Source organism: Equus asinus, chromosome 26, assembly GCF_041296235.1.
Source record: "Equus asinus isolate D_3611 breed Donkey chromosome 26, EquAss-T2T_v2, whole genome shotgun sequence".
In the NCBI taxonomy this organism is placed as follows: domain Eukaryota; kingdom Metazoa; phylum Chordata; class Mammalia; order Perissodactyla; family Equidae; genus Equus; species Equus asinus.
In genome coordinates this window covers 40,341,376-40,413,251 of record NC_091815.1, presented here as the reverse complement: position 1 = coordinate 40,413,251, position 71,876 = coordinate 40,341,376, and the positions used below count along the sequence as shown (strand labels likewise).

General features: G+C 43.2%; 1 protein-coding gene across 19 annotated transcripts; it reads left to right on the top strand.

The window, feature by feature from the left end:
• The first annotated feature begins 24,817 nt into the window (after positions 1-24,817).
• On the top strand, positions 24,818-57,432 carry PEG3 (paternally expressed 3). 19 transcript variants are annotated; one of them, XM_070499074.1, is made up of 11 exons: positions 24,852-25,026; positions 30,098-30,184; positions 32,858-32,988; positions 40,251-40,327; positions 42,356-42,836; positions 43,448-43,537; positions 44,329-44,535; positions 44,622-44,731; positions 48,840-48,942; positions 49,754-49,846; positions 50,022-57,432. In XM_070499074.1, the coding sequence occupies exons 5-11, from the start codon at positions 42,443-42,445 to the stop codon at positions 53,900-53,902; spliced, it is 4,878 nt and encodes a 1,625-aa protein (XP_070355175.1). In that variant the 5' UTR covers positions 24,852-25,026; positions 30,098-30,184; positions 32,858-32,988; positions 40,251-40,327; positions 42,356-42,442; the 3' UTR covers positions 53,903-57,432. The 19 variants fall into 19 exon arrangements, with proteins under 19 accessions (XP_070355186.1, XP_070355181.1, XP_070355175.1 ...); XM_070499081.1 differs by having other exon boundaries at positions 24,853-25,026; positions 42,671-42,836; XM_070499086.1 differs by lacking the exon at positions 24,852-25,026 and adding an exon at positions 27,780-27,797 and having other exon boundaries at positions 42,671-42,836.
• The last annotated feature ends 14,444 nt before the right edge of the window (positions 57,433-71,876 follow it).

Sequence of the window (71,876 nt, the reverse complement as noted above, 5' to 3'; positions counted from 1 at the left end):
GATGGGCATAGAGTAGCCACTCAATAAATGTTGGAAATAATTGTTACTCCTTGCTCAGTGTGCATTCCTGGGAGTAGTCATCTAGGCTCCTTGAATGAGAATGGCCAGTCAAAGGATGTGCACATCTTCAGCTTTGATACCTAAAAGCAGAAGAGGAGGAGTAGGAATGAGAATGTGGAGTCAGGAAACCAGGAGAATGGAGGATCAAAGGAGGCACTAGAAGAAAAGGTTTTAAGAACGAGGAAGAGGCCAACTGTGGTGATTGCCATGGTGAAGCCATGTAACCTGAGGACAGGGAAGTGACCATTGGAGCTGACAACATGGTGGATTTTGAGCACAGCAGTTTCAGGGGTATGGGTATTACAAGGAACTGGTGAGAGAATGTCTTCTAAAATATAGTATACGAATAGAAAACCTGAGGTATAGCAAGGCTGACAGATCAGAAGATGACCGTCATTAAAAAGATAGTTGGTTACTCACAATTCCCAAGATGAGGGAGGACACCAGGCCATGCAGGGCTACATGGGAAAGCACCAGGGTTGGTCAGGGGGCAGAGGGAGCCAGGGGAAATGTGGGCAAGGTCCTTGATTGTGGTTTCTGCAAGAAGGAATAGGAAGGCAGAGTAAGCAGGATTGGGATTTTCTAGTCTGAATAATTTCATGGCCTCTGGAGTAGAGGGGCTGTCTCTGGTCATCTGGTACCTGGCTTTGGGGGCTAAGCGCAGAGGAATGGTGGCCCAGAGCATGAAAGGCTGATAAAGGAGTAGTTAGGGATGTGTAAATTCTGGATGGATTGGTTTGTATTTGACGAGCATGCCCTGAGGAAGAGGATTCCTCCCAAGCAGGCGGGAGGCTGCAATCAGGGAGGCAGGAGGCCAAGGCAAGGTGAGGCAAGCATGTTATGGGGTTGTCCCAAAAAGGTGTGTCCAGCGTATACACACAGGGCAGAGTTAAAGCATCAGGTTTACAGAAGCTAGAAATGCAGTTAATACAAAACAGAAGATGAAGAACAAGGCATGGGAGCAACAAGTACACACAGATCTTTAGAGAGAATGTGGGCTCCACAAAGAACAGAAAGAAAAGTCATTATGACTCAAGTGTGGAGAGCTGGGAGGTGAGTATGACGATGAAGTGGAAGTCCAGGACCAAGAGTCAGGTCATAAACATTCATGTGGTCCAGGTTAGAGACTTGGAATTTGTTGTAAGGGCAAGGGGAAGTCACTCTGGTTGCTGTGTGGAATGGGCGGAAGGTGACTGGATCGAGGAGGGAGAACATTTAGAAGATGGTGGCAGTTGCTCAGAGAGACATGGTGGCAACACAGACATGGTCATGGGACACATACAAACAGACCCAGTCGAGAGGTTTTAAGATGATGAGAGAGGATCAGTCTTTGAATAGGTAAAGAAATTTGGAGATAGGTGGGAGGGAACTTTCTGGTTGAAGCTTGTGCTCCCTGAAAAAAGGGAGTTTCAGAGTTCACACAGGCTGAGCGTCCACAGGGTCCTAGCCAACGTCCCACCTCAGAATGTTCCTTTGATTCCTGAGCCAAATGCGAGGTGGGGGCAAAGCAATGGATGCACTGCAGTCTATGGGGTGTGTGGGTATGGAGGGGAGGGAACAAAAGCTTTGCTTAGAAGAGGCACACCACATCCATTTTCTGTCCACATTTCCAAACCAGAAAAAGATGTTGCTGGTAATAGTCTGTTTCACCGATTATCTTACTTTTCACCAGTTTTATTCCCATTTTGGGGGGCTGATAATCTTCTCCTCTCATGTTCTGATAAAGCAGTTCAGTGTCCTGAATTCCTTTCACAGTGACTGGCACAGAGAAAGGGCCTTATTATTGTCCATTGAACTAAATTCTAAAACATGTCCTGAATGTAATCATAAGATAATGGGAATATTTTCACTGTTACTATCTGTCACCTCAATGTGTTTCTATCACGGTATACATGTACTCACACATACTCACACACACACCAAAACATAAGTACATACTCATGAACATTACCTGTTTTTTGGAATCGTAGTATGACGGAATCATTCACAAGGTGCTGCAAATGTAGCTTCCAGACACATTCAGGCATGCCCCATGATCACCCACTTTTTTAAGCCAACTGCTACTCCATGGACCTTCCAAACAGAACTTGGAGTCTCCGCTCCATGCAAGCCTTGGTAAGGAGTTGGGTCTTCTGCTAAAGAACCGCAGGAATCTTATGGAGGATTTTACATAGAGGAATGGCATGGTCAAATTTTCATCTTAAAAAGATGGAGAGTGGATTCGAGGGGACAAAAATGCAAGGGAGGTAGGATGTGATTGCAGGGATCCAAGCTGAGGGAGTGGTGGCCTTCACCATCCTGGAAACAATGAGATCAGGTCTGAAGAAACAGCTATTTCAGGAGGCAGAATCAGCAGGGCTGACGACCGATGGGATATGTCAGGTGTAGAGAGAAGACTGACAAGGACAACACCCAGGTTTCTGCCCTGGCCCGAGAGGAACTGCAGTTCAGTACGTGTGGATGGCGAGTTGTCTGCAAGACCAGGATCATGTTTAAATGTACATTTCTGGGCAGAGGAGTTCTAGAAGGAGGTAGAGCCGAGTGTGTCTACCCTCTGGGGGGAAAGAGGTCAATTCCTGAAAGCAGGGCTGGCTACATAGTTTGTGGGACCTAGTGCAAAATGAAAATTGTTCAAAAAACAGCAAAAAATGTGCACTGAAGTTACTAAAATATAGTGTTTCTTCCTTCTGTGGTCTCTCTCATGACCTCTCCTGGTATTTTTCCTTTGTCATGAATGCCATGTTCCCTTCAGCAGAGGGATAGTTGAGGGGTGAGAGCAAACCCTCCCGGGCAGTTGGGAGCCCTCACCATGATTCAGACATGTGTAGAGCCCACTGGCTGCTAGGCTCCTCCTCCCATCTGAGCCAAAGTGAAGCATCGTGCCCCGGCCAGCGCAGGAAAGTGACTCAGGTGTTTCCTCTTCCCATCCCAACACCTGGTGGATAAGAGATTTCCAAAGGTCTGAATCAGGGGTGGGTTGAGAGTCCCACCCTGGTCAAATTGCCCAGTGAATGCACCCTGCCTCCACTTCCACATCACCTCCTCTTCTGTCTATTTAATCTCTCTCTGCCTCACTCTTATAAAGACGCTTGTCATTGGATGTAGGGTCCACTCAGGTGATCCAGGATGACCTCATGCCAAGATCCTTAACAATCACATCAGCAAAGACTTTTTGCCCAAATGAGGTCACATTCACAGGTTCTATGGATTTGGAAGAGGGTGTATCTTTTGGGGGCCACCACTGGACTCATCACAGTGGCCCTGGGTTGGCCTGAAAGAGAAAAAGACCAATCCAGTCCAATAGTGTTGGGAGTACATGGGGGCCATCTCCTCCCCTCTTCCTCTCTGCTCCCCTCTGAAGGGAGAACTGGTCCTTGAGACAGAAAGAGCTGGGAGAGGAGAAAGGAGACATGTGAGAACAGATATTGACCCCAGCCGCAAGGCTCACCTATCCGGCTCCATCCTTCTCAAGGCCTCCATCTTCACCACCAGAAGGAGGGCAGAAGAGGTCTGAGGTGGCTCTGCCTTTTTTCTGGAATACAGAAAAAATGGGCTCAGATGAGCCCTCAAACTCACAGCAGGCTCTTGGTGCTGTCTGCATTTCAGAAAGTTCACCCTTGCCCAGGTTGGGGAAGGAAAAGTGAATGCAGGGAGACCAGCAAAGAGGCTGGCACCCTTGCTGCTGTTCTGGGGTGAATTGTACTCCTGCCCAGATTCATACATGGATCGGCACCTCAGAACGTGGTCTTATTTGAAAACAGGGTCATTGCATATGCAATTAGTTAAGATGAGTCACACTGCAGATGGGTGGGCCTCTAATCCAATATGACTGGTGACCTCATGAAAAGGAGAAATCTGGACACAGACACATGCACACAGCAAGAGATCAGGGCGATACATCTACAAGCCTGCGTTGACTGGCGTTCTACAAGGCACGCCAAAGATTGCCAGCAAACAACCAGAAGTTAGGAGAGAGGCGTGAAATAGATTCTCCTTCACAGCCTTCAGAAAAAAATCAATTTTGCCAACACCTTTGTCTCAGACATCTGGCCTCCAGAACTGTGAGAGAATAAATTTTTGTTGTTTAAGTCACTCAGTTTGTGATACTTCATTATGGCAGCCCTAGGAAACTAATATCCTTACCTACACAAAAGAAATAAGGCATTGCCCAGGGAGGTTGGACTGTGTCAAAGAGAAGTAGCAAGAATCAAGAGGGACTTAGGAGCGGGGAGGGTAAGCTAAAGATATATTTTGGAGAGAGGACTGATGGATTTGATGCTGGAGTTGAGGAAGAGAGAAGAGTCAAGGACATCATCCAGAGTCCTGGTCTACACAGTTGGTGGCACCATTTTGTGAGTTTGAGAAAAGTAGAAAAAGTGGATTTGGGGGGTAGAGGTGGAGGATGGGCTCAATGAGATCAGTTTTGAATTTTCTTGAATTTGAGATGTCAGATCCAGCTGGGTGGAATGTCCAGGTCATAAGTGGATATACAGTTTAGGAGCCCAGACGAGAGTTTGTGGTTAAGAATAGAGACGAGAAAGGCAACCTGAAGCCATGTGGGTAGGTAAGATTTCCCAGGGACCTAGTGTAGATGGAGAAGAACCAGTCTAGGACAGAGCCCTGATGGACCCAACATTAAGGTTTTTACCATCTATTTCAAAGGATGAATCTCAATGCACAACACATTATAAAACCAACAGAGGTTATCTAACATTCTGAGACAGAGTTCAGCCTTGAATCATTCACTCGTTCATTATTTTCTCCTCTTTTCTTGCCCAGTAATAGTAGGTTCTCAAGGACATCAACTTCCCAGGCTGGTACATAGACGTCCAGTGAGAGGGTGCATCGGGAAGGCAGAAATTAGGCCAGCAAGATATGAGATGGTGTGTGCTCAAACCAGAGTGTTTATAACATTGTAACCACAATATCTGTCCATTGTCCATTCCTCTCTCCATCCAGGAAAGACTAGACACTTTATGAAAGGAGTGGTAAACCCAGTAAGCCAGGAACAATTTGCAACAATGCAATCAATTGATTATTTATTTGTCTGTTTCCCATGAGTCCAGAGTTGGCAAACTATGGCCCATGGGTCAAATCCGGCCTACTGCCTGTTTTTGTATGGCCCATGAGCTAAGAATGGTTTTAATATTTATAAATGATTGAAAACAAATCAAAATAAGAAGAATATTTTGTGACATGGGAAAATCACATGAATTTCAAATTTCAGTATCCCTAACAAAATGGAACACAGCCATGTTCATTCATGTGAAATCCATGTTCATTCATGTGAAAATGGCAGATTGCACAGTTACAACAGAGATTGTATGGTCCACAAAGCCTAAAACATTTATTATCTTGTTTTTTACTAAAAATTTGCTGATCACTCCAGTAGATTATAAGTTCCAATAAAAAAAGGCATCAAGTTAGTTCAATACAATATCTCTAGCACCTAGCGCCACGCTTGGTATATATGATACATGGTCAAAAATATTTCTTACGTAAACAATTGTGCAGATAAGGCTCGCCTCATTTTCCTCCAGCCTTATAAATGGAGAATGTCATAGAAGTTCAGAGGACCTGAACTGTCACTGGTTCTTGCCTTCTCTGCTACCCTGGTTGAATGTGAAGTCCTTAATGGCTGGGATCATATCTTACGTATCTTCTCTTCTGTAGACTCTTACCCAGGGAAGGCGTCTGCTATAGACTGAATATTTGTGTCCCCCCAAAATTCATATGTTGAAATCCTAACCCCCAAGGTGATGGTATTAGGAGAAGGGGCCTTTTGGAGGTAATTAGGTCATGAGGGTTGGAATCCTCAAGAATGATTAGTGCCCTTATAAAAGAGACCCCAGAGAGATCCCTTGCCCCTTCAGCCATGTGAGGAAACAGCTAAAAGGTGGCTGTCTATGAACCAGGAAGTGGGCCCTCACCAAACACCATATCTACCAGCATCACGATCGTGAACTTTCCAGCCTCCAGATTTGAAAACTAAATGTTTGTTGTTTGTAAGCCATCCAGTTTATTGTAATTTTGTTATAGCAGCCCAAACAGACTAAGTAGTATCAATCAACGTTTGAATAGGTTGGTTCAAGAATTCTAAATCCAGAGAATTGTATTCTGCAGTGAATACTGGATAGCTCATAAAACTTCGTTGCGGCCTGGAGGAAATATTCCTCTGCATTGTGTATCTCCATTTGTTTTCATTCCAAGCTCTTGAAGAGACCTCCTGCTTTACCTTTATTCTGAAGTGGTCAACAAAACCACAGTCTTCCAGTCCATACAAAGAATTTTTTCTCACTACTCCCTTTGTAAATCACTAACAACACTGGCCAAGTTTCGTTGAGAGCTTACTTTGTGCTAAGCACATTACACACATTATCTAATATAAGTACCAGAAGAGACAGTGGGGAGCTCTAACTCTCTTGCTTTACTCCCTGATAGGCAGACAACATGGTCCTAGGCCCTGCACACTTCTGACCAGTTTAGCATCTCAGTAAAAAAGAGAATATCATTCCTGATAGCTCCCAGGGGAAAGTCCCAGGTAAGTCTCTGAACAGCCCATGGGAGTCCATGGGCTCATCCCTGAACCAATCACCATGGGCACAGCAATGGAATAGAGTAATTTATCAGGCCTGGGTCAGATGCTAACCAGTTCCCCATTGAAAAGAGTGCTTCTGTGGCAAGAAGCAGGGAGAAGGCGTACTCGTCAAAAACCTACAGAGGTCTGCAATAACGTATACTGTGTTTATAAATATTGATGAGACCAACTCTACCTCTGGCATTTTCAATTACTTAGGCCAATAAATTCTTATTTCAATAATTTTTATTCACGTCAATTTGTGTTGAATACCCTATTTGTTATAAATGAAAGGATACTAATGGATTCATTTACATATTTTTCCCCTCTTTCCACCAGAATGTAAGCTCCATGAGAACAGATACCAAATCTGTTTTGTTCACTGCTATAGCCCCTTTGCCTAAAAGAGTGCCTGGCACCATAGAAGCTACTCAGTAAATATCTGCTGTGTTTGTGATTATCTGATTAATATCTGACCTCGAGCCCACCAGGGTCATTTCCACACAGCACACGTTTTTTTTTCTTTTTAACTCACCTCTATATCCCCCAGACTCTAATATATGCCTCACACATAATGAGTTCTCAAAATTTACTGAAGAATAAACAAATAAATAAATGTCTCTCCCACTGGACTCTAAGGAACAGAAGGTAGAGGCCATGAATGTTTGACAGCAATTATCTTCAGAATATAGCACCATCTGATACATAGAAAGCCACCTCCTTCCAATCATTATTGGTTGAATGATAGACTAAATGAAATCATAAATGGTAAGGATGCATAGTATTAATGTCCCTGGTACTTGCAGCAGCTTCTGAACTGAAAACCTATGACTTCGCAGAGTCTGCAGAGGTTCACATAGCCAATTGTCTGCTCTTCTGCAGAGACCACATCCAAGGACAGATTTGAACACATAAAAAAGTCTTGTATAACCCACTGATGGAGGAGGCTTTAAGGCTTCAGGCAGTCCTCCCCATCCCCCAGCCAGGCTAGGTTGACGTCAATGGTTCTGGTCTGTTCCCCTTCAAGAGCTCTTAGCTTCTGTTAGTTAGAGAGGCAGGTTCAGTCTGTTACCATGGAAACTGCAGCTGGAGTGGGGAAGGGGAGGGAGGCTGAGGAACAATGGGAAGAGACCGGAATTTTCCAGCTCGGGAGGCAGACTGTGTGGAATCAAAAGAGCGGACCAGCACACAGTCAGTTCTCAATAAATACTTTTGGGGTGACTGAATGGAAATGTGGTAACTTGGACAAGTGACCTCCCATCTCTGAGACTCTCTCCTCATTTGTAAAATAATTATCCTACTGCATAGGAGGTTTCCATCAAGACAATGTAAATACAATCCACAGCGCAGGGCCAGGCGCTTCATAAATCAAAATTTCTCAAGTGTGGTCTTCAGATTTGCTTCATAATTGTTTGGAGGTGCTTATTTATAAATTCCAGATACCCTATTTTTTTTCCTTCGCCAGTTGTCTAAGACTACTGAAATCATCTTCCCTCCCCTTTTTGCCTCCTCACTAGGGTGCCAGACAAAATCTAAGAAACCCAGTATGCCCAAATGGGACATCATAACGCCAAAAAGTTACCTGAAATTCAATTTAACTGGGTTATCCCGTATTTTTATTTCCTAAATCTGGCAACCCTGCTCCTCACAGTAGGCTACTGTGTGACAAACGAAAAGTTGGTTTTATCAGCTACTCTAGCAGATGATTCACTTACTAATTCTAACTCAGGACACAGCATCCCCTTATACAGCCTTCAGTCAGTCATTTCAGAAATATTCATTGAGCACCCATTCCGGGCCAGGCACCTTTAAGGCGCAGTGGATCCTTGCACCAAGTGCGTGCCCTCTCAGGCCTTTCATTCTACTTACAGAATCATATATCTTTTTCCCAGAACATAATGAAATCTATTCAAAATATGATCTAATAGAATTCGGAAACTGAAATTCATTTTTAAAGGATTATCTCATGGCCTAGGTCATGACAGAAAAGCAATGGGTCCGAATACACGTTTCACCGAGGTCTATTATGGACATGGGGTAAAGCTAAAGCACGCGCTACACGGAGCTGTGGCTCCAGGCGCCTCGTTTACTGACGGTTTCCCAGGCGCCTTTGCGCACGGCCCTCACAACGCGTGCGCACTAAGTGCGTACTCACTGACCCGGATGTGCTTGTTGCTGTGTCTTTCTCCTGTATTCCTGCGTGAGCAGGGCACGAGTTAAGAGACCGGGGGCTCTAAGACCGTTCTAAATGGAGGCCATGGTCCTGCTGGCTATCCTCTACAGAGGAACCTGGCGACTAGTCCACAGGCGTGGGTGAATACCGGGAACTCCAACGGCTGGTTTGGGCCTAGAGGGGAAGGCAGGCCCGGGGCGCATGCGCAGAGGGCCTCGCGGCCCGTTGTTATATTGGGCCATGGCGTGGGGCGATGCGCCCTCCCTCTTGGCGTCTCTTTTCTGCTCCTGAGGTCAGCGCGGTCGCGCCTGGCGCCGCGGGGCTTCTTCAGGACGTGGGCTTCCCCTCCCCGGCGGCAGCCATCGCGGTGTCCTCCAGACCGCCGCCCTGGCGGCCCCGTCAGGCGTTGCGCTGGACCCAGCCCGTCGGAAGTCAGGCGTTCCCCGGTGCCCGTGCGGCCTCGCTCCCGCGCCGTGTCTGTTGCCGGGGCTGCTGCCTGGCCCGCCGGGCTTTTCGGGAGCGCGAAGCCTTACGGGAGCAGCTGCCGAAGTCGGGGGCCGCCCCCACGCCCGTTCGGCACGGGTCTTCTCTCGAACTTGGGGTTTCCGAGGCCCCGCGCTGCCTTCGCCCGGAGGAGGCCTGGGGAGGCGAGGCGCTGGGTCCAGGAACCGGCCGCACGGCGGCTGGGGCGGCCAGCCTCTCGAGGTGCGGGCTTCACGCTGGAACCCTGCGTCTGGTGAGTGCACAGCTCGGCGCTTTGCGCACGTTCGCGGCGTCGTGCAGCCCTCGTCGGCGCCCAGTCACAGCGTTTCCGTCGTCCCCGGCCCCCTAAAGCCCCCTCAGGCCTTGTGTAGTCGGCCTGGCTCCTCCCCCGGTGGCCACGAATCTGGCTGCGGTTTTCCCTTCTTGGACGTTGCGCGAACGCGGAATCGGGCGGCACGTGATCTTGTGCGGCTGGCTTCTGACGGCGAGCGTGAGCCTTGAGGCTCGTCGCGCAGTGGCCTTGGTCAGGAGCTCGTCTGCCGCTTTCGAAGGAGGATCGTTTGGGTTCAGAACTGCACTGCTGGGCGCTGCGGTGAACCGTGAAGACGGCCGGCTCCGTGCGGGCAGCTTAGGAACGCCGCTGCCTCTTTACGCCCGCCTTCAGTTTGGCTCGGTTTTGCTGATTTGTGTTTTCCCGGCGTCGAGCGTGTTCTATTAGGATTTTCATGTTTGCTCCCGTAGAATCACGGGGAGTCTGTTAAGGATGCTGTTTTGGCTTTGGGTTCAGGCCCTGTCACTCGCTAGCTGTGAGACTTTGGACAACCGTTCAGTCTCTGTATCTCAGTTTGCAGTTATCCAGCTGTTCTAGGTTGGATGAATTATTGCGTGGAACGTCTTAGAATAGCGTCTGTCAGATGGTCCAGCTAAAAATGTTCGCTATCATTATCTTGCAGGGATTCTATTTTGAGAGGGGAGAGGGTAATGGGTCAAAAGATGGATGCTATTGCAACTCACTGGCCTGGGGTATAAAACTGGAGAAACCTGTTTTTTGTGACTCAGATCAGTCTGTGGCACAATTATCTCCTTCCTGGGAGTTCATAGGAAGTTTATATCCCCCCCTCCAAGATTTTTTTTTTTATAGTTTTAGTACTTTATATTTTCTCATGAAATTATGTGTTTCCATAATATTTGTAGATTTATTAGGTTAAAGTTAAATGGTGTGGTGGTAAGGGTTAGAGGCCTGAGCTCTTACCAACTTTGGTGTCGTGGGCAATGTGCTTAACCTCTGAAACCCCACTTACACCCACAGAATTGGATAATAATGGCACCCTACCTTCCCTGGTTGTCCAGAGGGTTAAATGGAAATCTTTTACTTAGCACAGCACCTGGCAGCAGAGGGAACATTCCAGAACTGTCAGCTGTTGTTATTTTCATTATGCAGAGTTCTTTCCAATTAAAACAGTTTAAGGATTGTAAACCTCTGTGAACCAGTTAATTAAAAGGAACTGGAAAGCCCTCCACTGTTTTCTAGGTTTTGGAACACATTGTGGAACAGAGAAATTATTTGTTCCTTGAAAGTTGCAAGGAAGTTTCCATTCCTACTCCAGTCACCCTTTAAAGCCATGCTTTTCTTCCTTTTGGAGTGTACTTTTTATACACTCCCCCTCCATTTCACTAAGAGTTTTAAATTTAATACTTAAGACTATAGAGGGTTAGTTAACCTTTTATGTAAAGGGCCAAATAGTAGATATTTCAGCATTTGTGGGATATATGGTGTCTGTCGAAATTAACCAAGTCATCAGTTGTAGTGTGAAAGCAGCCGTAGATAGTATGTAAACATGGGTGTGGCTGTGTCCGGTAAAACTTTATTGATGGGCATTGAAATTTGGGTTTCATGTAATTTTTGTTCACCATGAAATATTATTCTTTTGATTTTTTTTCAACCGTGTAACCACTTTTTAATTCAACCGTTTTGTGTGTGGACTGTACGAAAACATACAGCAGGTTGGATTTGGCCTGTAGGCTGTAGTTGGCTGATGCCTACCATAGAATTTCGTGACATAGTGACTAGTGGTGTGACCTGGAGTCAGAAAGACTTGGTTCTGATATGTATTAATTGGATGTATTTGGGCGCGTTACCCAGCGCTCTGAGCCTCATGTTCTTCACCTCGCAAGCAGGCATTATACTAACATACCTACCTCGGGTTCTTAGGTTCGGACAATGCATATGTGACAGGTCTTGCACAGTTTTGGAAGCCTAGTGAATCACGTATTAGCTGTCTCATGTTCTGTTTTGAGAGTCAAATAGAATATGTGCTAGAAGGTGGAACTAGATGACCTGGGTTTAAATCCTGGCCACTTATTAGCCACATGACTTTGGGCTGGTCACCCAACATCTCTGTGCCTCCTTTTCCTCATCCCTGAAATACCTACTTCACACAGTTGTCTTGAAGTTTAAATAAATTAACACTTTATAAAGTGCTTTAAAAAATTCCTGGCAAATATAAATTCTCAATTAATATTAGCTGTTATTACTTCAAAATAGGATATATTTGGGGTTGAAAAGCCTTGTGCTGTGTTGTTATAATGAAAGACTTGCCTCTTTTCGCTGAAGTGGTACAATTTATAAAGCATAGGAATTATTTGTTCCTTGGAAGTATGAAAAAAGTTGGCCTTAAAGGGCAAGGGCTTAGAGCACTTTTTGAAGAAAGCACGCCCTTGACATTTGCTAAGTTTTTATCTGCCTACCTTTCAAGAATGATCCATTTCATTATGGCTTTCCAATTTACTAGCCTAGAAATATACCCAGTGGTGGTTGAGAGCTCAGCTGTCTGACAGATTTGGGTTTGATTGTTGATTCTTCCACCTCCTGGCATGTAACCTGGGACGAGATACTATCCCCTCGAGGCTCGCCTCTCCTCTGTAGAGCTTGGGTAATCATAGTATCTACCTCGCAGAGTTGTTATGAGGATTAAACATAATGCACATAAAGTGCTTGGTGCCAGGCCTTGCCCACTGTAAACGTTTAGCAAACGACAGCTATTACTTTTATTATCCCCCAGGGCACTCTTAAAGTAAGACCCATTTGAGATTGAAGACCATTTGCTAGGTTCTTAAATGGGCAGCGTTCTCTCTTAATCTAGGTTTGGAATGCTTAACAGTATTATAGGAATTATTTGTTCTTAGGACATTGCCCTTGTGAACTCATTAGTCAAAAGTTTTTCTCAAAAAAGGGGGCCATTTTTTTTTAAGACTTTCACTGTTCGCATAGGATTATGTTGGGAAGTAGTAAGCAGTGTAGACAGAAAGATCTAGGTTTGAATCCTGGCTCTCTCAACCGGTTAGATTATGACCTTGAGTAGATGATGTCCTCTCTGAGCTGCAGATTTCTCATCTATAAAACATGTATGTTAGTTCCAATTTCATTAAGATTATTGGGAAAATTCAACCAGATATATCTTTTTTAATAACAACTTTATCCAGATATAATTCATATACCATACAGTTCGACCAAAGCGTACAATTCAGTGGTATTTAGTATATTCACAGAGTTGTGTAACCATCACCACAATCAATTTAGAATATCTTCATTACCCTAAAAAGAAACCCTCACTCTCCATTCCCCTCTCCCCCAGCCCTAGGCAACCATTCACTTTCTGTCTCTACACATTTGCCTATTGTAGACGTTTCATGTAAATGGAACCATACAATATGTGGGCTTTTATGACTGGCTTCGTTCACTTAGCATAATATTTTCAAAGTTCATCCATGCTATAGCATGGATTAGTATTTCATTCTTTTTAATTGCCAAATATTCTGTTGCATAGATATACCACATTTTATTTATCCATTCATCAGCTAATGGGCATTTTAGTTGTTTCCACTTTTTGGCTATTATGATAATGCTGCTGTATTATGTATATGACATTCATGTACAAGTTTTTATGTGAACATATGTTTTCTAGAAATGGAATTCCTGGGTCCTGTGGTAACTCTGTTTGACCTTTTAAGGAACTGTCAGACTCTTTTCCAAGCAGCACCCAGATGGTTTGTAAAGCACTTAACTCAGTGCCTCACACAGAGCAAGTGCCTCATAAAGGTAGCTATTCTGAGATATTCATTGTGAGAAGTATGTTCTTGAAAGCTACTCTTCTAATTTGGTTAAATGACTTGGCAAGCCTTCTGTCTTTTTTAATGCCCTGGAACAATTTGTGCAACCTAAGAATAATTCGTTCCTTGGGCATTTGAAGGACACTTCCAGTCAAACTGAGATTTCAAGGAAATTCTGCTTCCCTAGAAAATGATGCATTTCTTTAAGGTTTTCCAATTTGTTAGCATAGAATTATGTGGCACAGTGGCCAAAGAGTCTGACCTCTGGAGTCATTTACTGGGTATGCAAGTTTGAGTGAGACTCCGTGAGGTTCAGATTCCTTATATGTCAAACAGGTGATGAGGACACCTTTCTCAGAGGTATTGTAAGGGTGCAGATATATGTAATGCTTGATGCAGTATCTAGCACAAAGGAAGTGTTCAATGAATATTCGTTTGTACTCTCATAGAGCTTGTGGGGTTGAAAATTCCTGTGCTAGATTATTAAAATGTACTGGAGAGTCTTAACATAGGAGTTCCTTGTAAGATATTTCCTAACTTTTTTTTCCTATTCTTCTGGTAGTCAGTTTTGGTAATTTTTATTTTCCTTGAAAATGTTCCTTTTCATTAAAATTTTCATATGTATTCATCTAAATCTTATTTAATATTAGCACGTTTGCTTTAACTTTTAATAGGTAATATATTTTTGTGGTTTAAAATTCAAAACGGAGAAAAGGGTATTATACAGTGAAAACATCCTTCCCACATCTCATCTCCCAGCCACCAGTTTCCTTCCCTGTAGGTAATCAGTGTTACTAAGTTTTGTGAATAATCTTTCCAAAGTTATTCCATGCATGTAGAAGCAAATGTGTATATATACATACACACACACACACGTTTCCCTTTTTATTTAACAAATGAAGCATACTGTGTTCAGTGTTCAACACCTTGGCTTTTCACTGAACAGTGTATCTTGGAGATCATGAGATACTTTTCATTCTTTTCTATGGCTGTGGAATTTTCTATTATATGTAATATATGGAATTTTAAAAATCTGTATCTCTTATCTCCAGCTGTTTTTCTGCTTTCTCATTCATGTTTTACTTTTATCTCAGTGATTGTCTTTTTCCTATTTTCTTTAGATGTATCTTGTGGTGGGCCTTTGGCAAAACCAACCAGACAAGAACGCATGATCTTCTTGGCCTGATGATCTGCATTCTGGAAGCCAAATCACTTCTCCATATTGTTCTAGCCATGTCCTGAGGTGTTGACATGTGAGTATGTGTGAAAATCGTGCCATACATTTTTCAGGAGACTTGGATGGGATTTGAGTGCTGGTCACCCCTAGGAGGAGTTCCTGTAACGTGCTAAAGGTTGTGATTGTCAGAGATCTCCAGTCCTTAAATGGCGTACAGGGCTGTGCAAGGTCTGACTTCTCTCTCCAGGCTTTGCTGCATGCCAGTCCATATTCTAGCTCCATGGCTCTCCATATTCCTCTCTGCCACCTAACTTTTGTACATGCTGCTCATTAGGCGTAGAATCTCCTTCCTCAGCATCTGGTCCAGGTCAGACTCTCTGATTGTATATTCGTATAGTACAGTGTATCTTCATCACATTTACTGTTTGGCATTCAGAGTACTTGTTTGATTATTTGTTTGGCTTCATCCTTGGACTATATGTCCCATGAAGGCAGACACTGCATCTTCTTTGTTGATCATTGTATCCTTAGTGTCTTGGATGTAGTCAGTACTCAATACCTGTTTATTGAATGGTTGAATAAATGAGCATCTACCATTTTGCCAGTACAGGAGTAGAGCTTTCTGGCTGGTAAACTTTCCAATTTGAGAAAGACATATGTGAATAACCCTGCATTTTCTAAATAAGTATTTTGATTAGCACGTGATAACTTGACTTCTGGATGCTTTTGCTTCCTATGAGAGAAGGTGCCCACTGTCCTCTTGGACAGGGACCTGTGAGCAGAACATTGGGTAGGTGAGCCCTCTGGCATACGGGAACTCTTGTAGTTTTGAACCTTAACACTGTCTGCCAGACTTGATATATTTTCCTTTTATAACATCAGATTTGTGATAGGGTTGTCCTCTGCCTGTTTTTAATCTTATATGTAATTGTTTGGGGGAACAGTTCTTTTAATATTTGGATTTTGGAGCAGTTTTTGTGAAAGAGTTGGTTGCCTTTAATCTGAATGTTTGATTTTGTGTTGTCCTGAAATTCTACAAGAGGGTTAAAAAATAAAGGTAAGTTTACCCTTAAGAAAAATTGGTTAGATTTGCATTACTGAGGAACTCTATACAAATTTGTATACTAAGATATTGACCTATCCAGCACTGAATGAATACACAAGAGTCCTAAATACCGAAGAACTGGTTTCTTTATTTTGTAAAGTAGTGTTTATTTTAACCTAACTGTTTGTGCAGCAAACCAGCTCTCTGCCGAGGCCTTCCAGAGTGAAAGCTCTAGCAGAGACCTCTGCAGGATCCCTACCCAGCATCTCCACTTGCTTGAGTGTAAGCATTTCAGATATAACATATCTAAAAGAGAGCTCTTGATTTTATGCTCTTTCCCTACCCAAACCTGTGACTCAAAGACTTACCAAATAACACTTCCATCTACCCAGTTGCCCAAACCAGAAATGGAGGAATCATTTCTGATATTCTTTACCACATATACACAGATTATCACCAAGATTTGTCTATTTTGTCTTCAAACTACATCTTGTATTTGTTCATTTCTCCTGTCCCCACTGCCACTGTGCTAGTTCAGAGCACTGGCATCCTTTGCTCAGATGGCTGCCTCCTAACTGGTCTTCCTGCTGCTTCTCTTTCCTCTCTGTCGTCCCCCAGTTCTCCACACAGCAGCGGGAATCATCTTACAATGATGTCAGACCTTATTTAAAAGTCTTTAATTGCTCCCCATCACATTGAGGATGAAATTCAAGATCTTTGTCTTGGCCTACAGTTCCTAAAGAGCTGGCTCTTGTATACCTGTACAACCTCATTTTATCCTCCTCGACCTCATTCTTACTATCCTCCAGCCATTCTGGTATCTTTTCTATTTTTTTCCATTATAGTCTTTGTATATTGCTATTTTGTCTGTCTAGAATGTTCTTCCCCTTGTTCTTCCCCGGGCTGGCTGTTTTTCACAATTTAGTCTTAGCTTCTCATTCTCAGAGAAGCCTTCTCTGACTACTCTATGTAACCACCACACAAACACACCCCTCCTCACTTCAGCATTGTGGTTTTTTTCTTCAAAGCCCTTGCCACAATTTTTAAAGGTTTATTTTGTTAACTTACTCATTGTATGCATCATCCCAGCTAGACTGGAGCTCAAAGACATATTTCTCAAATAAATGAATTAGGGCAGGTGTCATTTCAATTCCATTTGCAATGAACCATGACCCTGGCCTAGCATGGGTCTTCTATGTTGTAGGCACTCAACTATTTGTTGAAAGAATGGATGAATAAGCATTTATTGAGAGACTTCTATGTATGAAGCTCTGTGCTAATCCATGGGGTCATAGTACCCAGATAGCCCAATTTATTACAGATTTATTCTAGACCAGAGGTTTTCAAACTTTTTTGTCTCAAGACCCATTTACACCCTTGAAAATGATTGAGGACTCCAAGGAACTTGTGTGTATGTAGATTATACCTATCAATACACTTTTGGAAATTAAAGTTTTAAACGTATGTTAATTCATTTTGAAGTAACAGTAGTAAATCCATAACATGTTAATATAAGCAAGATTTTTAAATGAAAAATGACTTAATTCCCAAAACAAAAGATTACGGAGAAGAGTGGCATTGTTTTATATCTTTGCAAATCTGGCTAAAATGAAAACATCTAGATTCTCATCGGCTTTAGCATTCAATCTGTCACAATATCACATGTCATAGAGCCTCAGGAGAACTCCATCGTACACTTGGGAAAGAAGTGAGAACTGCTATAGATGATTTAGAAGATACTATTTTTGATTCAAGATGGTGCTGTGGGTCTTTGCATTTACATTTCAACCTCTTTTTAATATAAACTTGCAATGATAGAGATGTTTATGACATCTATGTGGATCAAAAACTGAACAGAAAAACACAAGGATATGTGGGGTTGAAGACATAAACCTGCTGGACTTCTGATCTTGAAATAGGCAGAGGTAGTTAAAGTTTGACTGCTGTGGAGTAACGAGGTCCAGAAGCATCTCATGCATAGTGAGGCCCCAGACCGATTGTGTTAAACAGAGGTGAGGGTGGATTCTCCTGACGTGAAATGAGACTGAAAAAACCAGTGATGGTTACTCAGGGCTCCAGCTTATATTAGGAGTGGTGGCAGGAGGTAAAAACATGGCCATGCAGAAAGGGCCAGTCTAAGCTCAAATCTTGCTTACTGACTAATGCACCCCTCTGTCACATGGCACAGAGCCCCCAGTTGACAATATAAGACGTGTCTCAGGACTGAGTTTCTCAGGGGCAAGGCAGAGACAACTGAAAAAAAAAAAGTTAGATATGGAGGAAAGAGAAATTCAGAGAGGAGGGGAAAAAAATATCCCATAGGAGAAACAGTTAGAAACTAAGATTGCAAAGCACTACGTTAAACTTAGGAAAACTTACGGTAAGCCAGAGAACAAAATCAACAGGACATGAATTCCTGACAAAATGCAATTTAAATTAGACAGTTTTAGTGTGACTTTTTAAGATTCTTGAAAGATAAAGAATAGTATTCATAAAATGTTCATCCATTTGAGAAAGGTGGATATAAAAAAGTACCAATTAAAAATCTTAGACATGGAAAAAAATATAGCCATTGTAAAACACATCAAGGGAAACACTATATGAGATGCAGTTAAAAAGAAGAATTACTCATAAAGCAACCTAGAAAAGAATATGAAAAATAAAGAAGTTAAGATAAATCAAGGATAGATTAAGAAGGGCCAATATAGTCTAATAGGTTGAGAAGAAGAGTCGAAATGCCAGAAAAGCTATATTGGCCAAGACATATTGGCCAAGAATTCTCAGAATGGAAGAAAGACCTTCAGTGGTCACACAAGTCCTGAGCAGGATGAACAAAAATAAATCTATACATAATACCTATTCTAAAAGCTGCAGAGGGAAAGACCAATGTTATTGGGAACATTTAGGTTGACAGCAGACCTTCTCATCAGCAATGTTAGATGTGGAAAGACAACAGAATAATATCTTCAAAATGAGAGAAGATAAGGGTCACCTTAGAATTCCATACCTAGATAAATTGTCATCCAAAAATGTCTTTTAAAGCCATTTTTAGAAATACAAATAGATAGACTACCTTATACACTAACTAAAAGACTTAAGGATTTAGTACAATGAGAGAAAAACAGTGAAGGAGGGAAGGAGTGAAATTTAAAGAAACAAGAATGAGTGAATAAATTCTCAAAATATCAGTAAATATAATTAATCATTGATTGTAAAAATGGTTTTTGGTTTGTTTAAAAAAGGTATAGCTAAAATTCTAGACAGTAACCAGGAAGGTGGGAATAGGAAATTCAGTGAATTGCTAAGGTATGCCAGGATCCTTTATTGTTTTATACTCTGTCAAAAAAATATGTACTTTGTGTATAAATTAGGAATTTAAAGATAGACAATAAAGTAACTGAAATATAATTGAAAGTTTCTAAAGTAGCAGAGGGAAAAAAGAATAATAAAAAGAACTTGATCAACTCAGTGGAAGGCAGGAAAGGAGAAAATAAGCAGATGAAAAGGCATATCCATTAAGCAGATATGTCAGAAATTAAAAATGCAAACAGATTAACTCACTGTTACAAGCAGATGACCAGATTAATTTCTTTGATGTCCAGTTTAACAGAGGAAATCATGGACATGTTTCTACGTAAAAACATGGCCTTGAAATATATAAAGCAAAAACTAAAAGAATGACCATAAGCAATGGATAAAACCATAGGCATAATGGGAGATTTTATTAAAACTATTTAGAAATGGTACATCAAGCAGACAGAAAATTAGTAAGGATACTGAAAATGTAACCACACAATTAATAAGCTTGATCTTACATAGAAATTGGTACCTAACAATTAGAGAATGTGCATTCTTTTCTAACACGTTAAACAATTAAAAATTGATTATATCCTAAGATCACAAAGGAAGTTTGAACAAATATCAAATAGCAACATACAGGCCGTATCATTTGGCTGTAATGCAGTTAAATTAGAAATCTATAATCAAAAGATTTTTAAAGAATCGCAAAACCTAAACACATTACTTTATGTCACTAAGAGGAAATCTAATGGAAACAATGTATACAGTACTGAACAACAATGAAATACATGGAATGAGGTTCAAGTGGTACTTGCAGGGAAAGTCATAGTGTTAAATGTTTCTGTTAAAAATTAAAGAGTAAAAGTTAATGAGTTAAATATGCAAGTCAAGACTCTAGGAAAAGAAACCCAAATAAGTAGAAGGAAAATAAAAAACAGATTAATTAAATGGAAAAGAAGAAAGAATATGGTCAAAAAACCAAAAGACACTTTAAAAGACATAAAATTGTCAAATCTTTAGGAAAACTGAAGAAAACAAGAATAGATGGAATGATATGGGTAACAGAAAAGGGGGCATAATTACCAATGAAGAAGAGATTAAAAATCAAAAGAATACTGTGAATAATTATATGCTAATAAATTTAAGTGAAATGGACAATCTCCTCGGAAAGTATAAATGACCAAAATTGACTCAAGACCATAAGTCCCAAACTAAGGAAACAGTCCAGAATATTCCATGCAAAAGATAATCATATTTAGATAACTTTACAGTGAGTTATACTAGACTTTGAAAAATCAGACTCTTTATTTTTTATAAACTTGTGGAGAATATAAGCAGCAAGTCATTTTATGAGACTTAGCATATAACCTTGATACTGAAACCAGACAAGGATAGTATAATAAAGTTAGAGCTTAGATGCAAAAAACAAAAGTAAAATATAACCCAGTTGTATCCAGTTGTATGTGTATATAAATCAGACCCTCGTAATCACGGTCCAGTAGAGCTTAGGAATGCAGACATGTTTCAGCATCAGAATATTTGCCTTAATTCTCCGCATTAACAGATTATACAAAATACTAAAGTATAATTCCCAATAGATGTAGAAAAGGCATTATATAAAATTAAACTTGTTCGTGATAAAAGTTTTAGAAAACTAGAGCTTAAGGGAATTTCCTTAACCCTCAGTAAAGAGCTTCTACAAAAAAGCTTGTTGTGAGCATTTTTACTTGATGATGAAAGATAAGAAGTATGCCCTTTTCAGGTCTAGAACAAGACTTATTCCATATCACCCCAGAGGTCTTAACCAATGCATTATGATAATGAAATGAGGTATGTTTGTCAATCAGTGTAAAAAATTGTTGTTAAGAAAGATATTAACATTAAAAAAAATCCAGGAAAATCTTTTTGTCTAATAGATAAACTATTAGAACTAACAAGCAAGGTCAGCAAGTTCACTGGATACAAAATCAACATGTAAAAAGCAATAGCAGATAATTCTTCTCAAAAACTCATAACCCAAGATAAATCATGAGAAAATATCAGACAAACTCAAGTTGAGAGACAGTCTACAAAATATCTGACTGGTGCCCCTCAGAGCTGCTAAAGTCATGAGAAACAAGGAATACTGAAAAGCTGTCACAGCCCGAAGTTGCCTAACGAGACATAACAACTGAGTGTAATGTGATGTCCTGGATGGGATCCTGGGACAGAAAGGAAGACATTTATGGAAAAATGGATGAAATCCAAATAAAGTCTGTAGTTATATAGTTTTGTATTAATGTTAATTTATTCATTTTGACCATGTACCAAAATTATGTTAGATGTTAACATCAGGGGAAACTGGGTAAGGAATCTTCATACTGTCTTTGCAACTTTTCCGTAAATCTGAAGTTATTAAAAAAATGCTATACCACTGTTGTAATCCAAAAATAACCAATTAGATAAGTAATAAGAGAAAAGACCCCCTAAAGTCAAATAGGACCTTTATAGAAACAAAATTTACAGTATACAGTTCATGGCTGTAGAAGACATGAATAAATGGGCAGCATAGACCAGAGTTAAAGGTGGGAGGCCTTGATACAAGGTTTTCACTTTTCTCTAAATTGCTCTATGGATTTAAGAAAATGTCAGTTGAGATCCCTAGAGAATATTTCATCAAACTTGACAAGCTAATTCTAAAAGTTATTTGAAGATAGAGGGCTAAGAATAGCCAGAGAACTTTTGAAAAACAAGGCACAGCAGCTGCCCTTTCAGATATCAAGCTACTGTAAAGCTGTAATAGTTACTATGATATGTTAACACACAGAAATAGACACATGGGCCAGTGGGACAGACTAGAGAACTGAGGAACAGGCCCACTCATATATAGAAATATGTCGAGAGAAAAATGAGATCCCTACCACAGAACATATACAAAAGTAAATGTAAAGAAACTTAAACTTAAGGCTATTAGAATATCTTTATGACTTCAGTGTGGGGAGGGATTTCTCAAGGTATAAAAAGCATAAATCTGAAGGAAGAGACTTAAATTTTACAGCACCAATATTTAACACTCTTCTATGACGAGAGATATTGATGGCTTTTCTTTTAACCTTGTTTATGGTACGGATTTTAGACTTATATTGAAGCATGATTGGGGTAGGGGACAGGAGGTAATACAAGCTGGAACATGCCGTCTTATTTGCCTTTAAAGAAGATCACCCTGGACACTGTGTAGAGAGTATTGGAGGAGTTTGGAGTGGAAACAGGTGGTCAAGTGAGTAGGCTAATATCTAGGGGAAATGAGAGTGATTAGGATACCATGCGGAGGGAACTCTTGGGACAAATTTGGGATGTGTCTTGGATGTAGAGTCAGCAGGATTTGCTGGTGAACTGGATATTGGTGGTAAGGAAAAGAGGAATCAAGAAAAATTGTGAGGTTTTTGGCTACTGCAGCTGGTGCTGTTTATAGAAATGGGGAAAAGGGAAATTAATACTTGTTTTAAATGGTTAGAGTTGCCTGTTAGACATCCAGGTGGAGCAGTAAGCTCCCAAGCAGACAGTTGGATATACGAGACTGGGCTTCTGTGGAGAGTTCTGTGGCAGAAGATTTAAATTTGGGAGCCGTTGGCATGTAGGTGGTATTAAAACCATGATACTAAGTGAGACTGCTACCTAGGGAGTGGATGTGGATGGAGAAGTTTAGCGACTGAGTTCTGAGCATTTAGATGTTGAACAGAGCAGAAGCTGCCTAAGATGACGGATAAGAGGCCATTGACATGGGGGCAAAACCAAGATAGTGTAGTGATCCTGAAAACAAGCTAGCATGGGTTTTTGTTTATCATCACTGTTTGTTTGTTCTAATGAGAATGTTGAATGTTACTGAAAGATCAAGTGAGATTCAGAACAGGATTCCTAGCCGCATAGGGCATTGTGGAAATTGCCAAGCAGTTTTAGGGGTGTGGAAGGGGTGGAAGCCTGTATTGTATAGTAGAGGGAGAGAATGTGTGGTAAGGCCATTGAGTTTGTGACAGAAGACCACTCTGTCAAGAGGGGTGTTTTTTGGTTGGGGGAGAGAGTGCTGAGAAAAGGGGTACTAGTTGGAGGAGCTCTCAGAGCATGTGGTATGTGATACGAATGAATGATCCAGGATCCAGAGAGACACTTGTATTTCAGACAGAGGATTGAGAAGGAGAGAGGGGATGGGGTCCACAGAATGTGTTCAGATCACCTCCAAAACCATAACCAAATATTAGGTTCACCTGGGGAGCTCCGAAACAAACACAGGTCTGTGGGACCCTGTACATTCAGTGTTTAACACTCCCCAGCTGATCGGAACAGGTAGCCAGGTTTGAAAACCTCTCACCCAAGGGTGGTACTACATTCACTTTCACTGGTACTTCTAGAATTTCTATAGAGGCTGGTGGAGAATATGTTCTGAAGGTGTGTAGCAAACACAAGGTTTTCATTGCTTTTATGTTTCTGTGGCACTACTCGGTGAGAAGAGGGTGTTGAAGACTTGGGAAGTTTAGACGTCCCCTAACCCAAACCGGTAGCTTCACAATGTAGCAAGCAACCACTGATTTATATTTACACTTACTAAGTATAAATATAAAATTTAATTTTGGGTATCATATTCTATGTGCTCTTAGGTAACTTGATTTTTGTAATTAATTGTATTTTATGAATTTTTTCCTTTAAAGTTAAAATCATACTTTTTTACTGGCCACATAAAATTGCAATGTATGGATTTACCAGAATACAATTTAATTCTTCTGCAGAGGACATTTTTCTAATAAAACATGCTCCGTGAATATGCTTGCATATTATCTTCTGTACATCTCTGATTATTTCCTCGAGAGTGGAATATTGGATCAAGGGAGGGTACATTAACGAGCTTTTTATAATTCATTGATTTTACTACTAGAAAAGAAATACATAACTTCTTTCGAGGAGATGCAAACAGTGTGAACTTGAGAAGGGAAAAATCTTTCCTTCATCCTCTTTCCCCCCATCCCTTTTCCCTAGAGGTAACCAGTTAACAATTTCTTGTATACTTTTTCAGAAGTTTTACCTGAAAATGTGTTCATCCTTAACAAACAAACAAAAACACTTACCAGTTCATTTCTACCCCCTTCAGCACCTCGTGCGTTTCACTAACTATTACACAGTCCTGGTGTGTCTTAGCCCCACACCGCGCTAGCCTGTGAGTGAGTCACCCCAGGTCCGCTCTGCTTCTGTCGCCCGCGGTCCCGCTCTGTACCACCGCCTGCGGCGCGCTTGCAGGGGCTGCGTGGACGGCGGCTCTCCTCGTGGAGAACGCCCGTCCCCCGCGCTTGCCCGGGCTCTCCGTTTTGCACTCCGTTGAGTCAGGTCGTGATTTTTCTCTCTTAGGTCTCAGCCATTTGTATTTTCCTGTGAATTGCCAGTTTCCTTCCCTTCTGCCCATTTTTCTGGCTTGGTTTGGTCTTTATCTTAAGAGCTCTTCGTTTATTAATGAAGTTAGCCCCGTGTCTTTCATGTGTCCCAGGCGGAAAGTCTTGTCTCTTACTTTCTCGTTTGTCTTTAGACTTCGACATACATGTTTTTGCCCGCCGGATTTTCATTTTTTAGACAAATGTATGTCTTTTTCTTCGGTGGTTTTGCGTTTGGGTGTTGTTAGTGGGCCTTTCTTCACATCACCCCCTTTCTTTGTTTGGGGGTCGCTCACAGCCACTCACTCGCCCCCCCCTTTTTCTAGACCCCTTTTTGGGGCCCCTCGCCTCAGCTCAGTTGACGTCAACCTCCTGCTTTGGCGCCAAGCTGTTGCCACGGCAACCGTGGCCTGATTGGCAGGGCCAGGGGGCGTGGCAAGGGGGGCCCAGGGCGGCCAGCACAGCCGCTGATTGGCCCGCGCCAGAGCCCCGCCTCTGCGGAGATCCTGACAAGGAGTCGCGGGCAGCGGCTCGGCGCAGACGCCCGGGAGCTGCTGGAGGACGAGGTCGGAGAGGGGCAGCGACATGTCCACCCTGGGCTGGTGGCGCCGCCGGGCGCCTGGGGCCATGTGGGCGCGCTAGACGGCGCGCACGCTGCTCTGGGCCGGCCGGGCGGTCGGGCGGTGAGGTGCGGTGCGGTGAGGTGAGGTGAGTCCGACCGCCCCGGGCCTCGCACCTCTGCGTCTGGACGGTGTGCAGGGCGGGACGGCAGTCACATGCCGCAGGTCCGGCCCTCGGGCGGCCAAACGGGGGTCCCCAGAGAGTCAGCGAGGCATGTCGCGCTTGCCGCAGCGGCGCCATCTTACACGGCTGGCCAGGGTCTCGGGGGCGGGCCGCCCCGCTGAGGGGCCACGGAGTCTGGGGGCTGCCGCGCCTTTTTTCCTGGGTGGAGGTGGGGACGGGGATGGACGGCTGTCCATCAGCCCGCAGTCGAGGGTAGCACTGCCACGGGCTCCTGTTGCGGTAAGCCCGCTCGGGTGGGTGCTGCAGAAGGTGGCGGGAGGAGTGGCCCGATGCTAATGCGCGGGCTAGCGTGATTTCGGACGCCCCGCTTTTGTCATCTGGGTCTGGGGGCTGCAGAGTGCTCACCCCATCCCTCGGGGTCCCCGATTGGCCGGTCCCCCGGCCACCCCCGCATCCATGCCAGCCTTTGGGGGCGGGGCTTGTTTGCCGCAGTGGCGGTGGCAGGGGCGGGCCGAGGGCCGTGGTGCCTGCGGGTATTTTCTCTGGGCGTGGTAGGCTGGGTGTCCCGCCCACCCCGGCGCCATCTTTGGCATGGGTGGCTAAGGGGTGCTTCGCTGGCGCTGTCCTGATTGGCTAGATGCGTGCTGGGGCGGGGCTAAGGTCGTGCCTGCGGGTATTTGCTCTGGGCGTGGCGGGCTGGGAGCCCCACCCACCCCGGCGCCATCTTTGGCTGGGCGGGTAAGGGTTGCTTCACAGGCCCTGTCCTGATTGGCTGGCTGCGCGCTGGGGCGGGGCCAAGGGCTGTGGTGTCTGCAGGTCCGTGGGCACTGACCATCTGATTGAGCCCCTCCTACCTCGGTACCACCTTCGATTGGGGCGGCCGTGGCCAGCTGCGCAGGCGCCGTCTTGGCTGGGTGGCCTCATGGGCGGGGCCGAGCGCTGCAGTGTCCCTTGCAAGCTGCGGGTCCTGCCTGCCGCGCACCTTCTTTGCTGGTCGCGGGTCTGGCCGCAAACACTTGCCGCGATGGTGCCACCTGGCCTAGCATGGGGTCTGAACTCGGACTTCTGAGATTGGGCCTTGGCTAGTGACTGGGGGCTGTCTTACCGCCCTGGCTAAGAAAAGATAATATGTTATCTCCTGGAGAATCCCGTGTGTGGTGAAGCAGGCGCTGTGCCCAGATTTGCCGCGGCTGCCGCTGCTGTGGCACTTTTTGTCCTCAGGGACAGGGCTGCAGGCTGTCACTGTGCCCGCTGTTCCTCCTTGGCTGGGTCAGAGGGCTGAGAGCCTCACCCCTTCCCCTGTCGTTGCCTTCTCGAGGCTGTTTTCACCCTACCATGTGTCTGGCTTCATCCTTGGCTGGGGGCGCTGGGGGCGTTGGGGGCAGCCGAGGGCTGTTGCGCAGGCGCCCTGTCAGCAGGGCTGAGGGGTGGGGCCAACGTCTTTCCTGGGCCTGAAGCGCTGCAGAGCCCCACCCACTCTGGCACTAAGAATGTTGGCCGATAGGTGGCAGCAGAGGCTCGCTTGAGGAGGCACCATTGTGAATGACAGTGGAGCTGCAGGGGGCTGGCCCAGGGGAGGGGCTGTCGCGCTTGAATGATTGATAAGAGGGCTGCAGAACCCTGCCCACTGTAGCGGTTGGTTGGCTTATCGGTAGCAGCAAGCCTACTGCGCAAGTGTCATCATGAATGACATGGAGCTGCAGGGGCGGGGCCCATGAAGGAACGCTCGTGGTTCGAATGACTGACGGGGGACTGCATACCCTTTCCCATCTAGCGCTGTTGGCCTAGCGGGTGGCGGCTGAAGCTTACTGCGCAGGTACCCTCTTGAATGATGGTTGTACTGTAGGGGGCGGATCTGAGGGAGGGGCTGTCCTGAGTGACTGACGGGGGCTGCAGAGCCCCGCCCATTCTAGTGCTGTGTTGGCCAGTAGGTGGCAGCCGAGGCTTCCTGCGCAAGCGCCACTTGAATGACAGTGGAGCTCAGGGGGCGGGCCCAAGGGAGGGGCTACAGAGCCCTGCCTTCTTCAGCATTGTGTTGGTTGGCCAACAGGTGGCAGCCGCGGCTTACTGCGCAGGCGCCACTTGAATGACAGCGGAGCTCAGGGGGCGGGCCCAAGGGAGGGGCTTCAGAGCCCTGCCTTCTTTAGCATTGTGTTGGTTGGCCAACAGGTGGCAGCCGCGGCTTCCTGCGCAGGCGCCACTTGAATGACAGTGGAGCTCAGGGGGCGGGCCCAAGGGAGGGGCTTCAGAGCCCTGCCTTCTTCAGCATTGTGTTGGTTGGCCAACAGGTGGCAGCCGCGGCTTCCTGCGCAGGCGCCACTTGAATGACAGTGGAGCTCAGGGGGCGGGCCCAAGGGAGGGGCTACAGAGCCCTGCCTTCTTCAGCATTGTGTTGGTTGGCCAACAGGTGGCAGCCGCGGCTTCCTGCGCAGGCGCCACTTGAATGACAGTGGAGCTCAGGGGGCGGGCCCAAGGGAGGGGCTACAGAGCCCTGCCTTCTTCAGCATTGTGTTGGTTGGCCAACAGGTGGCAGCCGCGGCTTCCTGCGCAGGCGCCACTTGAATGACAGTGGAGCTCAGGGGGCGGGCCCAAGGGAGGGGCTACAGAGCCCTGCCTTCTTCAGCATTGTGTTGGTTGGCCAACAGGTGGCAGCCGCGGCTTACTGCGAGCGCTGTCTTGAATCACAGTGGAGCTACAGGGGTCCGAGGGAGGGGCTGCCTTGGCCTGAGTGAGTGGTGAGTGCAGACCCTGCCCACGCTAGCGCTGTGCTTGCTGGTCAGTAGGTGGCCTCTGAGGCTTCCAGCACAGGTGCCATCCCGAATGACGGAGCTGCAGGGGGTGGGCCTGAGGGAGGGGTTGTCGTGGTCAGAGTGACTGACGGGGGCTGCAGAGCCCAGCCCACGTTTGCTGGGCGGGGAAAGGGGACTGAGGTTTGCTGCGCATGCCCCACCCTGAGCCACAGTGGGACTGAGGGAGGCAGGCTGGGGGACTTCGGTGTCCTTGGAGACGGTGAGCCTGCCCCCGCGGCTTTGCTAGCGTGTTGCGCAGGCGCCCACTTGTCCGGCTTCGCCATCTTGGGGGCTTCGACGTGTCCAGTGGTATTCTGTTTCCTCCAGGGGGCGCCAAGGCCAAGTCTTGGGGCAATGTGGGGACAAGGTTCAGCTGCGTGGTTCCAGGGGTCAGTTAGCAGAAAAAGTGGGGTTCGTAATTCAGGAATTTTTGTTTTCTTTTGAGGAAGATTAGCCCTGAGCTAACGTCTGCTGCCAATCCTCTATTTTTTCTTTTTTTTCTTTTTTTTTTTTTGCTGAGGAAGACTGGTCCGGAGCTAACATCCATGCCCATCTTCCTCTACATTATATGGGGGACGCCTACCACGGAGCATAGCGTGCCAAGCGGTGCCATGTCCGCACCTGGGATCTGGCCTGCCGCCCCAGACTGCCAAAGCGGAACGTGTGCACTTAACCGCTGGGCCACCGGGTGGGCCGGTAATTCAGGAATTTTAATAGCCTTTGGGAAGGGCAGGATGTTAAATGAGAAATGGAGGAGGCAGGCTGTGGGTATACGATGTGGGTTTTGGAGGCCCTGAGGTTGGTAGGGCGTTTATGTAAAGTAAAAGGCCGGCCTGAAGGCTGTGGGTTAGAGAGTTCAGAGCTGTAGATGGTTGTGAGGGGGCGTGGCGTGGGACATAATGGAGAGGAGGAGGCTCTCTGGGCAAGTACTGGGCGGGGCGGGGTGGAGGGGCAGGGCTTCCTTTTGGGGGAGGGGTGAGGGCAGCGCCTGCGCAGAGCCACCTGTGGCGCTGTCTGCTAGGGGACCGGTTGCCAGCTCCTAACTCACCGCTTTTGCCGTGTTTGTTTACATTCACCCTGGATTCCAGGGGGCCCCTTCTGGTGGAAGCTCCACCGAAGGAGCTTTTAAGTCCCTACCCCTCTTTCTCCTTTTCTCTTTTTGGAAGTAGGGAAAGTGACGCAGTGGATTCCTCTTTCCCAACTGGGTTGTGGAAGAAACCTAATTAAGTATTGACTCGCCAGTGACTGATAGTACTGACATAAATCAGAGCCGTAATCATGAAGATAACTTCCCCCAGGGACCTCCAGTTGATTGAACGCATGCTCTTGGGCACAGTGAGACTTGAAATATGTATTGTTAATCTATTTGGAACTTGTTGATAACCTTTAAAATATTATGTAAGATTAAGTAATGATACCATCACCTAGTAATGATAATTGTATTAAGGTCCTAAAGTAAGTTAGTCTTTTCATATTACTTAAATTTACAGAAGAGTTAAATTTCTGGCCCTGCATCACTGGCTATTAAATGGCAGAACTGGAGTTTCAATTTACCTTTTTAAGGTGTACCTATGTCATTACTCCATGTGGTCTCTGTGGAAAACATGAGTAGATGTAGTAATGTTTTTCAAAATGATATTAGGTTGATCTATAATAGTTTGCCATGAGCTGTGAGATTGAGTTCTCTGAGCCTCTGCTTTTCTTTGAAATGAGAACTAGAGAATAGTGTTGTGGTGCGGAGTAACAGAGACAATAAAAGTAAGGTGCTAAGCACTGTACATGGCATGTAAATAACAGTAAACACTAGTACCTCCTTAGCCATTTTTTCCCTCCACTTTTTACCTGTAACATGTCCCTCTTACCTTTAGAGGAATGGCCAGAACCACATAGACAATAAGTAGGAAATGGGGTTCTTGAATTGATTTCTTTATTCAAAGCCCCATGTCTTTACTATTTTGCTCTGCTTGGTAGACAAGGTTCTAAGACACCTAGGATTGAGTTGCACACCCATTGACAGAACCTCTTTGGGAAAAGGCTGTGATTACAGCTCAGGGTACAATATATGCCTCAGGGGGTAGTGCCCATGGCCCTTGCATCCTGGGAGGGAAAGCTGTTTTTCCTAGTCTCATTTGACCTCTGCCGCTGTAGGAGACAAAGATGCAGCTGTTGTGGAGTCATTTCCAGCCTGAAGAATCCAATAACTGCAAAGTAAATTTGGTGTCTCATGTTTTCTTTTCCTTCCTCAGCTCTGCCTTCTTGAGCTTCCACCCTCCTTGGAGACGACTGGCAAGAGGAAGAGGGACTAGGTCCAAACATTAGGTGACTGGGTCCAGGTGAGCTGAATTCCCTTTTCACAGTGCCACACCCATCCGTGGAGTGAGCACATCCTTCTGCATCCTGACACTTTCCTATTGCACACGTGTTCCACATCTCCACACAAGCACCGTTTGTGCTCTCTGAGAATACACGACTTTTCTGGTGGATTGTTTCTTTGCCAGAAATTCTCCTTGGCCTCAAGACATCTTTTTCAGTGTCCTCTTTTCTCAGTACTCAGCTAATCATTCAGGCCTGCTCTTTCTTCCTTATTGGGTGATTAAAGAAGCATGAGAGATTCATCTATCAAACATGGCCCCAAGTGGGAAAGGACGTGTTTTCCTGGAGCTCATAGTCTATTGGGTAATGAAAGACACTGAAAAAATTATTGTGTGATTCATGCCTTTGAAAGAGAACATTCACTGCAGACAGTTAACTTATTCTGGGAGAGGCCATAAAGTTCCTGCCTGAGGAAGTCAGGGACATTAAGGCTGAGCCTTGAAAGGTGGTAGATGACATTGTGTCATATGTCATAGGAAGAGTAGTCTTAAACCAGGGGACAGGGACGTTCCTGAGGGATCCAGAGAGAACAGCCGCAAGTCTAGGATGCTTAGAGCAAAGGAAATGATGGAGTAGCATTTGACTGAGGTGGGAAAAAGGTAAATCAGGGCTGCAGTGTAGAAGGCCTTGCAATCACTGGTAAGTTTGGGCTTTATCTGAAGCACCATGGAAAGCCATTGAGGTATTTTAATCATGGAAGTAACTCGATAATCAGATTTGTGTTTTAAAAGTTTCATCTTGTTTCAGGGTTTAGAAGGGGAGAGTAGAAATAGTGAGTGTGGGGAGATCACCTCCAGTCTGGGTGAGAGAGAGTAGCTTGGATTAGGGTCATGGCAGGGGGATAAGTGAAGGGGATGGATTTGAGAGATACTGAGGAGAGAGACTCAATAGGACTTGTACTCTTTGTTCATGGCTTGCTGACTGATTCAGACCAGACTCAGTGAATCACGTTATGTAGGGAAGTGAGCAAAATCACCAAAGGTTGTTCATTCTCTCAGCAGGCATTGACACTGTGCCTGATCTGGGACAGGATTATGCTTTAGGATTAGCCTTTGGGTCTTTGGAAGTGAGTGACATTATCCCTGGCTTCAGTGTCTGCTGAAGGACAGCTCCTATTAAATGGAGAGTGAGAAAACATGCTTACCAAGACAGGTGACTATGCTGATGGTGTATTACCACCTGGAATAGGGCTGACATGCTGTCCCAAGTAGGCCCTTGGGGGATAAGTTGGTTTATTCCTGGCCTCATTGAATGCTCCAGGTATCCAGTGTCTGGTGCTCAAGCCTGTGGAGACTCAGAAACCTTACTTCACCTAAGGACTCATCTTTTGTTGGTAGGTCCACATTAATGAAGCTCAGACTTATGTAAGCCATACCGACTTACTGGTTTATGTTGGAAAATAAGTGTGACTGAAATAGGATGTTCTTGTTCTCTCAATTTTGGTTTATTGATTTATGATGGGAGATCACTACAGCAGGGACCCAAATACTCAAAAGTGTGTATGATCAGCACATTCTCTCCCTGTAGGCAGACCTACATGGGAAAGGAAACCATAATGAGAAGGTAGCTTGGTGAGTATGGAATCAGCACTAGAGGATGCCGGCGAGTTTTAATAACGCTGGCCTGTAAGGTTGCCTGGTGCCACCATTTGGTTGCTGTGAAGCTCTTGCTAGGGTTACTAGGATACCAGAAGCCCGCTATCTACAGAGCCTCCCCGCCACCTGCCCCCCAGCCCATCTCCATTTAAATTAGGTCTGAGCTGAGTAGTGCCTTCTTTCTCCCTTGCTCGCTGTCTCTCTCTCATAGATGGTTAGATGAACCATGCTTTGTGGCCTGCCTTTTGATACCATCCCCACTTTAAAAAAATCTGATCAGCCAGTTATTGATATGAGACTATGGTCATATAAGTCATACTGGCTCAGAAGACGTTTTGTCTCTTTGTAGTGGCTTTATTTGTCTTCAGCCATTTGGGGACGGATCATAGAAACTCTTAGATAATGTTTCCTTTTGTTCTAAATTTTTGAGGAGACCCCTCAAGAATGACAACAAAAAGGAAATGTTGCTGAGTGTGGTAAGTGCTAGGCTTATGTGATAGAGGTAAGCCCAGGCTAATGTGGCGGTTATCTGAGTGGAGCCACCTAACAGAGCAGAGGGTAGAGGTTGTGGCTGGTGTGGTAGGGCTAATGGTCATTTACTCCTTGCTCACATTCCCATATACAATTGTTAGCGCAAGAGCCCATCTTGTCCATTTGTTCCTGTTCATGGTTAACTGGACCAGGTTGGACACCCAAGCCTAGAGGAGTGATTCTCAAAGTACAGCTCCTGGGCTGCTTGTTGGAATGCCTCTTTCCTAGAGAACCACAGACCTCATGAGTTGTCCCACCTGGAAAGGCAGGCGCATTTTTCGTAAGTGCCTCAGGTGACTTTTTGACATCCCCAAGGTTAAGAACCACTGCCCCAGAAGGCATCGAACTGTGGCATGCACTTGTAGACTGGGTGAGTTTGGGTGAATGGAGGCACAGAGTGATGGGTCTGTCAGTGATGGGTACTTAACCTGGGAGGTGAGGTAGAACTGGGGCTGGGACAACATCTTACTCCATGTGCGTGCTGAAGTAGAGAATGTCGGTCTGCAGAAAGAGACAGGAGAATGGAGCAAACGAGAAGAGAGAAGAGACTGCACACCATGCTGTCCCTGAGCAACGAAGAAAGTAACTTCCTCGGTTCCTGACTTTTAAAGTTCTCAATTCCAGCCCCCTTTGATGAGGTAGGTAGAACGAGTAAGGGGGCTGATGTAGGTTACCGTGATGAGGGACCAAAGTAAGTAAGTAGCAGTGGGGTTGAAGAAGATGTTGTGGAGCTTCTCTCACAACTGATGGGATATGGGGAGCCCGAGGTCGAACAGTGGAGTCACAGAATTTCTTTCTCTCCTCACACGTCCCAGCCACATTGCCTGCCTCTGATATGTGTTCTTTAACTGAGTTCTTTCCAGTTCAGTTGAACACTCGACCCGCTGATCCTTTGATTGAGGCCAAAGACCCCCTACGTGTGGCAAGAATGCCTGGTGAATCTGTCTTTGTTTCAGTTACATCAATTCTGAGGTCTTTACTTTTGTTTTCTATTCGTTTTTATGAAATAGAAGTAAAGTGCTATACCATATTCAAAGAATGGCATCAATACTGCCACATAGACCACGGTGGCAACACTGTTGTCCAGCAGGCAGCACCACTGTCCTATGTTTTAGACAGTCTAGCTCACGCATGAAACTTACTCTGCATATGGTGCTTACGGTGGGCATGATGCTTAGATGTCTCATGTGTTTAAGAACAGATTTGGAGGTTGAAGAACAGCTAGAAACCCATAAGCCCCTCTGCCCAGTTTGGAGAATGAGACTTATTACTGGTTCCCATCATTTGTCTCCTCTCCTTCTCTCCCCTTGGAATTAGTGGCCTCCCTCAGCCCCTACGACCACAGTCAGGCCTGGTCCCTGTGTGTCCCTCCTTTCACCCCAGTCCTCCTAATGTGGTCAGACCTTTTAAAATCCTGCCCTTGGCTACTACCTGACTCATGGTAGGATTCCTGCTCCAGAGAGAGAGCAGAGGAAGATGTTGAAGCGTTAGTAACGAGGGGTGTGTGAGAGCCCACCTCCAAGCCAGGAAACAAAGGTGATGGGTTTGCCATGTGGCCAGAATTCAGTTTGAACTGAGAGAGGGGAGAGGCCTCAGGTCAGGATCTGGGTGTGGAGCCCTGTCAGTGGTGCATTGGCCCAACAGGGGTGTGTAGATTGTAAGTGGACTCTGCAGGAGCACTGCAGGGTGGCCAGAGTGGGGAGGAGGTAGCCAGAGTGAGCAGGGGCCCCTGTCCTGGGGAGGGGATGCTGATGAGCAGTAAGAAGCAGAAGGGAAAAGGAAAGATAAACAGCAGTTGAATTTGCTTCCAAATTTTATATTCAAGTTTTTTTTCTGATTGTGAAAATAACATTCTAAATTAAAATGCAAAAAGAAATGGAGGGGTCTTTTGTTAATCATTTATTTTTTTCTGATTTTCCCTATTTATAGTCTTTATACAAATTAATATAGATTTCCTCCATTTTATGAATGTCCTTATACAAGTTTATATGGAAGTTTTCTTCTAATTTATTTTATACATACTTCCATACATTTAAGTACTTATGTAGTTTTTTTTTTAACATAAATGAGATCATGTACAATTCATTAACATTTCAAACTCAAGCTCTGAGAGTGCAGTGTGGGGTGTTAGACAATAGTTGGATGGGGGAGGGTGTGATGTGCCATGTGGAGAGCTCGTATAATGTGTTCATCACATTTTCAGTCTCCATTTATATGGGTGTGTCTCTGTGTGTATACAGACTGTTTTGCAGCTATTTAACAGTATATGCAAGAATTTCCTTATAATTACATCTCCATCTATAGCTTTGCTTTCTAAAAATTGCCTTATATTCCATTGTGTGGATATTCTCATTTTTTCTATGAACATATAAGTGGGTATATTTGCAGTTAGAATGCCACATGTGCTGTACAATTTTATACCCTAATATTTTAACACTTTAAACATTTTTTTTATGTTAGTCATTTCCATCGTTTAAATAAACTGGTGTATCCATAGAATGGATTACTATGTGGCCTTTAGAAAGAATGGTGTAAATCTATAGGTACTGGTATGGAAAGAGATCATCACAAATTATGAGGTTTATAAGTGCACATACACACGCAGAACTCGTGGTGTGATATCATTTTGGTAAAAAGATGATGTTACTATATAGAGAGATTTAAAAAGGTTTGGTATGGCAACACATTTGACCAGTTGGATGTGGCTTGCAGTTTCTACATTAAATATTCTGTAATGTTTGAATGTTGTACTATCTTTTATGCTTGTAATCGGAAAATAAAGCTATAAAATTTCTTGGAAGTGTGACTTAATGCTACGTAACATTCTATTAAAGATTTTATCTGTTTTCATTCCTTCTTGTTTGATGAAATTTTTGGAGGCATGCTATCTTTTGAGTGCAGTGATTTATTTTAGAGAGAACAAAGTAAGTTTGTCATTGGCCTCAGTTTTCTGGCAATGTGTAGTTGAAACACAGAATTTCCTGGAGGGAGGCCAGATGCCTGCACTGGTTTTATTGGTCTTTCCTAGTGTCAAAGACCTACTCCAGCTTTCTTGGAAATGCATACTTGAATAACTGGTTAGAAATTAAAGTATTGGCTATCTCCTCTTGTCACTTTTGTTAAAATTACCCTTTATCATCTAGTCCTAAGAAAGCACCTGGTTTGTATTTACACAGTTAATGCTTTTCTTGATTTGAAAACCTTCCTGTATTATAAACTAAATTCCCATGTTTGTATAAACTTTCACACAAATCAGTTTCTGGACTGTTTTCTGTTCCGTTAGTTTGTCTGTCCTTGCACCCATATCATGTCAGAAAGAATACTTTATGTGTTCATATGTTTGGGTCATTTTACAGACAGCACCCTGCCCCCCATCACATGTATACCTTCTTATTCTGAAGTATCTTGATATTCTTACACATTAATTCTTCTAGAGGAACTGGATTCTTTGTTTGTCAAAGCTCCCACCTTTTTCTTGGATTTTAATTTATGTTCGGGGAGGATTGACAATTTCCATGTTCTCATCAAAAAACATATGTCTTCATTTATTTGGTACTTGTTTTATGTTCTTCTATACGTTTAAAAAATTTTGTTTGGAGTTGCAGATACTTTGTTGAATTTATTTATTTTGCTATTAATTAGATTTTTTTCTTGCTATATTTACTGACAAGATTTTTCAGTTCAACGTAATCCTTTTTCCGCGTCTCTGCCTTTCATTTCTTCTCCCTCGGTTGCCTTAGCTAGGACTTCCAGAGTAGTGTTGAGGGCTTCCCTTCCTTGTCTCCACCTTTGCTTGGAATGCCTTCAGTATTTAATCTATTCGCTGGTATTTATTTGAGATAAATCTTTTTTGTGTTTAGATGGTCTCCTAGTCTTACACTTTGCTAAGAATGTATAAAGACACGCTGTTGAAGTTTGCAAATACTTTTTAAGATGTAATGATGCTCGTGGGCTCCTCTTCTCCCTTTAATCCGTTATCTATAACAGTCCACCCAAGTGGGATATCATCGTTATGTTCCTGGAATAGCCTTTTATAGTCATGGGCTATTAAGACTTTTCTAGATTGGATTTATTAAATGCTTGTGTCAAGTAACCTTGGGAGGAGACTGTTGACCAGTGTTTCCTTTCCCTGAGCTTCACTCTTGGTTGCTCTGACGGGTTCTGTGTCATATAACAACACACTAACAGAACATGCACTTCTCTGACACGTGCTCCTCTCTTCCCACAGCTCCACGTGTAAAATGGTGTCATCTGCCCTCACTTACTGCAGCAGCTTTTTAGTGCTAAAGGTTTTACCCTTATAAATCGGAAATTAGATGTACAGACAGGGACTTAATTATAGTGGGCAGCCGACTTTTTAGCTCTTTTTTTCCTTACTGACATTTTACCGTCTTGACTATCTTTATCCTTAAATGGAGACTTGCTCATCAAAAGGAATAAGCATTTTAAATGTTTTAAAAACACATGCCAAAATGAAATCTTGAAATGTGGTTCATGCCTGCACCAGCCAGCTTCTCAGCAACATTGATTTTTATTTTGGAAATATTTGCCCATTTGACAGGCCAAGAAAGTATTCTTTGTAATATTTTACATTTCTTTGATTTCTGATGTAAATATTGACTCTAATATTACTAATTTTATGAAGTGTATTAATGTTCTTTATTTTTGTGTTGGGCCATTTATCTTTTTCTTACTGCTTTTTTTTTTTGAGGAAGATTAGCTCTGAGCTAACATCTGCTGCCAATCCTCCTCTTTTTGCTGAGGAAGACTGGCCCTGAGGTAACATCTGTGCCCATCTTCCTCTACTTTGTATGCAGGACACCTGCCGCAGCATGGCTTGACAAGCAATGTGTAGATCTGCACTGGGGAAGGCTGCCGAAGCAGAACGTGTGAACTTAACTGCTGTGCCACTGGGCTGGCCCTTCTTACTGCTTTCTGAGGGTGTTTTACATTTCAAATATTAACTATCATCTCTTGCAAAATATTTTTCCCCTTCTTTTTCTTGCTTGTTTTTATATTGGTTGGTTTTATAGTGTAGAAACTTCGTACCCATCTTTACTTTGATGTCTAATATGTAGTGGTCCTCCAGCGGTCTCTGGTGTTGGAATTCTGCTCGAGCATTCTCCTACCTGTCCCTGTTCTTGCTGTTGTAAACAGTGCCTCTGTGAACACTCTTGTGAACTGTGTCTTTGTGCACGTGCGCAGATAGGTCTGTCAGTTAGATTTCAGAAGTGGAATCACTAGGATGGGGATGGTGTCACAGTTAGGTACTACTAGTTGCTGGAGATCTGAGGAATATATTCAACTTGCAGCTGCAATTTCCATAAGCATTTTTTGAGTCTGAGAAGTTTCAAAGTTGAATCTTTGAGGTTTTCAAAATTGCCTGTCTTGTCATCTGCAAATTGCCAGTTTAGGGTATGACCTTGGGCTCAAGCAGAGGTGAGATGGGGAGGGGAGCCCCCAAAGTTTTAAGATGTTAGTAGTGCTGCCTGCACCCACTCAGTGGGCAGGGCAATCTCTAAAGGCCTCTATTAGTGCTTTTGTTTATTGTTTTGTTTTGACTTTGAATTTATTCTTTTGACTGGGTAATACATGCTCATGGTAAAAAAAAATAAAAACAAAAGGAGAATATACAATGAAAAAGTAAGTTGCCCTTCTTTCCCTGGCCCCCAGTTCCCTTCCCGAGAGGCAATCACTATTAATCACTATTAATAGTGTCTTATATATCCTTCCAGAAATCTTCTGTTTAAGGAACTGCATCGGTTTTTATAGTCACTTTGGGTGCTGTACACATTGTTTTGTCCCGTTTTGCACTTAACTATCTTAGAGATCGTCTCATGTCCATTTATTTACAATTGCCTCATTATTGTAAAAGGTTTCATAATCATATGAATATACCAAATTTTGTCCGTTATCAACAGTACTTCAATGAAAATATTCTCGCATATATATCATTGCATATCTCTGGGATAAATTCATAGAAGTAGAATTTATAGAACAGGATATGTATATTTTTCATTTTGGTAGGTAGCCAGATCGCCCTTCATAAAATTTCCATTGCCACAAGCAGTAGAGGAATGTGCCAATTTCTTCTTCACACAGATACACACATTGTCCATCTTGATGCTGATTCTGTTTGCAAGGCTCTTGTTTACTCTCAAATTTTCTCTACCTTTGTGGGAAGGAGTGGTTAGAATCTGATTTTTTTTTTAAGGTTTTTGTGTTAAAAATCTTTCATCTTTCAGTGCTCTTACTGACCAGGTGCTGTTTTGTTGACCTGGCCAGAAAGTCTTGAGCTGCTTTAATGGATATCATATTTTTCACTCCTGAGTTTTTTGAGTAAAAGAATGAGTGAATTTTTGGTGTAGAAGTTGGCATCTACCTTATGACAGGATACTTATGGACGCTCAAAGGGTCATGTTACTAATGAGTAGGAAGCCTCCATCTCTGCCCGGTGCTTTGGAAGGGTTTTTTATAACATGGTAAATACTTTGCTCATGGACATTTTATGGAAAGTTGCTCCTAAAATCATTTTGTCTTTCCTCCCTGGAGTTTCACTGCTCCCAAATCAGGTTTGCTTATTCATATTTGCTTAGAAAAACTGTTGATTGGCTAGCAAACTCTTTAAGTCCACGGTTCATATAGTTTTACACCTCCTGGTGCGTTATGCTTCAAATATGTCACTATTGGGGAGGAAAATTAACATAATAGAGAAAAATATATATATATATAAAGTCAAAGTTGTCCTTAATATCTCCTGATTTTATTGTCAGGTTAGAAGAGCCTTTCCCTGCTCCACGATTATAAAATTTAATCCTTTATTTTATTTTAATTTTAATTTTAGCATTTTTATATATAGTATGACCCTTTCCCCTAAGTGAATGATTGGCTAGTTTTCCTGTTACTATTTATTGAAATAATCCGTATATTCCTTACTATTTTTAAGTGCCACTTTCATAGACTACAGAATACTCAATCCTGTGTGGTAAACTCATGTCACAGTTCTCAAATCAATCAGTCTTTTTGTCATAAATTGCAAGTAGTTTTTTTTGTTGTTTTCTTTCTTTGGCTTTCATGATATAAACAGGACCATCATTTGTTATTTTTATGTTATTTTTCTGCCTTTAGGCATCGTAGTATAGACGAACTTTTTTTATACTGAGGTTATGTTAAAATATTTCCTAAATTTTATGTATGGTTTGTTGCCCTTTTGATTACGAATTTTCAAAATATTGATCCAAATGGAATTCTTTCAGGTCAACTTTAGAACTGTTGTCAAGTTCCCCAGCATTAATATTCTTTGAAATTCCATTAGATAATGTAGATTAATTTGAGGGAGGATTTGGGGCTTTAATATGCCAGATCCATACGTCTTCCATGATTATCCTGTGTGTCTCCAATTATTACCTGTCTATGATAAGTGATTTCCTTATTAAATTATTATAAAGCCTGTTTTCCATTGATTTGCAGTATCTGAGTGGATAGTCTTACATAAGGGAATGATAGTTTTGTATTTGTCTTTCTTTATGTCTCAGATTTGTTTTTCTTGTCTTCTTGTAATTTGCTGGAACTCTAGAATCATGTTCAGTAGTAATAGTGTTAAGACTTTGATGTCTGCTTTCATGAGTGAGTTTGGGCTGTGGTTTTTTAGTGCTGTGTCTTTGTCTTGGGGTTTTTAATTATGCTGGTTTCATAAAGAAAATTTGAAAGCTTTCTATTTCTCATCTCTGGTTGATTTATATGACATGGGAATTGGCCTTGTCTTGAAGGTAGTATATTAGGCCTCACCCCTAAAGCCATCTGAGTCCACAGCCATTTGGAGAATTAATCCTCTGACACTCTTTTTACATTTCTTCCATGTTTATTTGTCCATGTATTTCTTTTTTTAAAATGTCTGCAGGTCCTTGGCATTTTGACTCTGTTCCTGTGGATAGCTGCCTATTCTGAAGTTCCAGAAAGGATCCTATTCCCAAACAGGTGATTTACACACCCGAGAGTGTCTTGTTGCCTCTGAGAGGTTGGGCTAGTATCATCTCAGGGACTGGAGTTTTTTCTCTCTTTTCCTTTTTTTGTTTTATTTTTAATTATTTTATTGAGGTCATGTTGGCTTATGACTGTGTAAATTTCAGGTGTATATTGTTATATATCAGTTTTTGTATAGACTGCATCATGTTCACCACCAATCATCTAGTTTCCATCCATCTGTATACATATGTGCCCCTTTACCCCTTTCACCCTCCCCTACCCGCTTCCCCTCTGGTAACCACCAATCTGTTCTCCTTATCTGTGTGTTTTTTTGTTATCTTCCACATACAAGTGAAATAATAACAGTATTTGTCTTTCTCTGTCTGACTTATTTTGCTTGGCATAATACCCTCATTGTCACAAATGGTATGGTTTTATCTTTTTTATGGCTGAGTAGTATTCCATTGTATATACACCACATCTTCTTTATCCATTTATCCATTGGTGGGCACTTGGGTTGCTTCCACCTCTTGGCTATAGTGAATAATGCTACAGTGAACATAAGGGTGCCTATATCTTTTTGAATTATTTCATGTTCTTTGGATAAATACCCATAGTGGGATAGCTGGATCATATGGTAGCTCTATTTTTAATTTTTTGAGAAATCTCCATACTGTTTGCCATAGTGGCTGCAACAGTTTGCATTCCCACCAGCAGTGTATGAGGGTTCCCTTTTCTCCACATCTTCTCCAACACTTACTTCTTGTCTTGTTAATTATAGCCATTCTGATGGGGATGAGGCGATAGCTCATTATAGTTTCGATTTGTATTTCTCTAATAGCAACTTTGAATGTCTTTTCATATGCCTATTGGCCACCTGTGTATCTTCTTTGGAAAAATATCTGTTCTATCCTCTGTCTGTGTTTAAAACCAGTTTTACCTTGGTTTTGAAAATGTTATTTTCAACATGCTGTATCATTGTTGAGACCTGACTTGGTATCAGACATCAAGGGATACGGTGATGGAAAAGTTCACCTCTGATCCCTCCACTAGAATTTACAGTTTACTGTGGGGGGGATAGGCAAATTACCTCAAATACTCAGAAATGAATGTGATAAATGCTTGAGTCTCAGGAAGGATGCCAGAGGAAGTGGTGTTAGCAGGAGCCCGAGGCTGGGTTTTGGGACAGATGCTCTTTGGAAGGACGTGCACTGCTGAGGGAGGGTCCTGAGCATCCCGCAAACTCAGGCATGGCACAGCCTCTCTGGCCAGTGGAACTTCCCACTACGATGGAGATGCACTTCTGTCCAGTAGGGTGGCCACTGGCACTGGAAATGTGGCTAGTGTGACTGAGGAGCTGAATTGTAATTGTATTGAATTTTAATTTAAATAGCCATATTTTATACAGTAGCGCAGGTGCCGAGAAATTAATTGGTGAGGAGAAAATAAGAGCACTTGCGATCACATTACCCAGAGCTGAGCACCGTTAGCGTTTTTATGTGGTTTTCTATCTTGTACATGTTGTGTAATGTTGTAACAATTCTGTTAAGGGAAGAAATGAGCAGAAATGCCAGGATTGGCCCCCATTCCCCCATTCCATTTTTGCTAAGGGAAGCATTGGCATCGGAGCGCTGTGAGTACTTCCTACCTGCCGGGCATTGGGTAGTTAGGCCATTTAGGTACATTAGCTTATTTAAGCTTCTCAGTTCTAAAAGAGACGTAAGTCCATTGTTCCCCTTTTACAGATAAGGGGACAGACTCTGGGACATTGAATAAGTTGCCCTGGGTCACAGAACCGGTTAGTAGCAGAGCTAACTCCTCAAGCAGGTCAGTGTGGTGCCCAGAGGTCATGCTTGTAACTCCTGTGCTAGGCAAACTTTGTGTCCTGTGTAACGTGTCTGTTGGGCGGGGGGGATTGATGCGTCTCTTCCCCTCTTAGCCTGTTCACAAAGCATTGTTGATGCCCCTCATAGGGCAGCCCCACACTGCTGCCTGGTCCTCAACTTCTGGGACATGTGTATATCTCCTTACGATCTACAGGTCCCTGAGTACTGACTGTCACAGGCTGCTGCCGTCTCTCCTGTTGACTCATGTTTGGTTCCTCCAGTGAAAATTTTACTTAGAGAAATGCTGCCTCCAAAGTACTTGTCTGCCACCAAACCCAAGAAGTCTTGGGCCCCCCATCTGTATGAGCTAGACAGTGACTTGACTAAGGAGCCGGATGCCATCATAAGAGAAGGCACAACTGACTCTGAATTCTTTCATCAGAGGTTTCGGAATTTCTTCTACGTGGAATTTGTTGGGCCTCGGAAGACCCTGATCAAACTCCGAAACCTCTGCCTCGATTGGTTACAGCCGGAGACTCGCTCCAAGGAGGAGATTGTCGAGATCTTGGTCCTTGAGCAGTACCTGACCATCCTTCCAGAAAAGATCAAGCCTTGGGTGCGAGCAAAAAAGCCAGAGAACTGCGAGAAGCTAGTTACTCTGCTGGAAAATTACACGGAGATGTATGAACCAGAAGGTGAGACTTTGTAAAAGGTGACAGAGGTCACTGGGGTGGCCATGAGCTCCCTAGGGTGTCAGCCTCAGCACTGCTAGTGCTCTAGGCTGGATTATCCTCTTCATGCGGGGGCTGTCCTGTCCTAGGACGTTAAGTGGCACCCCTGGCCTCTCTCTGCCCACACGATGCCACTTCCACCCCCCCTTCCCAGCTGTGACAACTAAACATCGCATTGCCAGATGTCTTCTGGGGAGATAAATCACCCCGGTTAAGAACTACCACCCCGAGGTGCGAGAGGGAAAGATGACACTTCAGTAAAAGGGGTTCGTTAGGAAGAGAATCTCTAAGTGCCTCACGCCCCTGCCCCAGGCCCCTTTTTGTGAAACCTAAGGGTGTGGTGCCCAGAAAGTTGACTTGGCTACTGGTGTTTGGAGGTGAGGTAGGAGCAGTCGCAGCCATGGTCCTCGCCCAGGAGTGAGGGGAAGCTGAGGAGGGAGAGGATCAGATCACTCCAACTTCTCTCAGAGGAGAGATTGTGGGTAGGGGGCAGGGATAGACACCACTGGGGGACTGTCACGAGAACACAGGCAAGAGATGATAAAGTGTTAAGTCGGTGTCTGGTGTCCTCTCAGACGACGACAACAGTGACGTCCACAGTGAAGACAGCATGACCCGAAAGGTGGCAGAGTCCCCACCCCCACGCTCCATCTACTCCTACGGCAGTGAGTAACTGGCACTTGTGCCACCCTTGGGGCGCGTTTCCCCTCAGTGTGCCGCATGCATAGAGGCAGGTGGTCATGGAGACCTCCCTGGAGACAGCGCCACTTCTCCAGGGTGGCTGCTGCTGGTCAGAGGTCTAGGGGGGACGTAAATTAATTGGTGATGTAATAAGATGTCTTTATATCAAAGCAGACCAGTGAGTTGGAGTGGAATGCAATTTTTTTAAACGATGAGAGAAGATATTTAAAGTTATTTGAAATTTGCCGCAAGCTGTTTCAAGCTATGCCCACAGCCCCCAAGGAGAGGCACAGTTCATCACCCCTTTGCCTCTAAAGCTATTTTATTTGTTAAAGGTTCATCAGTGAACTTTTTCAAAAACAGCATTGGCTTTGGAGAGGGCGTGTGTTATGTTTCTTTGGAGTCGGGTAATGTGCTCACGAAGATTGGCCAGGGCAGGCCAGACAGTGGATGCTTTGAAGTCCATTGTGAATGTGGACGTGACCATGTAGAAACTGGGAAACCAGCAGAAGTGTCTGAAGGGGGAGCTGGCTTCTCAACTAAAGCTTTGGAGCTTGGTTTGTAGCAAGCCTCCAGAAACAATGTTCCAGGTTTAGGGTGACCGGAAGAGTCCTGATCACACTTGGGAATCTGCAGACCTCATTTTGGGATCCATTCATTTCCCTAAAGGAGGAGCAAGGATAGTGCTCCTTTCCAAAGGGGTGTGTGTGCACGTTAAGGGGGAACGTGTGGGTTAGAGCCCTTTGTTAATCCCTCGGATGTCTGCCTTTCTCAGGTGACCGGGACCGGGACTGGGACCAGGACTGGAACCGTGGCCGAGATCGGGACTGGGACTGGGACTGGGACCGGGACCGGGACTGGGACCGAGACCGAGACCGAGTCTGGGAGCGGGACACCCGGGAGCGGGGGCGGGGGCTGAGGGCCAGAAGAAGAGACCTCGAGCCTCGAGACCGCTGGCCGTACACCAGGAATCCCAGAGGCAGTAAGTCGTCTGCTCTAACCTGCTCTGTGCTGCGTGTCAACTTTGCACTGGGCCTTCTTCCTTCATGATGCCTTTTCTCCTCCCAGGACTTCCTCAACGGGATCTTTCCCTTCCTTTGATGGAGAAAACAACTTTCATTACCGAGAGAGAGCACAAACGCAGGGACTCTGTGATGGAGTATGAGTCCAGATCCCAGGTATGCTTTGGTTTCCTCTCTTTCTGGAAAGGCTATCTTCCTTTCAGGGCAGAGATGCCTTTCTTTCCCAAGAGGCTGTGTTCATCTGTCCCCTAGAATCCCAACTGGGTTGTGGGGAGAGCCCCAGATACTTCCTGCAAGGAGCCCGGGCCTGTCCCCAGAGGTGACAAGTGGCCGGGGAGACTGCTGCCTATTTTCTGATTCATCCACACAGTCAGGGGAACTCTTTCCCACTCAGCATTTGTGTCATTTGGTAGGTTGGTCACATTGGCTGTTCCTACTGGGCCAGGGAAGCAGAACGATTCTGGAGCTCTTTCTGGCCCTCAGTAGAGAGCCAGGAAAGTTACAAATCCCCGGAGCAGACTGGCAAGAGAGAGCAAAGGCTCCGGAGCTGACAGGAGCTGGGTCTGAAGCCCAGCTCTGCCACCTGCTGGCTGTGTGGCCTCGGACCATTTACTTAACTAAGCTGAACCTCAGTTTCCTCATCTGTAAAATGGGTGTGGTGGTTGCCTCACCAGGGCTACTGTGCCGAGTGAGTGAGATTTGAATGTATATATGAAGTGCTTAACATGATGCCTGGTACATGGTAGGCACACCCTAAATGCCAACAGTTATGGCCATCATTTTAAGAGGCAGTATGTGCTAGGGAAATTGGTGAAGGGAGAAAGGATGTGGGATTTGAGCTGACCCTTAAGGAGGAGGGTCACTTGTGACATGACAGTGTAGAGGAGGGCCACAGCATGCACAGGGCTTTGGAAGGAAGGAGGAGCCCAGTGCACCGAGCCTGCATCTCCCTTTACAATTAAGTATGTGCACGAGGTCAGGCCCTGGGGAGGACAGTGGTGACCAGGACAGTTAGAGTCCCTGCCCTGGAAGCTTTCAGCCTTATAACAGCGAAGGGCATCCAACAGTCACACAAATCTGTCTGTATACAGGTATTGTATGTGACTGCTGACTGTTCAAAGTGCTCTTAAGGAAAGATAGAGGGTTAACAAGAAATTGTCAGAGAGGTCTTGTTGGGATTTGAAAGGAAATGTCTTTAAGGCACTTAACACCTGATGCCTGAAAGGCAGGAGCATTGGCCAGGCAAAGGTTGGGATGAGGGGATCCTAGGCATTTGAGAGAGCCCAGGAAAAGGCCCTGGAGAAGGAGCTGAAGCCAGGCCAGACTGGCTACAACAAAAAGGGCAGGAGGTGTAAGGCTGCCTGGAAGCATAGCTGGGCTTGGGCGCAGTGTCCTGTAGCTGAACAGAGAGCTTGAGTCTGTTCCCCATACACCAGGATGTGTTAATAATCGTTCCTGCATTGAGATTTATAAGGTAGGGTCAGATGATGGAGGGCGTTGAATTCTGCCCTGAAAACTGTCATTTGTCCTCTGTCCAGGAGGCAAGCAAGGACTGCAGTTGTGTATGAGAAGGAGGGTTGGGTGGTGTCCAGATGTTGAAAGCAGAGATTCTGCAGCAGCAGTAACTGACTGGGGAGAGCATGTGGAATAAATTGGGCAGGGCCAAAGGTGACCCAGGTCCTCTAGCCTGAATGGGGGTTATGTCTTTGTTGTCACAGGGAAATACCCTAAGTTTGTGACACACTTAGTTTGTCACTAATTTTGGTTTCTTATTTGGTGAAGCCAAATTGGCCAAAATTTTAGGAATCCAGATAAAAATATAAATCGTAGAAACTTTCTTAAACTTGATTTTGAACAAGGAGCCTCTTTGGTCTGCATTTGCTGCCCGCGAAGGTGGTCAGCCATGATATTAGTGCTTTCTGAACACTGCCCTCTGAGCTGGTGACTGAGTTTTTATTGACCTGTGGAGAAATGAGAAATGCGAGTGTCCTTATTTTTGAGGTGTCAAAATACTGTTTTATGAAATGAAGATGATAGGACATTGGTAGTCAGATTTCTTCTTTGTTTAGCCCTTTAAATGCCCTTCCTTGGCACTGTAAAGAGTTGGCCCTGTGTCCGTAAGCCTGGAAGTCACTGATTCCTACTGACTCAGTATGGTAGAAATAGCAGCAGCAGAAGGTATAAATTACATTTTGGGGGTGTGCAAAACAGAAAATTCTCATCATCTTTTTGCATAATTGTTCGCATGTATAGGTCATGTTGTAGAAATGAAACTGTGCTAGCTCTGTTCTCCAGACTCCCATTCATTCAAGTGGAACTTGGTTGCAGCTGGTGCAAATTTAGATATCATTGTTGATTACAAGTACAAAGTGAACAACTGCTTTAGAGCTACCAATTTGCATTGATTAAGTGAATTGTAAATCAAAGCATCATTCTTTTTCCCATAGGAACAACATAGTTCAAAATTTAATGTACATTTATTTTACTCAGATTAGGCAAATAGAGAGAAAGATATGAAAAACACTCCTCCCCTTTTGCCATTGTCCTTGGGGTCTGTCAATGCTAGGGATGGTGACCCCTCTGACTCTCTCAGCCCCGCAAGTTCTTGACCTTATTTGAGTTCTGCCAGCCCTGAAGATAGGAGCTCTGGTCGGCTCCCCCCTGAGCTCACACAGCAGCTGTGCTTCCCGCCGTCTTTGCTTCATTCTAATCCGCCAGAGCCACAGCCTCAGGAAGCACTGGTGCGCCCCTGAACTCAGTGGAGCTCTGGCTCTCCAGGAGGAGAGCAAGAGAAAGGATGTGGTTTAGCTTTATGGTGCGGTAGTTGTACCGATTTTGCAATGCTTCCTGAGCTTTTGTATCTTGTTTGTTGTCCTAGATTTTCTCAGCCCTAATTTAGAAAGAGTTTCATTTTTGAAACTGTTTAGTTTTAGTTACTGGTTTTGCTTTTTAATCACTGGACGTTGGCAGTTGCCTAAATGAGGCTTTCCTCTTAAATCCCAATTCCTGTGCCTATTTATCTCGCTCATTAGGAGATGCACTTAATTGTGCAAGCACTGTCTTTTTCTGCTACATTTCCACATGGCTATAATGTCCATGCCATTTTCCAGCAATGGAACTTTAGTAAATTTAATACTAAAATATCTTTACTTGATAGTGTCGTAATAATAATTTACATTTTCTTTACATAGCTTTTGTTAATATTTACACAACACATTACATTGCAGAAAATCCTCACCCACAATTTTTCAAGGCAGGCTGATGCCCTTCTCTCCATTTTACAGATGAAGAATGTGAGGCTCAGAAAGATTTCTGTTCTGAGGTTGCACAGCTTACAAATGGTGCAGTCCTCCTTTGATCCTAGAGTTTTCTCTGGCTCCAAAGCCTGTGGGCTTCCCACAGTGCCATCTCCCTCCTCAAGTCTGTCTCCAGGCCCATAGTACCTCAGACCACAAGTCCCTGAAGCCAGGGATGTTACAGTGCAGCAACAAGAAGAGGTCCTGTAAGATCCTGTGTAGAAGACTCCTGCAAAATGCAGGGAGTTTTAAATTCTTTTTAGGGAAGTATCCAGTAAAGCAGAACAGGCAGCTATAAAAATGAAGATACTGAGTGCTTAAAGTTACTCCTGGGTTATTTGGAACTTCCACACACCTAAAAGAGCCCACAGTGTAGCCATTTTGTGCAGTGGAGGTGTGCGTAGGACACGGACCAGGGAGAGAGGCTTCAGTCCCACTTCCTGACCAGAGGTCTGTGAAACGCATTTCCTTTTTGTTCCCGGCTCTGCCATGTGTGGTTGATATTTGGCCTATTGAAGTTTCCCCACCACCCCACCCCCCTCCCTGTTAAGGCTTACCCAGCACTTCAGGGCCCCTGCTAGGCCCTCTACAAAACCTCTGCTCACTAGTCCAGCTCACCCTGAACTGTCCTTCTGCTAAACCCACCTAGCACTAATTATCTGTACCCCACTTTATTGTTTATTGTTCTCTAATTGTTTCATGAGTCTTTTCTCTCCAACCAAATTATAAGCTGCATGAGGGCAAGGAATATGTGTCATACGTCTTTTGGATCTTCCTCAGAGTATAGCGCCAAGGTAGGTACAAAGTAGGTCCCTAGTAAAACTTGACTTGGATCACTCCGAGCCCCAAATGCTGTGAGCACTTTCTACACAGCTTTGTATGTGTAGCTCCCTTTTCGCCAGCGTTCTTCTCTCTTTGGATGCTGGTGGGAACAAACTCCACTGAGAGATCTGTGTTTGCTCTTTTAGGATGCAGTGTCCTACCAGGACGTTGTGGACCTTACTGAGGACAGGAAGCCTCAGAACCCAATTCAAGATAACATGGAGAACTACAGGAAGCTGCTCTCACTGGGTAAGCAGCTGCTTCTCAGTCACTCCAAATCCACTCATTAGAGCATTTTGTCACCTTATTCTTTTCAGGATATTAGAGTCCGTGTTAATATGTTTGTGCTTAAGGGTAACGAAAAGCCTTTGAAAGATTTAAGCAGAGTAGTAAATGATGAGATCTGTGTTTTTAAGAAATCACTCTGTCATTGGATGAAGAATATACTGTATGGAGTTGGGGAGAACAGGGAGATGGCGCTTGCCACAGAGTTGGTGCTTTTTCAAGAGTGGTGACAGGGGAGATTTTTAAATACACATTTAGGATGGGATACTGAGTTCCAGTTGGGACTCCTAGAAGATGTCTAACTCAAGTCATAGTAGGCAGTTGGCTATGCAGGTTTGGCACTGGGGGGAGAGAGCTGTACGAGAGTATTGTGTAAGGCGGTGGAGCCTTGAGGAGCTTTGGTGTTTGGAGAACAGGTGGAGAAAGCAGTCAATAGATAGGAGGAAAACCATGGAAGCCAGTAAAAAAGAGGATGTCAAGATTTAACAGGTGGTTATGAGAAGGTGAAGACCCAATAGGATGCCCTGAATTTAGGGACATGTGGAGGTTGTCATACAAATTTCCAAGTACCGTCAGGAGAATTAATTAAAATTCAGACTAGAATGGACTAAGGAATGAATACTAAGGAAATAAGATTGTAAATAGAAGACATCCAAAGAGTTAGATGTGGGCTTCTTCATATTTAGTGGCTGAGAGAAGGACATCAATTTATGGTGATAATTCCTGGTCCCCAACTGGAGTATGAGCTGAGCTGTTGTACTATTCTTGTGAACAGGGGTTCAGCTTGCCGAAGACGATGGCCACTCCCACATGACACAAGGGCATTCGTCGAGGTCAAAGAGAAATGCCTACCCAAGCACCAGTCGAGGTAGGCACTAGGCAAATCATGTGTAGTGGCCACTTTAATAAATGCATTGGGATCTAGGTATACATATTGACAAACCTTTTATATTTTACATTCACACCACCATCACAGAAGTCCCACTGTTATTTTGCACAGGTATGGGGACCAGGGAGTATTTATATTTGGGGTTTCTTTTCAGGTCTGAAAACTATGCCTGAAACCAAAAAGTCAACTCATCGTCGCGGAATTTGTGAAGATGAATCTTCCCATGGGGTGATAATGGAAAAGTTCATCAAGGATGTTTCGCGCAACTCCAAATCAGGAAGGGCGAGGGAATCTAATGATCGGTCACAGAGATTCCCCAGAAGGCCAGACAATGGTTGGAAAGAAGTTTCATTCAACAAGAGGGAATCAGTGATTCAGGAGAGGGGCTATGAAGGGAATGCTTTTGGGGGAGGCTTTAATTTTAACTCACACCTTGTTTCCAGAAAGAGAGTTCTTGAAAGAAAAAGGCGCTATCATTTTGACACAGATGGGCAGGGCTCAATTCATGATCAGAAGGGCTATCCAAGGAAGAGACCCTTTGAATGTAATGATATGAGAAAAGCCATGAGCATGAGCAGTCTTAGCTCCCCCTCTTTCACTGAATCGCAGCCGCTTGATTTTGGGGTAATGCCCTATGTGTGTGATGAGTGTGGGAGGCCTTTCAGTGTGATTTCTGAATTTGTCGAACATCAGATCATGCACACTAGAGAGAATCTCTATGAGTATGGTGAATCCTTTATTCATAGCGTGGCTGTCAGTGAGGTTCAGAAAAGTCAGGCTGGAGGGAAACGCTTTGAATGTAAGGAGTGTGGGGAAACCTTCAATAAGAGTGCCGCTCTTGCTGAACATCGGAAAATTCATGCTAGAGAGTATTTCTCAGAATGTAAGGATGAGGAGTATGAGGAGCCCTTCATGCCTAGCCCGACCTTTAGTGAGCTTCAGAAAATATATGGAAAAGATAAATTCTATGAATGTAAGGTGTGTAAGGAAACCTTCCTTCATAGTTCTGCCCTGATTGACCACCAGAAAATCCATGGTAGAAACGACAAAGATAATGATCGTGGGGAGGCCTTTAAACTCAGCCCAACCCTTAGTGAGCTTCAGAAAATGTATGGTAAAGAGAAAATGTACGAATGTAAGGTGTGTGGGGAGACCTTCCGCCACAGCTCATCCCTGAAAGAACATCAGAAGATCCATACTAGAGGGAACCTATTTGAAAAGAAGGGTAAAGTGTGTGAGGAAACCTTTATTCCTGGTCAGTCCCTTAAAAGGCGTCAGAAAACTTACTCAAAAGAGAAGTTCTATGACTTTAAAGATGGTGGAGATGCCTTTAGGAAAAGCTCAGACCTCAATGTGCATCAGAAAATTCATTCTCGAAAGCACCTCTATGAAGGCAGGGGGTATGAGAAGTCTGTCTTTCATGGTATGTCCTTCACTGAATCTCAGAAGAGTCATACTATAACAAGACCACCTGAAAATGAGGAAGACGAGAAGGCATTCACCATTAGCTCTAACCCTGATGACAACCAGACATTTCCCATTAAAGACAATGTCTCTGAGGGGAAACCATATGAGAGATCTGTTATCCATAGCTTAGCCTCTGCTGAAGCTCAGAAAAGTCACAGTGCTGCAGGGCCCAATAAATTGAAAGTGATTGCAGAGTCTGTCATTCAGAGCTCAAATGTTACCAAACATCAGAAAGTCTATGCTGGAGAGAATACCTCCGACAGAAAGAAATATGAGAGATCTGTTATCCATAGCTTAGCCACTTTCAGACCTCCCAAAAGTTGCGACGGAAATGAACTCATTGAATGTAATGAGAAGGCAGAATCCTCCATTTATGTCTCAGACCTTCATGATAAGCAACAAAAAACTCCTGCCAGACAGAACCCTTATGAAGGGGATAAGAATAACAGCTACAAGGACTCTGTCATACACAGTATGTCCCATACCAAACCTCAGAAGAGTCTTACTGGAGAGGAATCCAGTGAATTTAAGAAGGATGGCGAATCATCTGTTGTCAACTCAAATGTCCGCGAACATCAGAAGGCTCGTGCTAAGAAGAAAAACATTGAGCGTAGGAACTATGAGACCTCTGTAATTCACTCCCTAAGCTTTGGTGAAAATCAAACATTTCGCCCTAGAGAGAAATTCTATGAGTGTCCGGTGTGTGGAGAGTCCTTTGTTCGTAACTCTGACCTCACTGAGCATCAGAAGATTCATGATAGAAAGAAGCCATCTGGAAGTAAAAACTATGAACGATCTGTTATTCGTAGTTTAGCCTCTACTGACCCTCAGACGAGTTATGCTGAACAGCCAGCGCAGACAAGTTATGCTGAACAGCCAGCACAGATGAATCCTGCTGAACAGCCATCAGAGACAAGTTATGCTGAACAGCAAGTGCGCAAGAAATGTAAGGAGTGTGGGCAGTCCTTTGCTACCACTGAAGAACTCCGTGCACATCAGAAAATCTATGCCCGAGAGGAGTTCCATGGTGGTAACCTGTTTGGAGGATCTGTCATTCAGGGTGTAGGCCTTGATGGGCCTCAGCAGGGAGAGCCTCAGCAGGACAAACCAGATGAGCAGGATGAGCTGGATGAGCAAGATGAGTCTGAAGACACAATCTATGGATGTAAGGACTGTGGGCTGGGCTTCGCAGATCGCGCAGACCTTAAGGACCATCAGAAAGTTCATGGCAGAGAGTACCTCATCGACAGTTGTGAGTACACGCATTCTGTAATTCACACCCATTCTGTCAGCGAATATCAGAAAGATTCCATTGGAGACCAGCTCTTTGAATGCCCGGCATGTGGGGAATCTTTTGTTCATAGCTCATTCCTTTTTGAGCATCAGAAAATCCATGAGCAAGATCAATTTTTTGGACATAGGAGGTATGATGAGCCTTTTATGCAACCCTTGATCATTAACCCACGCAGGCCTCGCGCCTCACAGAAGAATCCTCCTACAGGGACATCCCTTCAATGCTGTGTGTGTGGACGAGACTTCATTCATGGCTCTGTCCTTAACGAACATATGAGAATTCATACTGGAGAGGATTTACCAGAGCAGGGCCAGAGAAATGAAGAGGCTGTCAGTCCAGGCTTAGCCCTCACTGAGTTTCAGAGAAGTCAAACCGAAGAGAAACACTATGAATGTAAAACATGTGGAGAATCCTTCCTCAATCAGTCAGACCTTAGGGATCACATGAGAATTCATGAGAAAGATGAGCCCTATGATTATGGGGTCACCTTTCTTCACACGTCATTTATTGCTGAGCCCCCCAAAAGAGATTCACCATTCTATGAGTGCAAGGATTGTGGGAAGTCCTTTATTCATAGCACAGTTCTCACTAAACATCAGAAGCTTCATCTTGAAGAAGAAGAAGCAGCAGCAGCAGCCCAGGAAGTTGAAGCCAATGTCCTGGTTCCAAGAGAAGTTCTGAGGATCCAGGGGTCAAATGTAGAAGCAGCTGAGCCAGAGGTGGAGGCTGCTGAGCCTGAGGTAGAGGCCGCCGAGCCCAATGTGGAGGCTGCTGAGCCCAATGGAGAAGCTGAAGGGCCAGACGGGGAGGCTGCAGAGCCGAATGGGGAGGCTGAACAGCCCAATGGAGAGGCCGAACAGCCCAACGTGGATGCTGATGAACCGGATGGTGCAGGGATAGAAGACCCAGAAGAAAGAGCTGAAGAGCCAGAGGGAGACGCCGATGAGCCAGATGGGGCAGGGATCGAAGACCCAGAAGAAGAAGGTGAAGATCAAGAGATTCAGGTTGAAGAACCATACTATGACTGCGGGGAATGTGGAGAAACCTTTGCTTCCACTTCAGCCTACGGCGAGCACCTGAAAACCCATGCCAGAGTGATAATATTTGAGCCTGGAAATGTCTATGGGGAAAGCTCACACTACACTGAACATGCCAGCACCAGCACTAGTGACAACGACAGGGCTGATGACAAGTACTTCAAATGTGATGTCTGCGGGCAACTCTTCAATGATCGCCTGTCCCTTGCTAGGCACCAGAATACCCATACCGGCTGAGAACACAAGTGTAAAGTTTAGAAAACCTTCACTTAGAACTTGACCCTTACTAAACCACAGAGAATTCGAACCACCTCATAATAATGTCAAAAGGAAACATACCTTGGCGTGTCTACACCTGACTTTTAACATCAGACAACTCAAACTGAAAAGAAACCGAAGGTGGAGATTCCTTCTGTCTTAGCTCTCCCCCATCAAACATCTAGTGTGCATGTGGGAAAGCCATAGCACATCTTACCTTCCCTTTGAGTAATCACACTGAGGGAAAACCTTCGTGGTTTTCAACACTACAGAAATTGCCCCAATCAACTCCTGTAGCCTATATATAATGTTTCCTGAGACGTATATAAAATAGCAAATCTTAGCATTACAGTAATCACGTATATTTTGATTTAATATACATAGTTACAGTTTACTGTGCAGAAGTACCTTACCTGGTACTCTTTGATTTTTTTTTTTGGAGGAGGAGGAAGAGAGCAACAAATTAGAATATATTTGTAAGTATCTTAGATCCTGAGAAAGATTTATTGTGCGTTATTTGAACCCCATCAGTATCTTTTTAAGTAATTGACTGTGTGTTGTTCCTTACTCTTAAATATTCCTGTCCAGGTGTAGGCATGAAAGATAAAATGTTGATTACTCTTTGCTGTTTGAAAAGAGAAGTACTTTGAGCTTCCTTTTCAGCCCTTTTGTCTACACCAACACTTTGGAACCTAATGCTGTGTAAGCCTTTACATGTGGATTGGCCTTTTGTGACCCAAATTGATCAGTTGCCACATTGTACCTTGCGGTGATTCTCATGCAAAAATATTAACAAGTTTTGCTTTTTTTTTTTTAACCAACTTGATGTGTTCAACAGTGAATTCACAAAAGCCGAAGCTTTTCCCTGTAAATCTTACGTCTTTGCCTTTAAAGAGTGGGCTGCAACCATCACTAGATCACAGTAGTGCCTCATAAAGGTTGAGAACCCCGGGGAGAGGCTCTCGGGTTGTAAATATGGCTGCAGGCTGACGACTTTCATCACTTGCTTTATGCGCTTCCTGCCTTAAGTGACAAGTAGAACGTGGCTTTGATAGTATGTACTGCCACAAGTCAGTTTGCGTCCTGGGTGCCCAGGAGCTAGTTTCCCTAGAGCTTTCTGTCGCTCAGCTGAATTCTCGTGTTTACCTCTCTGACCCTCAACCCCATGTCTAACTTGCATTTAAAAAGTTTTTTTTAAAAAAAGCTTTCTTTACAGTCAACCCAAGCTTAACATGGACTCAGGTTCCCCAGCAGCCTTAATTTGTTTTGTTACTGTCCGTTCCTTCCCCTCTGAGCCCTCCTAAGTACTTCTGAGCTATCCATTAGAGTGCTGTGTCTGTCTGATTTCCTCGGGTTTCTACTTACTCACAAAGTGGCCTCATAGCTTGAGGTTTCCTGTGTCCTGTTCTGTGCACCACCTGTGTTCCTTTTGCTTCCCCTCCCAAATTTTTTGGCTTTGAGTTGGCTGGAAAAAAATATATAAAAATAAAAAAAATTTTAAAAACAAATCTGTAGATTAAGTGAGCAGAGATAAGAGCAGTTAATTTGAGCAAGCAAAATTAAAATCCCTGGAATGTGTCTAAATCTCACTCTCCTGGATCCGCACAGTTAGGGCTCGGGGAGCGTGTGTCAGACTGCAGGGAATGCCAAAGTCGAGCGAGGCTGTATGGCTGAGAGTGAGGCAGAAATGAGTAAGCCAAAGAAGGGAGTCCTAATCCGTCACCAGCCCAAGGAGGGTGAGGAAGCAGACAGAAGGCGACATCGGAAGCAGGGATTGGAAGGCCAGGCTGGTGAGAAGGAATCAATTGAGCAGCATGTTCTGGGCAGTTTAGAAGGGGCCTTTTTGATGGCATGGTGTAGATGAGGGCCAGCTGCATAGAAAGACCTGAGGTTGGGACAGACATCTGGGAAACAGGAGCAGTGGGGCCCCAGATCAGACCAGGGCTCTTGAGATGGGAGCCCGTGTTGACGTCGTTGGGGTGAACTTGGGTTCATCACTGTTGGTGGTATTAGTTGGTGGAACCTTTTCAGAAAGTAGCTTGCCAAATGCCAGGGTGTCTGTTCCAACCTTAGGTTAGTGAAAAATCAGGAACAACTTAAATCCCAAACAATAGGAGAAAGATAAGTGAACGTATTGTGGACTCATGCAGCTGTTTAAAAATGATAATCATGAAGAGTTATGTAGCAACGTGGAAATATATTTACAGAATATTAAGTGGAAAAAGCAGGACACAGAATTATATTTATACTACAATTATAACTGTTTAAAAATGTATGCTTATAGTCAAAAGCTGTTGTGTTGTTGTTGTAGGCTTATAGTTGAGCGTTATTTTCTTAAATTCCTTGGATGTTCTTTATGGTAGTGTTACTAAAAAGTTTATAATCACGTTTCCATTGTGAACATAATTCGAACTCATTAGCAGACATGTGGAAAATACAGAAAAGTGGAGGAAAAAAATCCATGTTCCCACCATCCAAAGACAGATATACTGTTCAATATGTTGTTTATTCTTGTTTCTGTGCACAGGTTTATGATTATAACTATGTCAAAATGTGTATTCAGAATAGCTGTTATGTTACCTTTGTGAAATTATGATTAAACGCTTTCATCTTAATGTTTTCAGATGCTCCTTATAATAGTGTTCTGGTAACAAAGTTTATTATGTTTGTTTCTATTACAAGCATAATATGTACCCAGAAGAAAAATTGGAAAATACAGTAAATTAAAAAAGAAAAAAAAGTTACCCATATTCCCAACACCCAACAACTACTGTTAACATCTTGATCGATTTCCTCCGTCTTGTTTTAGTGCACAAGCTTGTGATTATAACAGTGTTAAATATGTATGCATAAATTCTAAAATGAAAAAAAAATGGAAAATAATTAAAATAGTGTTGTCATTGTGGGATTATGGTTAAATATTTTGTCTCAAATTCCCTGAATGATCTTTGGTGTTTTGGTATTAAATCTTATGTATGTATTTTTCCATTACAACTATAATACATACTCATAGCAAACTTTGGAAATTCAGTAAGGTAGAAGAAAAGAAATTCACCCATATTCCCAACACCCAACAACAACTGCTGTTAACATCTCGATCTGTGCACCAGTCTGTGTTATGAGGGCGTTAATGATAAGTATGCATAGAGTCAAAGATGGGAAGGAATGTGGAAAACAATTAAGAAATAGTTGTGTGGTTGTTGTGGGATTATGGTTAAATATTTTGTCTCGGTTTCCTTGAATGGTCTTCATCATAGTGTTTTGGTAATCCACCTTTATTACATATATTTCCATTATAAACACAGTACGTGTTCATTATAGAAACTTTGAAGTTGCAGAAGCATAGAAGAGAAACTCGCCCATATTTTCATCATCCAGAGACTGTGGTTAACATCTTGATATGTTTTCTTCATCTTGTTTCTGTGCACAGGTTTTTGGTTTGTTAATATGGTTGTGGTCGTTCTATCTATCTGTAATAGTGTCAACAATAAAAATAAAGTTAAAAATAAGATATTTCTCTTCTTTTGTCCATTTTAAGTGTGTGGGGTTGTTAAATACAGTTTTTTGTTAAAATTATAAATCCAAACACTTAAGCCTTTAAGTTTGCCTTAGAAATCTTATTCCATTTTTATGTATTGCATATTTTAACAATTACTTTTAAGAGGTCTTTTAATACTACATGATTCCACATTTTTAACTGTACTTATGAAATTAAAATATATTCCAATAGTGTTTTTAAACTTGATAATAGCCACATGTATATTTCAGTGACTTGAGTCGGCATTTTTAATTTTAATCTCATTTAAATATGAGATTCTGGGGCCGGCCCTGTGGCCGAGTGGTTAAGTTCACACGCTCCACTTCCACAGCCCAGGGTTTTACCAGTTCGGATCCTGGGCATGGACATGGCACCACTTGTCAAGCCATGCTGAGGCAGCGTCCCATATGCCACAACTAGAAGGACCCACAACTAAAAATACACAACTGTGTACTGGGGGGCTTTGGGGAGAAAAAGGAAAAATTAAATCCTTAAATATGAGATTCTCCCAAACAAAAAAGCACAAACAAGGATGATCCCTTAACATAATGTTAATACTATGGTTTAGAGTCTCTTAACTCTCCCTCAAGGTTCAAAGGTGCTTCTCATGAGAGTAATTTCCCTTGTTTTAATCTAACTTCACCACCAGGAACATCTCAGGCAGTTTGGCAGATTGTCATTCTAGATCAATTGGGAGATAATTTTTAAACACGCTTGTAATTCCATCATGTTCATAGATTTCGGCCAGGTTGCTGACTGGATCTCAGTTGGCTACCGTTGAAGGTTGCAGGTACCCAGTTTGGGATTGCTGTGTCCCTGACTCCATGGCACAAAGGAGATGATCACATACTTGACACCCTTCTAATCCTCTGCACGTCACTGAAGTGATTGGATTCTACTCTTATGATAAAAAATGTCATCATTTTGATTCTTACTACTCTGGAACTTGACAGAGTGGCAGAGTGCTGCATTCTTTCAAATTCTTAGAACTTTATATTAAAACGAAAGCCCGTTGAATTACAGTTCTCTCTTGTGGCATCTCTTTGCACGGCTTTGATGGTTTTTCTGTGATCAAGGGGCATCAGGTAGGTCAGAGTAAGAGAGTCAGTTCTTTAAGGTTGATTTCTTGAAGAGTATATTATGAAAGGAAGTAGAGGAAGGGAATGAAGTGAGGGTCATTTGGTGTTGCCTGACCAGCACTTAGACTCTTGGAGAATTCCTTCCTCCACCCACACCTCAGTTGTAGGGGCGACTGTGCCCCTACCACCGTGTTTAGTCCATGAGATCTGACCCCTCCCCAGCGTCAGCTGACATGCTCACGGGTTCCCAGGGTCCAGTCAGACTTAGATTAAGGCCTTCCTGGATGGTCATATAGGTTGGGGCTGGATGTGCTGATGAACAGACAGACCCACAGTAAGGCCACATGACCACAGGGAAGCTTGGTTCCTGGTGCCTCACCCACCCCAGTGCCTATGGATCCTAGCTGAACTGCCTACCCTTGGGGCCCTAACAACTCCTGCATCGTTAAAATAACCCCCCTTCCACATGAGCTGGCCTTGTTATTGGTGTGGTTTTTGCTCTTTTCACCAGCACCAAATCCCTTCCACTTTTTGGGGACCACTCATTTCTTGGGGGAAAGCCACAGTACCCTGCCCTTCCCCAACCAAAGGCTGAGCCTGCTGCCAGTCGGGCTCCCCAAGAAGGAGGACACACAGAAGTCATTCCAGTGGCAGTGCTGACCATTATTAGTTCCTGCTACAGAGATAGCCATAGTGTTCAGGTAACTGTCCTTCGGGAGGCTTGATTGTTGAGTTCTCCCTTTGATTCTCTGAGTTACCCAGTGTCCTTCCAATCTATTCCTTATTTGCTTTACTTGGCCAGAGTTTGTTATTTGCAACCAAAAAGAGCCATAACTGATACAGAAATTGATACCAGGGAATGAGTTGGAGATAAACCCTGAGAGAAATGTGGGATACTTTGAATTCAATATTGGGCCTTGGGATGGGAAACTAGAAGACCAAGGCATGTGGCAATAAAATACCTACTTATTGCTATGGTCAGTCATCGGAGTCATCTGTTTCCTGGGGCGAAGCTGCTGTTTCCTTGACAGCTGCTGGCATAGACAAATCCAAAGACTGAAGAATGTCAAGACTGGTGGTCCAGTAGGGTTTTCACAAACACCTTGATCCTGAAGGTCACTGACTTATCACTTAAATCCATAGTCTTGCCTTCTTCCTAATATGCACAGTTTAGGCAGCCCTAGGGAAACAGGAACCTAGTGATCAGAGTGGTGGTATCTAGGAGACTTGGGAAGATTGAGATGACTCTGAAGCTCCAGACCCTTTGAAATACTCCTTATTTTACCACTTCATTCCCACACAAGGGCAAGTTGAAGGGGCTGCCTGGGGTGGGGGTGAGGGGGCAGCAGTTGAAAGATATCTCCATGGCAATGGGAGGAAGCTGGGTATTGAAAAGGGGGCCACTTCTCATAGGAAGCGTGCCTGGTGTAATCAGATCCTGGGGGGAGTTCTGACACAGATTCTTGGCTGTGATGTCCCCAAAGTGACTTATATAACAAAGTAAGCCAAAGTCTAGGTCTGAAAGTGTTAGACTAGGGCCACTATACTAGAGTCACAACCTCCTGAATCAGTTTATAGAGAGGCCACTTAAAGGAGAGTCCAGGGACCCTTGAGGAAGGACTGTGCTATATATAACACTCCTGCCTTCCACCTAGCCTGCTGAAAAGGGCCCTTCAGCTTTTTACATAAACAATCCATTTGTTGACAAACAAACCTTACAAGGACTAGTGGATGTTGCATCTAAAAAACACATTCTTGGGGACTGTAACATTGCAAGGTGAAGAGCAATTATGATGTCATGCTGGCTACAGGCAAGCCAACTCCTGAGAACTGGGCTATGCATCTCTTAGTTAGACCTTCCATATTTTTCACTTGGTTTAAGTCATTCCTACCCTGGGAAGGCATGAGTGACGAAGAAGCCAGAACTTGTACTATATCCACCCCCAACACCAGCCAGACGTCTGGGGCAGGTGATCACACCGAGCCCCTTGCATCATAGGGCAATGTTTTATCCTCAGTGGAACAGAGACTTGTTCTGGATTTAGATTTTTCCTTCCCTGCCCACTAGTCTCTTCTCAACATCTGTGGGCTTACTGGATGCTTCGCATAGCACTTATGTACCACATGTAGCAGTTATCAATCACGATAATGCTGCATAACAAGTAAACACAACCCTCAATGACACACAATATGCGTTTATTTCTCACGCATCTAGGGTCAACTCAGGATTAGCTAGGTGGCTCTGCTTACCTTGAGTGGGCTCATTCAGATCCCTGGGGATTGGTTGGCTGTCAGCTAATGTTGGCTAGTTATAGCTAGGGGTGGGAGGCTCTCATCTGCATCTCTCATCCTCCTGAGACTAGTGGACCACCTCCTTATGGTGATGGCAGAAGTGCAAGAGAACAAGTGAAAATACACAAGGCCTCTTGAGGCCTAGACTTGGAACTGGTATACTGTCACTTTCACCTCATTCTATTGGCCAAAGCAAGTCACCTGGGGTGGGGAATATACTCCACCTTTAGCAGAGGAATTCTAAAGCCACATGACAAAGGGTATAGATACAGGCAGGAGTGAAGAATTGGGGTCATTAGTGCAATCACTATACCACAGTAAAGGACAATACATTGCTGGTAACCAAGGAATTCTCTTCCCACTGACATATCCCACCCCTACCCCCCATAATTTCTATAAAACAGTGATATATCCTAAGAAAAACTCAGCTGTGGTCTTCAATGAGAGATATCACCTTCTGACATTGGAAAGCTGTTTTGCCAGATGTGATATATGCCCCAAACCTACAATGTGTCCATGGTTGGAACACAAAACTCCAGGAGCAAAGAATTGAAACAGAGGTGTACTTCTTTCCATTATATTGAATTACCTGCTCTGAAAATTCTAGCTTTCTATTCCTGCCACCAGGAACTCTGTTGATTTAGAAGTTTTACCACCCAAGGCAATTTTTCCAGCAGGAGATACAATAGTTCCGTAGAACTGGATGCTGAGACTGTCCTCTAGCTTTCTGGTGTTCCTCTTACCACTAGACAAATAGGCAAAAAGAGGATGATGGTGATAACTGAGGTTGGCCGGTTACTGCTTATTTTGGTTATGTCTTGTCATGTAACAATTCCAAAGCTTAATGACTTAAAATAGCAACCAACAGTCAGGTATTTGCTCACACTTCTGCAGTCTGGGTTGGGTCCAGATGGGATGTTCTGCTGTCTTGCCCAGGGTCATGCATGCAGTTACAGTCATGTATCTGGAGGCTCAACTGGGGCTCCCTGAGGAGTTGGTCTCTATCTGCATCAAATCGAGAATTGCTGGACAGTGAAGATCTCTCGCAGTCAAAACCAGCCCATGAGGACTGGGAAAGGTAGCTGCTTCCTCAAATGCACAGACAACAAAGCAAACCTACAGGGGAACGTGAATAATCAAGAAAACACAACACAATCAAAGGAAAGAAACAAATCTCCAGTAACCAACCTGAAAGAAATGGAAACCTATGAATTGTCTAAGAAGAATTCAAAATAATCATCTTTGAAAAGCTCAGTGAGTTACAAGAGAACATGGATAGACAACTAAATGAAATTAGGAGAATGATACATGGACAAAATGAGAATATCAACAAAGAGGAACAATTTAAAAAGAAGAAGAAGAGAAGGAGAGGGAGGAGGAGGGGGGAGAGGAAGAGACAGAAGAAGGGGAAGGAGGAGGGGGCGGAGGAGGACACTACAAGAAAAGGAAACTGAAGGTCAATATCCCTGATGAACAGAGATGCAAAAATCCTCAAGAAAATGCTAGCAAACTGAATTCAACAGCACAGTAAAAAGATCATACACGATCAAGTGGGATTTATCCCTGAGTTGCACGGATAGTTCAACCTCAACATAATAAAGGCCATTTATGACAAGCCCCCAGCTTACCACATATTCAACAGTGAAAGGCTAAAAGCTTTCCCTCTAAGGTCAGAAACAAGACAAGGATGCCCACTCTCGCTACTTTTGTTCAACATTTTGGAAGTCGTAGATAGAGCAATCAGGCAAAAAAAGAAAGAAAAGGAATCCAAATTGGAAAGGAAGAAGTAAAAGTCCTTTTTGCCACGGAACGTAACATATTCATAGGTTCTGGGGATTAGGGTGTGGACACCTTTGGGGAGCCATTATTCTACACCCACTCCCTTAATTTGGAAAAGAGGAAAGGGATGGGATCTTGCCTGCTTTGTTTTCTGGAATGAGAGGGGGAGGTGCTGTCCTTCTGGATGGGTCTCCTAAGGCCAAGTGTTGCCTAGACCAGTGCTTGACAGCATCCACCTTCAAACCAAGCTGAGTCTGGGTTTGAATCCCTGCTTCCAATTTCCTAACTGCTCCTAACAGCTCTGAGTTTTCATTTCCCGCAAAAGAGAGGTGATAATAATATCTATCCGGGACCAACTGCATAATTTTGGTTGCCCAGTGCAAAATTAAAATGTGGGATCCCATGTTCAGAAATTATTAAGAATTTCAGACATGTATAGCAGAACATCAAACCTACCTAGCAATATATCCCCACACCCAGGAAGGAAGTGTTCTGGGTCTTGGGCATGGTGGGGGGTGGGGCTGGTGACTCAGTGACTCCAGAGCTCAGGTTCTCCTCTGTCCCCACCCTCTCAAACCGTTGGGGGCAGGGAGTCCCAGTGGTCTGCAACTACCATCTAATCGACCTGTGAGAGAGGGAACAGAGGTCCCTCCCCGCCCCCACTCTGGGCAGTGTCCCCTTGGGTGAGAGGCACAGACCTCTCCAGGCAGTGACCTGGCCTGGACCTGAAGGGATGCCCGCCTCCACCCAGCCGCCTGGATCTAGGGGAGGGGCCTTCCCAGACTGAACCCCCAAAAGGCCTCCTAGGCTTATCTTTTCCCTGCCCTGGGCTCCAGCCACTGTCTTCCATGCTATTCAAACACATCACACATGTCCCCATCTCCGGGCCTTTGTACTTGCCTGTTCCCCCTGCCCAAAACACATCCCTTCCAGATATCAATATGTCTTCTTTGTTGGGCTCCTTCAGAGCTTTGCTCAAATGTCATCTTTTTAGGAATACTTCCCTTGGGCATCCTGAAATTGCAGCCCTTCCCAAACACACCCCCTACCCGACCGCATACGTCCTGTTTGATATTTCTCCATAGTAATACTTTCTACCACCTGATTCACTACTTACCTCACTTATTTTTTGTTGTCTCTCTTTTGCATTAGCAAGGAAAGGCCACGAGGTCGGGGATTTATATCTGTTTGGTTCCCTGCTGTATTCTCAGCACCTATGTTGGTGTCTCACATACGTAGTAGGTACTCAGTAAATGTTAGTTAAATGAGCACTCGGGTACTTGGGCAGAATCCAGACTTCCTGGAATTGGATCCCAGCTTTGCCACTGGCCAACTCTATTGCCTTGGACACATATTTTGAACCTCCTGGCCTCGGTTTCCTAGTTTGTAGAATGGGGTTGTTTTTGTGGCTCAAGGAAGGAATGCATGTAGCCTGGCTACTCTTCCATAAATGGTAGTTATTTTTGCTGTTATTACCACAGCTACACCTCCAGACACCCACTGTGTTAATTTCCTTTTTGTTTGTTTGTTCATTTCCAGCTTTACAGAGAGATAATTGACAAATAAAAATTGTATATATTTAAGGTGTACAACATTATGTTTTAATATATATATACACGTTGTGAAACGATTACCACAATCAAGATAAATAACATATCCATCACTTCACATGGTTACCATTATTTTTGTAGTGAGAACGCTTAAGATCTACTCTCTTAGCAAATTTCAAGTATATAGTACAGTATTATTAACTATAGACACCATGCTGTACATTAGAACTCCATAATTTATTCATCCTGCATAACTGAAAATTTGTATCCTCTGGCCAACATCCCCACATGTCCCATACCTCCCAGCCACTGGTGACCACCATTCTACTTTCTGCTTCTGAGTTCAACTTTCTTAGATTCCACATATAAGTGAGATCATGTAGTATTTCTTTCCACACTGTTTTCTATAGTGGCTGTATCAATTTACATTCCCACCAACAGTGTAAAAGGGTTCCCTTTTCTCCACATCCTCGCCAACACTTATCTTTTGTCTTTTTGATAATACACATTTTAACAGGTATGAGATGATATCTCATTGTGGTTTTGATTTGCATTTCCCTAATAATTAGTGATGTCAAACATCTTTTCATATACCTGTTGGCCATTTGTTTGTTTTCTTTAGAGGAATGTCTATTTGGATCCTCTGCCCATTTTTTAATTGGGTTGTTTATTTTTTTGCCATTGAGTTCTATAAGTTACTTATATATTTTGGATATTAACCCCTTATCAGATGTATAGTTTGCAAATATTTTCTCCCATTGCACAGGTTCTCTTAGCTCTTCCTATTGTTTCCTTTGCTATGTGGCTTTTTAATTTGATGCAATCCCCCTTGTCTATTTTTGCTTTTGTCGCTTGTACTTCTGGTGTCACATCCAAAAGACCATTGCCAAAACCAATGTCAAAGAGCTTTTCCCTTATGTTTTCCTCCAGTAATTTTATGGTTTCAGGTCTTATGTTTAAGTCTTTAGTTCATTTTGAATTGATTTTTGTATATGGTGTGAGAGAAGGGTCCAATTTTATTCTTTTGCATTTGGACATCCAGTTATTCCAGCATCATTTATTTTTTAAACATTTGTTTATTTTTAAGAATTATTTTATTGAGGTCATAATGGTTTATAACATTGTGTAATTTCAGGTGTACATTATTATTTATCAGTTTCTGTATAGTCTGCATCATACTCACCACCAATAGTCTAATTTTTATTCATCACCATATATATGTGTCCCTTTACCCTTTTCGCGCACGCCTCAACCCACACCCCTTCTGGTAAACACTGATCTGCTAAACAGTGCTGTCACTGCTATCCATGCTATTCATGTGTTTGTCTATCTTCCACATATGAGCAAAACCATGCAGTGTTTGTCTTTCTCTGTCTGGCTTATTTCTCTTAACATAATACACTCAAAGTCCATCCATGTTGTTGCAAATGGGATATTTTGTCTTTTTTATAGGTGAGTAGTATTCTATTGGCTATATATACTACATCTTTATCCATTCATTGGTGGTTGGGCACTTGGGTTGCTTAGATGTCTTGGCTGTTGTGAATAATGCTGCATTGAACATAGGGGTGCATAAATCTCTTTGAATTGTTGATTTCAAGTTCTTTGGATAAATACCCAGTAGTGTGATAGCTGGATTGTATGGTATTTCTATTTTTAATTTTTGAGAAATCTCCATACTGAATTCCATAGTGGCTGTACCAGTTTGCATTTCCACCAGCAGTGTATGAGGGTTCCCTTTGTTCCACATCCTCTCCAACATTTGATATTTTTTGTCTTGGTAGTTATAGCCATTCTAACAGGTGTAAGGTGATATCTCAGTGTAGTTTTGACTTGCATTTCCCTAATAATTACTGAAGTTGAACATCTTTTCATGTGCCTGTTTGCCATCTGTATATCTTCTTTGTAAAATGTCTCTTCATATCTTCTGCCCATTTTTGATTGAGCTTTTTGTTTTTTTGTTGTTGAGTTGTATGAGTTCTTTATGTATTTTGGAAATTAACCCATTGTTGGATATATGATTTGCAAATATTTTCTCCCAGTTGGTGGGTTGTCTTTTCGTTTTGTTCCTGGTGTCCTTTGCCTTGCAGAAGCTCTTTAGTCTGAGGTATTCCCATTTGTTTATTTTTTCTTTTGTTTCCCTTGCCCGAGTGGACATGGTATTCGAAAAGATGCTGCTAAGACTGATGTCAAAGAGTGTACTGCCTATGTTTTCTTCCAAGAGTTTTATGGTTTGAGGTCTCACATTCAAGCCTTTAATCCATTTTGAGTTATTTTTTGTGTATGGGGAAAGATAATGATCTACTTTCATTCTTTTGCATGTGGCTGTCCAGTTTTCCCAACAGCATTTATTGAAGAGACTTTCCTTTCTCGATTGTATCTTCTTGGCTTCTTTGTTGAAGATTAGCTGTCCTTAGGTTTTGCTTCTGGGCTTTCGATTCTGTTCTATTGATCTATATCTCTGTTTTTGTGCCACTACCATGCTGTTTTTTTTTTTTATTGAGTTATTGATAGGTTACAATCTTGTGAAATTTCAGTTGTACATTAATGTTTGTCAGTCATGTTGTAGGTGCACCACTTCACCCTTTGTGCCCACCCCCCACCCCACCTTTCCCCTGTTATCCACTAAACTGTTCTTAGTCCATAATTTTAAATTCCTCATATGAGTGGAGTCATACACAGATTGTCCTTCTCTCACTGGCTTATTTCACTTAACATAATTCTCTCAAGGTCTGTCCATGTTATTGCAAATGGAATGATTTTGTTCTGTTTTGCAGCTGAGTAGTATTCCATTGTATATATGTACCACATCTTCTTTATCCATTTGTCTGTTGCAGGACACTTAGGTTGCTTCCACGTCTTCGCTATTGTAAACAGTGCTGCAATAAACATTGGGGTGCATAGGACTTTTGGGATTGCTGACTTCAAACTCTTTGGATAAATACCCAGTAGTGGGATGGCTGGATCATATGGTAGTTCTATTTTTAATTTTTTGAGGAATCTCCATACTGTTTTCCATAGTGGCTGCACCAGTTTGCATTCCCACCAGCAGTGGATGAGGGTTCCTTTTTCTGCACAACCTCTCCAACATTTGTTGCTATTAGTTTGAGATATTTTTGTCATTCTAACGGGTGTAAGGTGATATCTTAGTGTAGTTTTGATTTGCATTTCCCTGATGATCAGCGATGATGAGCATCTTTTCATGTGCCTATTGGCCATCAGTGTATCTTCTTTGGAGAAATGTCTGTTCATGTCTCCAGCCCATTTTTTGATTGGGTTGTTTGATGTTTTGTTGTTGAGTTGCAAGAGTTCTTTATATATTATGGATATTAAGCCTTTGTCAGATATATGACTTGCAAATATTTTTTCCCAGTTAGTGGGTTGTTTTTTTGTTTCAATCCTGTTTTCATTTGCCTTGAAGAAGCTCTTTAATCTGATGAAGTCCCATTTGTTTATTCTTTCTATTGTTTCCCTTGTCTGAGAAGACATGGTGTCCGAAAAGATCCTTTTAATACTGATGTCAAAGAGTGTACTGCCTACATTTTCTTCCAGAAGCCTTATGGTTTCAGGTCTCACCTTTAGGTCTTTGATCCATTTTAAGTTTATTTTGGTGAATGGTGAAAAAGAACGGTCAATTTTCATTCTTTTACATGTGGCTTTCCAGTTTTCCCAGCACCATTTGTTGAAAAGACTTTCTTTTCTCCATTGTATGCCCTCAGCTCCTTTGTCAAAGATAAGCTGTCCATAGATGTGTGGTTTTATTTCTGGGCTTTCAATTCTGTTCCATTGATCTTTGCACCTGTTTTTGTACCAGTACCATGCTGTTTTGATTACTGGTAGCTTTGTAGTATGTTTTGAAGTCAGGGATTGTGATGCCTCCCGTTTTGTTCTTTTTTCTCAGGATTGCTTTAGAAATTCGGGGTCTTTTGTTGCCCCATATGAATTTTAGGATTCTTTGTTCTAATTCTGTAAAGAATGTCATTGGGATTCTGATTGGGATGGCGTTGAATCTTTGGATTGCTTTAGGTAGAACGGACATTTTAACTATGTTTATTCTTCCAATCCATGTACATGGAATGTCTTTCCATCTCCTTATGTCGTCATCCAATTCTCTCAGAAAGGCCTTGTCATTTTCATTATATAGGTCCTTCACTTCCTTAGTTAAATTTACCCCGAGATATTTTATTCTTTTTGTCGCGATTGTGAATGGTATTGTATTCTTGAGTTCTTTTTCTGTTGGTTCATTACTGGAGGATAGAAATGCTACTGATTTATGCAAATTGATTTTATACCCTGCAACTTTGCTGTAGTTGTTGATTACTTCTAACAGTTTTCCAATGGATTCCTTGGGGTTTTCTATATATAAGATCATGTCGTCTGCAAACAGCGAGAGTTTCACTTCTTCCCTCCCTATTTGGATTCCTTTTATTCCCTTTTCTTGCCTGATTGCTCTGGCCAGGACCTCCAGGACTATGTCAAATAAGAGTGGTGATAGAGGGCATCCTTGTCTCGTTCCTGTTTTCAGGGGGATGGTGCTCAGTTTTTTCCCATTGAGTATGATGTTGGCTATGGGTTTGTCGTATATGGCCTTTATTATGTTGAGGTAGTTTCCTTCTATGCCCATTTTGTTCAGAGTTTTTATCATAAATGGCTCTTGGATCTTGTCAAATGCCTTCTCTGCATCTATTGAGATGATCATGTGGTTTTTATTCCTCAGTTTGTTGATGTGCTGTATCACGTTGATTGATTTGCGGATGTTGAACCATCCCTGTGTCCCTGGTATGAATCCCACCTGATCATGATGTATGATTCTTTTGATGACTTGCTGAATTCTGGTTGCCAAAATTTTGTTTAGAATTTTTGCATCTATGTTCATCAGTGATATTGGCCTGTAGTTCTCTTTTTTCGTGGTGTCCTTGTCAGGTTTTGGTATCAGCGTGATGTTGGCCTCATAGAATGTGTTAGGAAGTGTTCCATCTTCCCTAATTGTTTGGAATAGCTTGAAAAGGATAAGTATTAAATCCTCTCTGAAAGTTTGGTAGAATTCCCCAGGAAAGCCATCTGGTCCTGGGGTTTTATTCTTTGGGATGTTTTTGATTGCTGTTTCAATCTCTTTCCTTGTGATTGGTCTGTTCAAATTGTCTGCCTCTTCTTGAGTGAGCTTTGGGAGATTGTAGGAGTCCAAGAATTTATCCATTTCCTCTAGGTTATCCATTCTGTTGGCATATAGTTTTTTGTAGTATTCTCTTATAATCTGTTGTATTTCTGCAGAGTCTGTTGTTATTTCTCCTCACTCATTTCTTATTTTGTTTATTTGAGCTTTCTCCCTTTTTTTCTTTGTAAGGCTGGCTAGTGGTTTGTCAATTTTATTTATCTTCTCAAAAAACCAGCTCTTTGTCTCATTGATCCTTTCTACTGCCTTTTTCATTTCAATAGTATTTATTTCTGCTCTGATTTTTATTATTTCTCTCCTTCTGCTGACTTTGGGCTTCATTTGTTCTTTTTTCTCTAGTTCAGTTAGGTGTGCTTTAAGGTTGCTTATTTGGGATTTTTCTTGTTTGTTAAGATGTGCCTGTATTGCGATGAGTTTTCCTCTTAATACAGCTTTTTGCTGTATCCCATATGAGTTGGTATGGCATGCTATCATTTTCATTTGTTTCCAAGTATTTTTTTATTTCTTCTTTAATTTCTTCAATGATCCATTGCTTGTTCAGTAGTGTGTTGTTTAGTCTCCACATCTTTGTGCCTTTCTCAGCTTTTTTCTTGTAATTAATTTCTAGCCTTATAGCACTATGATCTGAGAAGATGCTTGTTATTATTTCAATTTTTTAAATTTGTAGAGGCTTGCCTTGTTTCCCAACATATGGTCTATCCTAGAGAATGTTCCATGTGCACTTGAGAAGAATGTGTATTCAGCTCTTTCAGGGTGAAGTGATCTATATATGTCTATTAAGTCCAATTGTTTTAGTTTTTCATTCAGCTCCACTATTTCCTTGTTGATTTTCTGTCTGGATGATCTGTCCATTGATGTGAGTGGGGTGTTGAGGTCCCCTACTATTATTGTGTTGTTTTTAACATCTTCCTTTAGGTCTGTTAATAGTTGCTTTATGAATCTTGGTGCTCCTGTGTTGGGTGCATAGATATTTATAAGCGTTATTTCTTCTTGATGAAGTGTCCCTTTGATCATTATATATCGTCCCTCTCTGTCTCTCTCTACCTGTCTTATCTTGAAACCCACTTGGTCTGATATGAGAATTGCAACACCTGCCTGTTTTTCCTTGCTATTTGCTTGAAGTATTGTCCTCCACCCCTTCACCCTGAGTCTGTGTTTGTCCTTGGGGCTGAGGTGTGTTTCCTGGAGGCAACAAATTGTTGGATCGTGTTCTTTAATCCATTTTGCCACTCTGTGTCTTTTTATTGGAGAGTTCAATCCATTCACATTGAGAGTGATTATTGATGCATGTGGACTTAGTGCTATTAATCTGTCACTCATTATCTTGTTTTCCTGCTTGCTTTAGACTACCCATTTAATACTGCAATTTCTTATGCTGGGTTTCTTAGATTTTTCCTTATTTATGATTTGTGACTCTGTTCTGTACTTTATTTTAGTGTCTACCTTGAAGTTTGTATTTAGAATCTCGTGTATAATATATTCTCTGGTGGTCTCTTACTTACTTGACCAATACTGATTTAGACCCTTTGCTCTTCCCCTCCTAAATAATTATTTTTATTTTTTATTCCAACTCGTCTTATTAATCGGTAGTTAGAGTGCTAAGATCGTCCTTGTTTGGGTAGTTTCCTTACCTTTACCCTAATGCTATAATTGAATATTTGCTATCCTGTTCTGGTTCTATCCATCGGTCTCCCTAGTCTGTGGATTGTGTCCCCTTTCTCCCTTTTTTCTTTTTTCAGGTATGAGAGCCTTCTTGAGGATTTCTTGTAATGGAGGGCTTTTAGTTACAAATTCCCTTAACTTTTGTTTGTCTGGAAAAGATTTAATTTCTCCCTTATATCTGGAGGAAATTCTTGCTGGATAGAGTATTCTTGGCTGAAGATTTTTATCCTTTAAGGCTTTGAATATGTCACTCCATTCTCTCCTAGCTTGTAGGGTTTCTGTAGAAAAATCCGCTGACAGTCTGATAGGGGCTCCTTTATAGGTTATTCTCTTTTTTTTCCTTACTTCCCTGAGTATTCTTTCCTTATCATTCCTTTTTGCCAACTTTACTACTATGTGCCGTGGGGTAGCTCTTTTTACATTGACAAATCTAGGAGATCTAAAACCCTCCTCTACACACATTTCTCCGTCGATCCCTAGATTTGGGAAGTTCTCTTCAATAATTTCGTTAAGCACACTTTCTGCTCCATTTTCCTTTTCCATATTCTCGGGAATTCCTATGATCCTTATGTTCTTACTCCTCATTGAATCCATTATCTCTCAGAGATTTTCCTCATTTTTTTTTTTAATTCTTAGTTCTCTTTCTTCCTCTGTCTGGCGCCATTCAGCCTGTCTATCTTCGATTATGCTAATTTTCTCCTCTATGTTGTCTACACGGGCATTCAGGGAATCCGTATTCTGTTTTATCTGGTCCATTGTGTTTTTCATCGCAAGTAATTCTGTTTGATTCTTCTTTATGATTTCAATCTCTTTTGTAAAGTAACTCCAGAACTTGGCTTGTTTCTCTATCTTTCTCTCTACCTCATTGAGTTTTTTGATT

Coding starts and splice junctions, on each gene's coding strand:
- PEG3 (XM_070499074.1), top strand. CDS start 42,443: ATGCTGCCTCCAAAGTACTTGTCTGCCACCAAACCCAAGAAGTCTTGG. Junction 42,837..43,447: donor GGAGATGTATGAACCAGAAG/GTGAGACTTTGT, acceptor GTGTCCTCTCAG/ACGACGACAACAGTGACGTC. Junction 48,943..49,753: donor CAGGAAGCTGCTCTCACTGG/GTAAGCAGCTGC, acceptor TCTTGTGAACAG/GGGTTCAGCTTGCCGAAGAC.